At 36.5% G+C, this 72,089-nt stretch overlaps 2 protein-coding genes across 2 annotated transcripts; one reads left to right on the top strand and one right to left on the bottom strand.

Annotated features, from left to right (window-relative positions):
• Positions 1-11,854: 11,854 nt before the first annotated feature.
• Positions 11,855-49,512, bottom strand: LOC116162347 (neurexin-3-like). The gene is made up of 2 exons (XM_031475967.1): positions 47,974-49,512; positions 11,855-11,941 (listed from the first exon to the last, which is right to left on the bottom strand). The coding sequence occupies exons 1-2, from the start codon at positions 48,562-48,564 to the stop codon at positions 11,855-11,857; spliced, it is 678 nt and encodes a 225-aa protein (XP_031331827.1). The 5' UTR covers positions 48,565-49,512.
• LOC116167384 lies at positions 28,636-29,523 on the top strand. The gene is made up of 4 exons (XM_031482740.1): positions 28,636-28,703; positions 28,758-28,922; positions 28,972-29,121; positions 29,169-29,523. Exons 1-4 carry the CDS (start codon positions 28,689-28,691, stop codon positions 29,334-29,336), a joined length of 498 nt encoding a protein of 165 aa, XP_031338600.1. The 5' UTR covers positions 28,636-28,688; the 3' UTR covers positions 29,337-29,523.
• Positions 49,513-72,089: the final 22,577 nt, after the last annotated feature.

Genomic DNA, 72,089 nt, shown 5'->3' with positions numbered 1-72,089 from the left:
CTATCGACAGACCTTAGTCCTGCACTTTTACATGAGTCAGTTAAAACACCGCTTCGTATTAATTTCAGAAGAAGCATTCCTATTCACGTCGAATGGACTACAACATCAAAAACGTCTGAATAAATACCGTCCTCTGAAATGTTTGTTACCGTATAATTATCAAAATGTAAACAGCAATGTTTTTTGCAGTTACTTTGAATTTGGATGTGTTTAGGCGTAGACACATTTTGTAAAAGGATTTTAATTTCACATCATAAACTGTGGCACAGTATTTGCAATTAATGGATCTCTTTTAGCTCCAGACATATCTTTCTGTGAAAATACAGGGTGTTTCTAAATGAGTATCGGAGTTTTAACGCTTTATGATTTTTATTACATACTACATACAACAAGTGTTTGTTGAGCAATTGTTGCAATATCTGCCTCAAGCCTGTTTCTTAGGTCAGTTGGTAATGGAGGCACATGCACACGATCCCTTATAAATCCCTAAAGGTAAAAATTACATGACGCCATATCGAGTGAACGTCATTGTATCCAACCGGTGGATGAAGGTACCGCAAAGCAACGTTTCGCATGGCCTTCACGTTCCATGTGTGATTTTTACCTTTAGTGTATATAAAGGTTTGTGTGTATGTACCTCCACTACCAGCTGACCTACCCGACCTAAGAAAAAAGGTTCGAGGTAGCTGTTGCAACAATTGAAATGGAAATTCGTTTACGTATATGCATTGTAGCACAGGCGATAAGTACACAAAAAAAGTCAATCTGAACATTTTGGGAGGGAAAGCTGGATTTTGTTGAAATGTCTCAGGTTAGTTGTCCTGAATAACGTACTAAAAGTCCAGACCCCCAACTGCGCCGCTCGTCGAGCTGTGGCACGTTTTTGCTCCCCGAAATCAGTTTTTCGTTAATATCTCGAAATGTAGCAGGCTTAGAGAAAAACTTTTGAAACAAAAAATGTTCCTCGTAAAATTTCCTACACGATAGCTTATTTGCAAGTTAGCCTAGGCCTAACCGTTAGCCTACAACGCGGAGTCAAATATTGTGTTGTGATATTACGGATTTAGGTACCAAGTACCAAGTCGAGAAGGGTATTATTATATGTTGTTTCCGAATGTAAAAATTCAAAACCGTGTGCTGTATACTGTACACCAGTTACTCGTTGTTCGTGGATTTATCGAAGCGTAACGTTTGTTGGTTGAGTTGTTTGTTCCTTTTACTCGTTTAAAGAACGTATAATGGCTTCGCCAGACGAAACAATCTGTTTTATTTGTGAGAAGAATTTAGTAGGTGATGAAGAAACAGTGAAAGTGATTCGAGGGATGGAAAAATTGAGGGAGACAAGTGCAAAATATTGTGATGGGAAGTTGAAATTCATGGAAGGAAAAGACAGTATAACTGTCCACAAGAAATGTCGAAATCGGTACACCAAAAGCTGGTACGTGGATGCAGAGGTCCGACGGAGAACACAGTTAGACGATGCACAGGTTGGTTTCAAGGTATACTTAAAATTACCTTGTTCGCACACGAGTAGATGACATTTTTTAATAAATAAATAAATTTTTAAATAATTAACAACAGGTTTCGCCCGTAAAAAAGCGACTACGTTCGTCAGAAGAGCCGAGTACTTCAGGCTCGGGAACGTCAACTTCATATGTTTCATTGAAAAATCTTTGTGTATTTTGCGGGGTCGTATTCGATGATGCTTATATGGTGCTACAAAAAAAACTGAGACAAGACAAGAGACAGAAAATATGTACAGTAAGTGGCCCCAATATGTGCAACCTATAAAATGCTTAGATTTTTTTCGCTCTTTTTTCACACGTACGTTACTGTTCAGGCAACAGAAATACACTTCCATACGAAAATACTTTCTGTGGCTGACAGACGAAATGATGCCTGGGGGAAGGAGGTAAAGAAGAGGTTATCAAACGTCACTGACGCCGTTGCTTCGAATGTGATGTATCACAAGAAGTGCGAAACGACTTTTAGTCGTCCACCAAAAGAGAAGAGTGACCGGTCCGAAGAAATAGACGCGAGGATGAACGAAATATATGATTTTTTGGAGAATTCGGATGATTGCCAGTTTACAATAAATGAACTCTTGGATCAAGTTACAGGGTGAGTCCACATAGTGGAGATACGGTAATAAGAATAATTGAGGGGGAGGTGAAGAATTTTGTTCTTCATTGTGCTGTACTCTATTATAGGAGAACCCCCGATCCAAGAACCGTACAAAGCCATTTGCTCAAGAAGTATGGAGACGACATACTCATAAACGTGAGAGAAAAACAGAAAACAATCGTTTGTTTTCGTAATACCGGCTATAATGTAATCTCGGACGCGTGGTACAACGGTAGAAAAAAAAATCCAGAAGAAGAAAAGCGACGGATTGTTCAGCTAGCTGCCGACATTGTTCGAGAAGATTTGAGATCCCAGATTCACGAGAGCATGGATGCTTACCAACCTGCCGACGAATCCTTTTTGCAGGACTGCGAAAATGTAATTCCAGACTCCCTGAAATGTTTTCTGGAAGGTATGTATTTTTCCTGCCTCCTCTCTGGACACTATTTTGACCAGAATTAATTTTTATTGGCTTCTCAGGTGTCATCATAAAAGGAAAACGCACCACTGTTTCCCAAGAAACGGCAAAAAAAAAATGTACGATGATAGCGCACTCCATAATGACTGCTAGTCGACCGAGAACTTTCTCTTCATCGCTTCAATTAAGTATTGCTGTTTATTTACATCGTAAATACGAGTCCCGTAATCTTGTATCCATCCTGTCAAATCTTGGTGTCTGCTCCTCTTACGACGAAGTACTCACTTTTGAAAAATCGGCCTCATTGAGCCCCAGGCAGAAGGTTCATTCGAATGCTTTCTCTCAGTTCGTTTTTGACAACGCTGATTTTAACTCCTGTACCATAGACGGACTCGGAACTATTCATATCATGGGTGGCGTGCAAACTGTTACCCCTGGCTCCGCAACATCACCCGCGCAGCCGATCGTTCGCGTACCAAGGCCAACGAAGAAGCAGATGAAAGGAGTGCAAAAAATTGACATTCAACCCTGTCCTCCGTATTCGAATGGGTTGTCGAAAATTGAAGTTGCCAACATTGAACAGCTGCTGCCATGTACTCAAGAAAATGAATGCCTGTCCATGCCCGACACTTTGTGGTTGGGTAGCAAAATTTTTCTGAATGATGATAATATGAAAGGATGGAATGGTTTCATGATGCATGTCACTCACAATCTACCATACAACGTTTCATCCGTCACGTACTTACCGTTCATCCGTAAAGCTCCCGGACATTACGACACCATCTACACGGCGCTGCGGTACGCTGTGCAACACAATCCAGAAGAACAAGGGCCAGTGTTTGTAACATTTGATCAGCCGCTCTATATTAAAGCTCGTGATAAATCAACCCTATGCTGTATCACTCTCGTTATTCTATACGATCAATCGTTATCGCAGATTAACGATCAAAGGTTATGATGACCACAACGACTATCGATAAACGCGATATGCTGTATCAATATTTTAACGGTATCGTAACGTTGTCCGGTATCTCGCAGTGGCTATTTCGGAAAAAAGTGTCACATTCTAGAAGACAAGGAACGATGCGCAACGGCAGTGCGTGTAAGAGTGAAATACCACAGCGATAAAATATAAGAGGGCGTTGTGGTGCGCGCTTTATCTTTAAACAAATGCCCGCCAGATTTGGAAATGCAGACGTTTCTTTAAAATTATTTGTATTATTAATTGTACGTGTACCTATACCTAGTTGTTTTTTCACGACATGGCGAATGTCGATGAGAATAATAAGAGGCGGAGAAAAACCACTAGGAAACAATTTGAGGACTTGTTATATTTTATTGAAAGTAATAACATAATCCTCCACGGAAAGACAAAACCGTTGGAGGCAAACAAAATCAAACATTTGTGGCAGGAGTTTGCCAGCGGAAATGGACCACCAAATACTGCCTTACAAATTCTCGACAATTTTTTTAAAAATCAATTTCACCCAGCTGAAACGGATCGCTGTTGCCTCGTAAAATTCTTCGTTGGATGTTTTCCTCATGTCTCAATAAAAACATAATCTACGAGTATTAAAAGGCACAGAACTCACCTCCTTATTACATTTTCCAATTGCCCAAACAAAGCTACTTGCAAAAATCCTTGAAAATTATTCATTTTCTTTCTCTTTAACACCCGCTTAAACTCCAAACGAATCGCTGAGAGGATCGTTACGCCCCAAACGGGTAGCATGAACCCTGTCGTTAAGTTTTTCTGGTTATGGTTGCAAAATAACGATAGAGAATTACGATAATCGTTATCCCACACTTGCTACGAGTGATACAGCATACCGATTTTTTAAAAATTATGGTAACGCCGCATAACGATATCGTTATTCTTAACGATAGTGATACAGCATAGGGCCGATTGTTGCTCAGCATGCAGATCTGAATCACGTCGTTATCAGATTAGGTGGTTTTCATATGCTGTTGAGTTTTTTAAACAGTATTGGCCACATCATGGTAGGCACTGGTCTCAAAGAGGCTTTATCGTTGATCTATGCCCCCCATTCAGTCGAGACCATGTTACACGGGCATGCTTATTCTCGTGCCATGAGAGGACATCTTCTGATACAATATGTACTGTACAAATTATTATTGAAGGATTTTGACCTCGAGATCGATCAACAGTCAGCGTTGCAAGAGGTATCAACCGGATTTGCTGACAAGCCACCCACCATTTCAGAAATCGACGCAAATGACGATTTGGCATCACTGCAGCGATCAATGAACCAGTTCTTAGATGAGAAGACGAAAGACAGCAGGACAGGTCGTCTGTGGGTGCAGTATATTAAAATGATTAATATAGTGAAACATTTCGTTCAAGCGGAGAGGAGTGGAGATTGGGCAGCACACCTATCGTGCGTCAGAAATATGCTGCCTTATTTTCACTCTACCGGTAGAAACTTGTATGCGAAGTCCACGCATTTATATCTGCAGGATATGTTGGCACTAGATGACGCTACTCGTAAGATCATTTCTGAAAACTTTACGATTCGTCGTTCCGATAAATTTTGGAGCGGCGTGTGGTCTGATCTGACAATAGAACAGACGCTTATGCGCTCTATGAAATCGGTCGGCGGCCTTGTCCATGGAAGAAGTATGACTGATGACACAACCAATCAGTGGATATTGTGCATGCCATCCTCCAGCAAGGTATGTGAAGCCATCGAGAATTATGCGGGTGTAACAACATCTACCAGATCGGAGCAGCATAAAGATTGGAGTACAGCTCGGGATGCACGAGATTCCATGATGTAAATGTACTGCACGAGTGGTTCGAAAAACGAAACCCTTTCTCATCGACCGGAGGATTAGTTTCATTAGCATCCGGCATTGTAGCGAGCGCCGATGTCAATTGTGAGAAAGCGTACGAAATTGGGACGGAAATTTTGGCTCAATTTCATGGAATGAAATTTTCAGCCGTTAAAATGAGAAGAAGCGACTGCGTGATCACCATGAAAGCTCTCAACACAATGAAAGTGCGCGATGAAAACCGTCTGGTGGATCCGTTAATACTGTTTAAAAGGATTTCAATTTTGAAGAAAAGTGACGCTCAACTGAAGAAATACCTGGAGTATGAATTGGCACCATACCCCTTGGCGCTGTTTGACGAGAAAGGGATGCGAAAATGTGTCAAATCTACACTCTATAAAATCTTTCCAGAGAGTGATTTGACTCAATATGATAAAACTAAGTCAACTTACGTTATTGATGGTGGCTTCCTGCTTCGTAAAATTCTGTGGGAGCGAGGTGAGACATACAAGGTAACATGTCAGAAGTACGTCTCATACGTTGAGCGTCACTATGGCCAAAATTGCTTCCTTGTCTTTGATGGTTATGACATTAGACTAAGTACGAAAAGCGTTGAGCAAAATCGCCGGTACAGAACATACGCCTCTGTTGAAGTAATTTTTGACGAAACAACAGTGGTCACTATTACACAAACCGAATTCATGAGGCGAAACGCGAATAAGCAGAGACTCGTGCAGATGTTAATGGACATCTTCAATGGAAAAGGACACACAGCTATCCAAGCCGTTGATGACGCCGACGTACTAATATGTAGTACTGCGATCAAAATTGCCGAAAAGAAGGAAAAAACAGCAGTAGTTGTCGGTGAAGATATAGACTTGCTGTGTATATTGGTTGGTACTACACCTGCATCATGCGCCGCTTCAATTCTATTCATGAAGTCCGGAAAAGGGACAAAACCCGCGTCTCTGTACTCCGTGGAAGATGTTATGAGGGAGAGACCCCAACTCCAAAATATTATTTTATTCGGACACGCAGTAACCGGATGCGACACTACGTCAGCATTTTATCGTAAAGGCAAAGTGACAGGCTTGAAGGTACTGGAGGGACCAAGGATGCAGAATGTCGTGTCGGTGTTCAACAACCCAGCAAGTACAAAAGAAGAACTCACGATCGCCATGTGCTCGTATGCATTACAATTATATGGCGCTAAAGCAACTCAAAAGTCTATCACGGACTACCGATACGTCAGTTTCCTTGCAAGTGCGCTGAAAAATTCAGTCTATCTAGCATCTTTGCCGCCTACTGCCGCTGCACTCACTCTCCACGCCTACCGATGCTTTCATCAGGTGCAAAAATGGAGAGGAAACAATTTCTCGCCGATCGGATGGGGTTGGCACATACATAGTGGAGAACTTCTGCCTACACCGATGACCGCTGCGCCTGCTCCTGACGAGTTGCTGAATTTAATTTCATGCGCTTGTCAAAAAGGATGCTTATCTGCATGTTCGTGCAGAAAAGCAGGTGCGTCCTGATAGAAGACTAAGCACGGATTTCTGTTCAGTTCTCATGGGGGTTCTGAAATTCAGAGATACGTACTCATTTCTCTTTCTTCTCTGTGTTACAGGACTGAAATGTTCCAATTTATGCTCCGGGTGTATGGGCCTTTCATGCCTCAATACTGAGGTGCAAGCTGAGGAAGAATCGCACTTCGACGACAGTATGGACCCCGATGTCTAAACTACTCTGCATTCGGATGATGACACTGCTCTTGAGGCGAACGATGAAATGTAGATAGAATTAAGTGATTAAAATGTTGAATTGTAAATAAGAAAATACGTATGCTTCCAGAATTTCTTAAACTAACGTTCAAATCGGCTATCCTATGGTACAATAAGTGAGAAGTATGTCTTTCATCAATTTAGGCTTCCATAACAACCATAAGTACAAAAACTTATCAAATAACTTAATATTAGACTACTCAAAAAAACGCTGTAGGCTAACGGTTAGGCCTGGGCTAACTTGCAAATAAGCTATCGTGTAGGAAATTTTACGAGGAACATTTTTTGTTTCAAAAGTTTTTCTCTAACCCTGCTACATTTCGAGATATTAACGAAAAACTGATTTCGGGGGGCAAAAACGTGCCACAGCTCGACGAGCGGCGCAGTTGGGGGTCTGGACTTTTAGTACGTTATTCAGGACAACTAACCTGAGACATTTCAACAAAGTCCAGCTTTCCCCCCCAAAATGTTTAGACCGATGCACTTACCGCCTGTACTATTGAAAGCCACTCATAACTTTAAGGAAGTAACGCGAACATGCGTTTTGTGCTGCTCTGCTTCACGGGGTTCACCCACAAAGCCCAATTTAGTCACTTCTTCCCTAAGCCATGGTCTAAATAGGAACCAAAATTGACGCCAAATGTTTTTGAGGTCGTGCCCGGGGATTTACCCGAGAAATGAACACCTTAGGAGATAGCGTTAGGACGGCCAAAGAGTACTCGGAATCTTTTTTACCCTAATGTCAATTCAACATATACTGCCCGCCATAAGTACCTTAACATCAAATCTACTTTGATTAATTGAGATGAAATTTTCAAGACAGTTGTATTTATTCGCTAATAATAATAAATAATGCTTCCATAGCCTTTCCGTTCGCCGGATCGATCACCAATTGAACACGTGTAGGATACGATGGGTCGAAGGGTAAATGCTTTACAACCACCTGCAAACAGTTTAGATGATCTTCGAATGCGTCTTTTTTAGCGCATTTCCACAAAAATAAAAAAAAATGCGCTATTGTGGCCACTTAGTCCGTCCGTCCGTCCGTCCGCTCTTTTTGCGACGCTACAAGTTCTTTATCTTAAGAGCTATTGTTCTACTTTTTTCGCTGTTTGGTTCGTTATAGTGTCGAGTCTTGTACCAAGGAAGGAATTTTTTCTGTACCGCTTACAAAAAAAGTTATTGTAAAAAAAACAAAAAACCGTTTTTTACATGTTCCATAATTTTACACTTTTGCCGTTTATTAACGATCCTAGAGATCGTTTATAATTTTGCATTGCTATCTGTCGCCTGCCGGTTGGTCTGTCCGTCTGTTTCTTTGTCTGTCTGTCCATCTATCTGTCCGTGTGAACGATAACTTTGTTTAGAAATGTTCGATCGCTTTTACATCTCCGTTAGTTATGAACTGAATTGCATGAAATTCAATATGGGCATAGCTTTAGCCATATAATACGCAATGCCAAAAGTTGAATCGAATCGATTCAAAATTCACAGTGCCCTTTTCGCATCTCGACCATTTATAAACCGAATTGCAAACTTTTTTACTTATAAAAGTATTTGAATGAAATTTGATACATAGGCACTTGGAATAAAGGAAAATCAAACGCCATTTCAAAATTTGGTTTTGCGCATGCGCAGTGCCAACTTTTTTATTTATGGAAGAATTTAAACGAAATTTGATACATAGGCCCTTGGAATAAAGGAAAATCAAACGCCAATTTCAAAATTTGGTTTTGCGCATGCGCAGTGCCAACTTTTTTATTTATGGAAGAATTTAAACGAAATTTGATACATAGGCACTTCGAATAAAGGAAAATCAAACGCCAGTTTCAAAATTTGGCTTTGCGCATGCGCAGTGCCAACTTTTTTATTTATGGAAGAATTTAAATGAAATGTGATATATGTATGCACTTGGAATAAAGGAAAATCTAGCGGTAGTTTCAAAATTTTATTTTGCGCATGCGCAGTGCCAACTTTTTTATCTATGGAACCATTTAAGTGAAATTTGATACTTAGGCGCTTGGAACAAAGGAAAATCTAACATTAGTTTTAAAATTTAGGTTTGCGCATGCGCAGTTCCCACTTTCTTATTTAGAAAAGCATTGAAATGAAATTCTTCTCATAAACTGAAATTGAAGTAGCACGTCAACAATGGATTGCCCATGTGCAACGCTATCTTTCATATTTGTGGCCGGATTTTTACGATTTTAACAGAAGTTGCATCTTACAAATGGGAAATGAATGCAAGTGGAAATGCGCTTTATGTAAATCGTTTACGATTACTTTTTAACTTGTTAAAATCTTGGGACAGTATGTCACACGCTAGCATCGATTCGCGAATTTCAATTGTGCCCAGGGGAGTAGCTGAAAGCGAAGAAAGAGTGGATGATGTACACATTATTAGTGTTGTTTGAATATATTGTAAGTAATTGTATCATGTTGAAGTTTTCATCGTTTCATATTTCGGAATAAATACAACTGCCCTAAAAATTTCATCAAAATTGATCAAAGTACACTAGGTGTTCAGGTATTTATGGCGGGCAGTATATCTTAAATTGTATCAAAATCGGATGAATACTGTAGGAGATAGCATTAGTTTGCTAAAACGGTAACGCTACTCTTAAAAAAATGACAAATTATGCATTTCAAAATTTACAAGAAAGAAAAGCAAAGCGTTGAAACGAGCACGCATGCAAAACAATAATGGTTCTGTACGTACCTACATATATAATTAAAGAACCTACAACAACCAATAATTGTGGTGGTAGTTGATGTACAAGGTTTTAAAACTTCAACAAACTGGTTTTCGCCAAAAGAGCTTGAAATTTATAATGGAAAACCGTTGGCCCACTTCCTCCATTTCCTTGGACTAGCTTAGATAGTGAGTTTCAACATCAAGCTAATTGGCTAACCCGTAACCATCATGGAATTAAATAGGAGAATGACCATACACCATCTCAACTTTCCCGTCATACCTTCCCATTTAATATCAACATTAGGTCAAGTCAAAGGAGATAAGGGAGATTTAATCCGAAAAGCTCTATCGCGGACAGTTATGAGGTAGAAGAAGAACCAGTTAGGTATTTCCAAGGTCATTCTAATTTTGCAAGGATAACTTAAATTGACTCGCTTTGCTTTTGCTTTGTTCGCACGCATCTATAGATTGCAATAATAGTGCATCATAAAAACAAGGTCACTCCTTAGTTGCTAAACCGAAAAATCCCATTAACCAATGTCATCGAATGCGTTAAAAAAATTTACAAGGTTATAGGTATTCCCAGGATCATTCGATCCTGCAAGGTTAACTTGTTTTCCGAATGCGTTTCCACAGTTAGTATATTTGGTTGCCTTCCTTCTCTCGTATCATCTTCCAAAGTTTACGTAATATTATGATATTACGGTGCATCTCTGTCACGTGTGTGTGTGAGTATATTCAAACACGAACTAGAAAAACGTTACATCTAAGTACAGAACCCTTCTAATTTTGCGTGCTCGCTCGCTTTAGCGCTTTGCTTTTCTTCTTCATTGTAAAATTTGAAATGCGTAATTTGTCATTTATTAAGAAAAGCGGTGACCTTTTAGGAACCTGGCTCTTCTAAGGTATTCATCCGATTTAATATATTTTGAATTGAAATTAAGCAAAATATTAAATAAATAATAAATATTATAGTATGTACATGTATAACCTGAACTAAACATATTTTTTAGCTTAATCGATGAATGACAAAGTAGTCTTGAGGTTAAAACACCGAAATGGCACCCCATGTTCCCTCAGATGTGGATAAAGTGTGTCCTGCATTATAGATATGTTTTTCACTGGCCTATCGTATTTAAATAGTCACATTTCAGAATGCTTACTGAAACATTTACTATTTGAAGGATGATCTATTGACTAAGAAGAAATCCATTAATCATTTCAAATAAACTCTAGAAAATATAGTATTATCATTGAATAAAGAAACTGAAATGGTATTATCGATGGTTTACTAAATATCTCATCTTCCGGGTTCATCTTCTTTGGTATTGGAATTCGAAGGATTCAAGATAGATGCCTTCCCCATTTTCTGCCTTCAGTAAATAACACTTTTAGATGGTCTAAGAACTTTGCCGTGTAGGAGAAGAAATTGTATCTCATAAGCAACTGGTTTAACACACAACAATAGAAAACGACCAGCACAAGTTGCTCTTATCTCACGGCAAAAAGATCTTCTACTTTGAAATGCAGTACGTATGTACGAAAGAAAGGAACAAACACACACCTTTGAAAGAAACATGCAGGTTGTCGTTGTCGATTCCTCACACAACGTATCATCCTCGGTGTCATCCGAGAGACTCAAAGACAAGTGTCTCTCCTTTGATTGAATTTTTTATAATAATTAAACCCTAGTCATGAATTTATTGTAGTAATTTGATTAACCATCAAACCAAAATAAAGGACAAAACCTATTAACATAAATATTAGGTAAGATTATATTAATAGTAGTTTAGTTTAATAAAACATCAGATTCTGTACTAGAAGGACTACCTCTAAAGTTAACATTCAATCACATAGCAGCACTTACAATGTAAAAGACTTCAAAGGTAAGGCAGAAAAAGCGCTAGATATTCTCTAATTCAATAGTATTCAGGCATTTATTCCTAAATAGCATCCAATCGAAAATCCACTCATTATAGCCATTCACAGAGTCGCTTAAAGAGGTTCTACGCAAACATAGTAAGAAGCAAACGATAGCAGCCACTACTCGTTCTTTTCTTTATTTGAAAAACTCACCCTGGACTGAGGAAGACAGAGCTCCTCGGCACCCGCAATAGCCCCTCCGTCACACTGTAACAACAGGACTCAATCAGCCCTTTTCACAATACAAAGACACCCACAATTGAGTTCCTTTCAGCCGCTAATAATCCTAAAATAAAATACTACACGCATTTACAAGGGCTTACTTTTCCCCTTTTATTTCGTTTTCATGTGAAATTGATTGTGAACTTAGCAAAGTACGTGCGGGTGGAAAAAAGTTTACTTTGCAGTTATAGTAGCGAATCGAAAATGAGTAACGGAGAAAATAATCTCCCCTGCAAATATTTAAATATTTTACGATGAAGTAAGTTTATTCATATATTCTTATAATAGGTTTGCACTTCAGCACCGTATGTCTCTAGTTTTAGGCCTTTAGGGTTAGAAGAAGAACACTTCAAATGCAACTATGAAATTAGGAAAATTAAAACTTTTTTATTGGTCCATTTCTGATGTGCGTTAGACATTATGTTAAATTGCAATTTGTTAGAGATAGGTAGGTAGTTTAAATTTAGCGAAGTTTCGTATTTTGATGCTTAACAAAATGCAGTTTTGACACTAAAAAAATTCCGACTACTTTCGGAGATATTCGGAAAAAAACGAAATTTTGCAAAATTGATTTTATTTTTTACTGAAGCTATTTAAAAAGGTATTTCGAAATAAATGACACATTATTATGGCCACTTTTTTCCCTCTACAAGATGTTACTTTTAAATTTGAGATTTCGTCTCCAGTCAACCATCATCAACTTTGTTTTAGCATTGGAAATGCTTATGTTTTGTGTATGGGTGTGAAGTTACCAGTTTCGTCAAGCAGAAAGAAGACAGTGGTGTCGCGTCAAGTGTTGATTGTACCGTACTCGGCCGCAATCAGTAGATTAAAGAAAAGAGCATCTTAGGATGAGGTTGTTATTCAGAAAATGTACGTTTGCGACAGGTGCGAGCTTGCGAACGAGTGGAGCAAGTGATCCCGGGCGAATAAGGCTTATTTGTGTTTTCAAATGGCGTTATACGGTTAGCATTTCCAATGTTACCGATGGTTGCATGGATTATGCGAAATCTGTAAATTTTTTCTTTTGGAATTAATTTTTACTTATTGTGTCATTTAATAGAGCATTTTTTTCTGATTTAAAAATTGTAAATCACTATCTTTTAATCAGAAGCACTATTGATTCGTAAAAACGCAAATAACTACGTATGTACACTACCCAACGCTAAGTTTTCTAAGCAAAAAAGAAGATATTAAAAAAATTGTGATGTTTGCATTTTTGAAATCAGAAAAAATTCTCTATTAAATGGCACATAAAGTAAAAATTACTTACATAAGAAAAAACAAAGTTGATGATGGTTAACCGGAGACGAGACGTCGGATTTAAAATTTAAAACTAGCATCTTATAGAAGGAAAAAAGTGACCATAATAATGTGTTATTTATTTTGAAAAAATTTTTTAAATAACCGGATATCTCCGAAGGTAGTCGGAATTTTTTCAGTTTCAAAACTCCATTTTGAGATGGCAAGACGTCTATCGTGCAGTTTTTCCTAAACGCATTTTTGACTCTTGGTTTAAGTACAGTAGACTCTTAGTAATCTGGAATATATTGGAACGAGGTACTGCCGCATTAGTGAAAATACTGGATTACTGGAAGGTCATCAATAAAATCACTTATAGGCACCAAAGAAATGTTTTATTGTCCTAGAACAACTAATAAAAAGGATTTTAGAATAAAAAATGACATAATCAAAAACGTAGTACTCTACGCGAGGAACGTCCCAGATCAATACTCGGTACCGCACATAGAAGATTTCTCTCAAAGCTTACATGTGAATGGAATATTGCCCATTCCTCCTGGAACACCCTGTATATATTTTCAAAACGTACAAAACGAAAGAACAAGAAGGAAAAGTTGCCTTTGCAATCTTCTACTTTCTTTCTTACCCAATTTCCGCAGTGAAATCTACAAACCTGGTACAGCACAATGTACTTTCTCAGTAGAATATTACATAATCACCCTGCTGTTTACGTACACTGACGCATGTTAATCGAAGGTACAAAGTGATTCACATCATATTTAAATGGATTTAGTGAATACACGCAATTATTTTAATTTTATGTAGTTATACCATCCTTGATGTGTATAAACACATCAATCAGCATCGTGGGATTGGTTACGAACCGTTCAGTCCGTAAAACGACCCAAAAATCGATTGCTTTCAAACTTTGAATAATTTATAAATTGTATTTGCACAAAATGAAGAGATTTGCAATGAGACACTAAAAATCGAGTACACACGAAATGTGCGAGCTTAGAAGGAAGATCGTATTCTTATTTGAGAGCAAGTTGAAGCAAAAGATGGTGATGGCCAACTCGCTTGTAAAGTTTGGTCTATTACACATTAAAACTTCTCGGAAACGGTTTGGAAATACTTTCTTTTTTGATTAAAATTCATGGCTAAAGCCTCAGGCTCCTCCACCAGCATTACTCATACGTCCGTTTTATCAAAGCTGCGATATTGACAGTTCTCCGTTTCGTAAACTTGCGTAAAATAAAATGGATGCGGTTCCTTAACGTGGATTCCTGTTCGTATTCAGTTTCCATTGGATAATTTTGACCCAGGAAATACCATTTAACCGTTTAACTCAAAATCCACAGAACTATACCTAAGCGCGAATATCTTGCTTAAAACCCAACGTGATCTCTATGGCATCTTTTGCAGTTTCTCGCAATCCAATCGAATTTTGTAGGACTTGAATTTACTTATTTACAAAGTTCCGTTTACCGCTTTCGTTTCACATAATACGGAATCAATACTAGTAACAGCACCGAGACTTGCTTAAAACGAGATATCATAATTGCCGTTTGCTTGTACTCGTAGATAATTGCTTGCCAGTCGAGTTGAACATCGATCCATCAATTTACCATTATGACTGGTTTTCGAATAAACGGTTTTACAACTCCCATAATATTGGAATTATATGTACAAAGTTCGCTATACGTACGCCGTTTGTTACGTAATACGATTTCAAATTTCAATTAAGTCGAGTTATTGTGCACAGAATGGAGTCAATTGCTGATATTTTTACAACCAAACAAATTAAATGTTCAATACATTGTAAGTAATTAGGAAAAATAACCAAGCAAGAACGTCCACGAAAGTTTATTACTCGGTGTATTGATTTTTAATAAAATCCCTGGCAACATAGTTATTTACAAACGGGTAAATTTATTGTATTTTTCGTGCTCAAGATAAACACATTATGCTCAATCTAATTTTCTAATAAAAAAGATTATACAGTTTCTCAGCAGGTATGTAATATATTATCTACCTTAGAAATACGTACCATTTCTTAGATTTATGTGGAAATGTATTTTCTATTGTATTAAAGTTACATTGAACGATTAAATACCCACATTATTTTATTTACTCTTTATTAGACATATGGTAGCCGCCTTTTGTATTTGGGGTAATTGAATCCACAGCACATTTACGAAGGCGAGTGCGTATTTGAACAATTTGATTAAGTTTATGAAGCTATCCACGACAGTGGTACTACTTTATTACTTCTAACATATAACAATGATATAACCGTTATATGATAATCTGTCAAAATCATCTGGAATTTAACCACTGTCTGTTCTTGGGAGAATAAGATCACAATGAGTAATAATGAGCCACAATGCGGTTAGAATCAGTTTACTTTTATTTGTATTTTAATCAATAAACACGTTAATCATTCGTTAGTGTCGATATTATTTCGACATCCCTTTTATACAAAAAGCATAGCAAGCAATTATCAAATACAGTCCACATAAATATCGAGGTTTCGCTTTACACGTAACAATGTGGTTTCCTCAAAGTCCCCGCTTCTGGAAGGTGAGCTTAAGGAGAGGGGGGGGGGCAGAGGTTGCTAATTACATTTTATATAAAATTGTTTCCAAAACACATTTGTGGAATTTTCAACAGTTTTCGAGCTATACCTTATTGAACATCGATAATTTTCAAGAAATTAATTTATACCCAACTCCTTTTGTAAAACATTTGCTTCTAATTCCTCCAACGATCGTTTTTCTGAAAAATTCTTAGACACGAACTTATAGAGCATTAAATTTCTTTTAATATGCTGTAATTTGTGCTACTTTATCTTCAATTAATCAAAAGCTATAGAATAGAACTCAATTTCGATGTTCCTCTAGAAATGACTATGTTGACACTGTCACATACAGATTTATAATATGTGCTTTTATTTTCAAAATGTAAAAGCTAATTTCTTGAATTGCCAATGGTGTTCGAGGTAGATATAGGTACGTCAATGAATACCGATAATTTTTGAAAGCGTAAGATTTTTTCGCGTGCGGATAAATCTGCGCATTTTTACAAATTTATTTTGTAAAAAAAGTAGCTTTTAGTCTCACTGTGGCCGAGTGGTTAATTGGCTGGCAGCAAATGCGGACCCGTAGAAAACCGATTGTAGAAAGACGAGGAGTGTACGTGTACCTACAGGGGCCGTGTCATTAACAACTTTAAGGATGGGACTACATGATGTGGGGTCGGTGACACCTGGGCGTTACCTTCGAACGTGTTATACTAACTATATTATATGTATACTATATTTTCCTTTTTTCTACAGCTGGGTTTGATTTTTTCAAATTGGTGTCGTCGGAAAGATCTTGTAAACGCGCTCAACTCCTGCGTGGCGGAATTTTACTTTTTTTCCTAGGGGCGAAATTAACCACCTTTTGCAAGGTGCGCGTCTTAGAGGAGTATCGACTTCAGGCGGTATCTTCCGAATTTTGTCACTCGGTTTAAAGTTTCTTAAATAATTGAAATATATGGCTCTTAATTTTCAAGTTGTTCACTCGAATTTCGTGAAAGAGAATGATTTATTTTGGAAATTTCTGAAGAACCATTATATTCGGAGAGGTTGTACACTGGTTTTTAATGGGTGTACCGACACACCGTCGGTCCGCAAGAAAAGTGACATATAAAGTCAAAAATAGTAAATTTTCGGGAGAAGCAATTTAAGTTTTGTTAAAATAAAACCTTGACGCAACGGGCGAAGTAATTCAAATATGCCTTAACTGTGGTACGCATAATTTTGCAAAGCCCTTAAACATGTCATTTGAAGAGAAGATTTGGTAAACTTTATTTTTCTTAAATAGAGATAGTAACGCCTTCTTTTTATATAATAATAATAATCATAATAACTGCTGAGAAATAATGCCACTTTGCAAAATAATACATAGAAGTAGACATAAACGTTATCTTACCTGAACAGGAAAACCGTCATTACTTGAATAATGTCACTTTTCTTGAATTAAAATGTTTGAACTAGTGTCACTTCTCGAAATGTGTCGCTTTTCTTGCAAGGAAGTGTGTTTTCTACTACAAAGCAAACGCGCAACTGAAAATGAGACACTTTTGCTGATCCATGTCATTATTGAGTGTATTAATGGAAATGCGACACTTATGTCATCTAGCGACTATAAGACGTCGTATAGTTAATACATTCATATGCATCTTTTTCAGTTGTTTTGTGCAAATAACGCAAAACGGCTGTTTTTTGAGTTATGTCACTTTTCTTCCGGACCGACGAGTCATCAGGGAGCACAACAGCAATTGAAGAGAGTAGACGATATCGGCTCAAGAGGTGTGTGGACATAAATGTTAACTTTGGAAAGTGAAATCAAACAACAGGATTTCCTTTCCGACTTCCAAAATCCGCTGACGATGCAGCTGCAGAAAAATGGGACAAATGCCTTCCACGCTTCAGGTAATGATGACGACGGCTCTCAACAGATTAAAATTTATCGACAGCTGTTGTTGGAGAGAACGTTGACTTAGCTGTTCTCTTGGTAGCCAAAACCCCAGCTTATGACATTCCGTTGGTAGAGGTGGAGTCTATTGTTAATTCCTCACAACAGCTGCACCAGGGTTTAAAAATGAAGGGCAATGACCATTTGTTATTCTGCATTCACGGACTCTGAGACAACATCCGCTCGGAGCTTGGAGCTGCTCCTCATACCTTGCGTCGTCCAGAAATAGTTCTCTGTATGGAGTTAGTTGGGGACCAATCTGCGAGCTCTAAATATACTATTATCGTCCACAAATGTTGAATGTTCGATTCGTTTTCGCTTTCGAAATGCCTAGAGCAAGTAATTATAAAACCCTCGTCACCGTTGAATTAAAACAGTTTAGATAGTAATCAGAACCAGACATTCAAACTTTGCATAAGTTTGTGTAGTTCCATAATTTGTTTCCAATCGAACATAAATTCCAAGCTTAATCACGAAAGGGATTAGAAAATATGTCAATACAACATTTTACTAGATGTGTCTATTACGAGCTATAGGATAACATATGTGGTGTACAAAAGATTTTATATTAATTCTGTCGCCATGTAAACTTCAATGTCGAAAGTGAAACTATAACCCACACAACTCTGTGCGTGCTTTATCTCATAAAAGTGGGCAGATGCCATAACTTCGTATTCCCGGACAGTGCATTCTTCAGAAACTATTAAGGCACCAACACGAAGCCCGAATTACTACTCACCGCCGGAATGTGGACGCTGACGGTCTTTAGAACTTGCTTTAATGATACTTCTGCTAAAGTAATTAGAGTGAAAATCTCCATCAATATAAACCGCGGGCCATTCTTGTATAAAACGCACGTTTACCACCCGGTAAACTGTAGAGCATTTTTTGCACAAACCATATACCAACGCCGTCAAATTCGGACCAACACGCAAAAACTACGATTTATAGCAGTCTGGAGAGCAGTGATAATTTCCCATTATTGTTAACACTTGAACCATGTCACCATTTTCTCCGGTCTGTTACGATATTGAAGGGGAAGGCGGCCCGATATAAATAATAATAATAGTTTATTGATCAACAGAAGAAAAACTTTCAATAACAGATCAAATCCTTGAGAATTAAAATAAGAACATTAGGAAAAAAGTGTAAAATTTCAAATAGCTATGTTAAACTAGAACAGCCTAAACAAAAACAAAAATGCCAATTAAAAAATGTCCAATTTATATGAGAGTTATGTAAGTAAATTAAAGTATACACTACACTTGACTTAGCTAGAACTATGGTTTATTTCACAAATGATTCTTACTCCTTTACTATCAAGGTAAAGACTTTAGGGTGCTTACTTTAAAATGTTTACTTTAAGGGGTTGATTATTATCCATTCCTTAGTTACGATTGTAATAGCATTAATGTCTAAAGGTTGTCGTACACTTGTCCGTTCCGTCACGTCAGATCGCCGACTGTCGAGAATGGGATTACAGGTGACCGTTCCTCTCCGTTAAAAATGGGAGCGTAACGGGCGAATGTGAGCGCATTCGTTAGTCGACGTTTGTTACATGTTCAAAGGAAGAGAATATGGATGACAAAAAATGAATTAATCTAGTTCAAAAATGTCCAGAACAAACTGTCCTAGCACATGATTTCATTCAACTTAACCACAGCTGTATTTGGTGGTACGTTCGGAATGGGTGCTGCTTAACAGCTCTTTCAGTTGGAGGGAGCCATACCATGAGAGAGTATTCCTGATCCCAGCTATCTCGATGGAATCCGAAGTAGAGCAACTGCTGGTAAAGATCTCAGCTGCACGTTGTATCATTTTGGACTTCCGATATATTTTGGCAAAATCGCTGTGCTCCAATCTACCATCCACTCTCAAAATTTGATACTTGACATCGTAGGAAAGGTTACACAACAATAGTTTGCTTAATTTCGCGATGGTAACGGTTTCACTTAATTTAAAATTCAAAATTTTTGGTGCTTTAATTCAAATTTAAAACCTAAAGATAAAGCAAAGTCAAGGTAACAAGATGATGATGGTCATCACTGATAGTATAAAGGTGACCAGCCATTTGCCATTCAATTCTTGATTGTTCAAGATCTTAAGCTAAAAGCATCTTAAAATTAATTATTAAGTAACAGAATAACAAAACAATATAATTCAATAGACAATATTTGTACTTATACGTGAGTGTAATAACGCATTCATATTTGTAATTTTAACATTTTCAGATCTGTATGATAAGCGCCTCATGGCTACCTAAAATTACATTTAACAATCCTATTTTATATATTTGGAATCCAGTTACTCATTCTGATAATACCTAAAGATAAAATCTGTAGCTGCTCGGAGCTAGTTTTTCATATTTCAAGGTTCTTTTATTTTACTATAGTATTTCTGTTGAAATTCTTCGAGTTGCCCTTTACCCACCAAAATCGGCACTCATAAACAAACCAACGCCTAAAATAAATAGCAGTATTCAAATTCATACCGTCGTCTGTCAATTCCAGCAGCTACAGTCCTCAAGGTGTTCAACCGCCAAAGAAGTAAAAAATGATATCCGACAACTGACGTCCTTGATAAGCAACACATTCTTCAACAACGCTCGGCAAAATTGCGTTCTGTGCAATTTTGGAGGGGAGGGGGTCAAGAAGTGCGGAACGCTCAAGTTTTCTTCTCCCATCATCTGGTTCCTTGGCATGGGAAGTTTCCGTGATGGTTTGGTCAATTCAACATCGTGCATCAACGCGTCGGGCAACTTTGCTGAGCGTCTCGAGGAATGTGTTGCTTATCAAGGACGCTATTTGTCGGATATCATCTTCCATACTTGAAAACCTTATTTATGGAAAATAACTTCCACATTTTTTCTACGAAATGCTTTTTATTTTAATCTCTCGACTCTAATGTTAAGGGAATTTCAAATGTGGTAATTTTCACCTGGACACCCTGTACATACACAAACTTTCCTCCAACACCATTAAATATTATATTACTTGCCAATAAGGTATTCGAATCTCCGCGACAGTTCACACCTCCATCTCACACGATCAGTTTGACAATAGAAATCAAATATGCAACTAACTTCATCAATAAGCTTACCTTTTCATATTGTTAATATTTTAATGGTCAAATTACCAGAAAGGGCTAGTAAACATCACGACCCTGAGATCAACTTCTGCGCCGAGCGCAAAAAGCAATCGGTTCGAATGTATTTTTACCCGGTAGTAGGCTTTTTGAACTAACCCTAATTAATATACTGAATCTATTAATAATATACCTACGGCACAATTTTTTACACACAGTTCACCTAAAATACAATCATAAATCGCTAAATGGTTACATAATAATCTAAGTGTCAGTTTTTCTTGCCTCAGTCAAACTTATATGCTAGTTAATTTCCATTGAAACAGATGTATTGTGATTTATTTTCACGGAAATCAGAGACTCTTTTTAAAAGAAAATAATAGCAGTCAGATAAGAAACTGCAATAAGCAGAGTAGGGAAAACCTCAGATATCGGCGTCTCCGTTAGGTGGACACATCTGCTGTTTTATAAACGTGAAAGAAATTAATGTACACAATACGCATAAATGTGTCGATACGTGCCCCTACAAAAGAAAGTAAAGTAAGCTCACGGGAAATTGTACGAGGGTGGGAAATTGCTATGAGTCAATTTTGACAGTGATCTCTTTGGATGTCACCTTAAAAAATAATAAACCTCCTTTACTTTTAAAATTCCCTTTTATCATCTTAGGAAAATAAAACGTCAAAAATATAATAAAAGCTTACTAAATAACAGCCATATACCGCAAGAAATCACAGTCGTAGACTTTTATGTAACATACACAACAAGAAAGAAACTTCGCAGAACGTAAAAGCGTTCATGTAGTTACGACGCTTCGTTGTATGGGTTATAAAAAAGAAAAAAGATGAGATAGATACATTGAAGAGAGCTATATATTGACAAACATAAAGTAGGGGCATAAAAGCGAGTAGGTATATTGTAAATATTTATAACTCAAGGTATCATAACATACGAGCACAATATAAATTTATAGCGAAAATCAGTAGTGTTCTCCTGCATACACTACTCAGTTTTGTTTTGTGCGAAATTGGATTTAATTTGTATTAACATACTAGATAGTTCCGATTTCGACTCAAAAAAACAGCATTCCGATAAGGAGCGGTATAGCAACATTATGCCAGTAAAAAATATGTTTCTTTGGGAGAACGAAACTCGATTTACATTAAGGGCGTTACTATTATCGCGTGCTTCGAGTGAATAAAGGTACCAACGTGGCATAACGGTTAGCCCTGACCTACCCTGGATACTTTGAAATTACCAAAATGTGCTTAATGCTTCACACTTCAAGACGGTGTTTAAAAAAGTACACGACCGCACACTGCATGCCTTTGAAAGAGAGATCGACGACTTCTGCGGCCAATGCGAGTGGATCTATCAATAACAGGATAATACGTCAAAATGTATGCAATATGGTTTTCCACTAAATCAGATATCCGCCTGTTTCAAGTTTGGGTCTAAGCTCCAAGGCGTAGTGAATAACAAGGTGCATAATGACAATTTTCCATCTCTTATAAATTGAACCAAAATAGTTAAAAGACAGCCATTGCACATATAAAATAGAGCTTTTAACAGTGGTGTATAAAAATTAAAGGTTTGCTTTGTATAATAGCTAAAGCTACTGTAATACTATAGTGGAACTTTTCTTGACGTAACATATGATATGTTATACAATAATTATTATTATCCCTCTCTTGTTCTGAGCCATCAACGGACTTGCGCCCAATTACAGTGACCCACATAATACTTTCTAGAGGTGCCTGTACACTATACTGCTCCGGTATTTACCTTACGAATTAGGAAAACTGCAGGAAAACGTAATTCGGAGTAGCCGGTAGAATGCTCGGAACTGGTCTAAGGTAATTTCCATCCCTGCCACAGATGAAAAATTCACCTCAACCCAGGTTCGCACACCCGACCGACGGATTTATAGCCCACCGCTCTACCATTGAACCACAAAGTCGGTTAGACAAAAAATTTAACAAACTACATTTCGATCAATATCATCAATGTAGAATTCCATGCTAAATTGTTTTTGTTTCATTCCATCATTATTGGTTGGGACGCAATCGATTAAAGTGCTAGTAAAATGTACAATGCTGTAATGCTGCTAATAAATCAAAATTTATATTGCGACAAGGCGTAATTATTGAAAATAAGAGGTAAATATCAAACAGGAATTCAAATTTAGCAAATTGTGCAAATTTTAACTAAAGTAGCGAGCTGTTTTTCCAGTTGCTCGCACATTTCGCATTCATGTTTGAAATAGTATTACTTACATTTTATAAGCACATTCCACTAATTTATTTATGAGTTGTAGTATGACGTAGTTTCATTTTCATTGTATTTTATATATCTAATTGTAAGCCGCAGTGGTAGTTGACATATTACATTATTTGTTGACTTATTTTACTGTGCTTATTTTGAACTGCCCTTTTAGATTTGAGTTGCTTATTTCATTTTTAAGTGCTCCATCATAATATGTAAGTATACAGCCAAAATTGTGTTTGGCCGGAATATTTTCAACGCCGATAATCTTTCTTTGCACATAAGATTAGATATACATTACTTCTGGTTACAGACCAATCATCATATAAGAAAAATGAAAGTGAGGATGAGCTTTAAACTGTTGGTCCTTTTCTCTTGTGGATTTCGTTACCATGCGCTCTACTTCTACTATGCGATCAAAAACCTTTGGAATCTTTCTTTACATCGGAAATCGCACTTTACCAAAGGCGACTCGACCGCCACTTATTTTTTATTGCTCGTTATTACCTTACTACGCAACTATATAAATCAACACGATCAAGTAGCTACAATCGTCCAACAAAAATTAGCCCTAAAACATAATGTAATAACATGACACATAACACATCATACTACAAATTTAATACATTCCACAGATAATAATTGAAAACGACACATAAATTATATTGGAATAGAACACTACGCACAGATAAAGCTACTACAATAATAGACAATACATTAAACTTATTATAGACAAAATACAAAAATCAATTTAAATAATAAACACCACAAATACTCTGACATAGCTATAGAACCTAAGGTACCTTACACCATAGTTTGAACATTTTAGATTTAGATAACAACACATATAAACATTTACAAAAAAGCAATCTTTAACACATGCCATATAGTTGGAAAATTCATTCCTAAACGTAACACAGGATGCCACATACACACATAATCCCTAACATCGTGTCCCGTCAAAACAGTCCTGTCAAAATAGCCTCGCTCAAAATGGCCCGCATACAAAACGGACCCTGCCAAAATAGCTTTGTCAATATACCACGTACGGTCATTTAAAAAAGTAATGATCCCCTAATAGGTACTCTGCTGCATAAGCAACCAACATGCCTATCACATCGCGCTCCGTCGGTTGCTTCAAGGAAGAGATACCTTAACTTGTTGGTTCACATTTCCAAGTGCACAATATTTTTAAATGTTGATTCGGCGATCATTACTTTTGTCAATGATTGTACCTATGCACTGTGTCCAAGATAAGGACATCTATCATGAGGATCTCGGAAAGCATAGAGCATAGCTGGTACAATGATGGCCAAACTAGGGAGTTGTGCAATTAAATTTAAATTAAATAAACACTTTCTCATTGCCACTATTTGAGCTTTACAATATAACGTTGAGAAATGTTCACTGCGACGTTTTTTTCAGAGAAATCATCAACTTTATATAGACGGTAAAAAAAACATACTGTATTCAGTAGCATTTTTATTACGATAAAAAAATGGAACATCAGGTTTGAACAGGATGGTGCACCCGCGCACGATGCCCCTAGTCGTGCGAGAAGGCCTATATTTTGGCGGGGCTGTTATCATATCCACCGAGTGCGCGTTGGCCATAGCCGGGATGCACACGATTAGACACCTAGTCAAGGAAAGGCAGGACGCCTACAAAAGAACGCTGTTCGACTGGGCGGGCGGCGAGATACGCTGCAACAATGGCAGAAAGAATGGGAGGAATAGGGCCCAAAGTAGACAAAAACCTTCATCTCAAACGTGGAGGGATGGGTAGAGAGGAAATGGGGAGTACTGACTTACGAGGTCACGCCGGCTCTGTCAGGGCACGGCAACTTTGGTAGTTATCTAGCTAAGCACAAAAGGAGGGAGAACAACGTTTGCGTGTACTGCGGCGAAGAAGATACAATCAGACACACCATTTTTGAATGCGAAAAGTGGAACCCAGGCTTTAAGGCCGAAACAGAGTATGGCAAGTTAAATTCATTTAAGTTCAGTTAAGGTCAGTTTAGATCAGTTAAGTTCAGTTAAGTTAAATTAAGGTTTCGTTTTCGTTGTTTAAATTTATTTGCACATATTTTGCTTGAGATGAAAGCTAGCGTATTATTAACTGGTTTTGCCGCACCTTATATGTGGGCGATTAGTCCCGATCTATTCATTCAGTTCCCTTTATTGAAGGGTCGCATAATTGTCTAAGAGAAGAGAATTTTTAACACCAATAGTTAATGAAGTGTCATCCGCATCCAAACTTCATGAACCGTTTTTCTTTATAATATACGTGTTCAAGTCATAAGAAACAAAAAGGATCCCGGAGCGGTACCCTATTACTTTTTCTGCTTGAATGTTTGATGTGTTTTGTACATGATACGTTCTTGCTACTAAAGGGACGAAAACTATACCTATGGTGCAAAGTCAAGGAACCATATATTTGTTGCTAGATGAACTTCCTCACTATTTGGGTCGTTGTGATCCAAAGGTGGTGCAAAAAAATTTAAAAGGTAAAAAACAGTAAATCTGAGTAATTGAAGGTTTTTGAAGTTAATGCTTACTTATATTTTTTCAATTTATTACATTTTGATGGAGATTCATTTGAAGGCTATGTATATTAATTAATTAAAAGGTTCACATTGACAACCCATTAGCAAATTAAGAAAAAAGCAATAAAATCTATTAAATCGCCATAGTTCCTGTGGGGATAATTGCCTTTGTAGTGGAAATTTACTGAAGTCGTGGGGTCCACAATCGCACTATGATAATTCGCGATATTGTAAAACTTTGCGGCGTTTTAACCGAATAACAAAAATGAAACAAATGAAAGGTTTATGACATTTAATTGATAACACATACTTAACGAGACATCGAATATACAAAAGGTGTTGACTTTTCAGTTGTTAAAAACCGAATCTGCGTATTTTTCGGGTAGGTAAGAAAAACACCCGTCCCGGGTTTTAGGTATGCCGTTAACTTTAGGTACCTATCCTAAGAAATTCTTAACAGTTCCCTTTTTTTTGATGAAAGTAGTCCAAATGGTGCTACTGATAGACCATGGTCCAGAATATTAAACTGGTATATTTGGAAGTCAATAAACTTGCGAGTATGCGCAAGAACACAATGACGTTTGTGAGCCAATCGATAGGAATCACGCTAGATTAGATCATATGCACATTCATCAAATAAACAGAAAAGTTTATAAAAACGGCAAACATGTGAGCTAGGAACAAGGGTACAAGGTGTGTTAACTGCTGAATTAAAACCAAAAAAATAAGTACACCAGGTGCAATACACGGTATAGTAGCAGCTCAAAAGAATGCACGAGAAAAATATATCGGAACCAAAAAAATGAATATCCAAAAATATGTAGGTATGACTTTTGTAAATCACGTCAAAGGGTAATTTTCTTTATTATCCCTAATGTGTACCCACGATTCTATTTGTTATGATTCAGTTAATCCAATATTGACTTGCAACGTTTTATTATACCCTGAATTGTAACTATTATTTAAGCATTAGTAGATTATACCGAATGATAATCAGTGGACCGCTGCTTAAATATATTGAATGTTGAGCCACTATAGTAGTCATTTTATTTGGTATTAGGTACTACGAAAAAAGAATATGATGCTACGGGGGTTCCTTCTGGATTTGAAGATTACCATCGGTTCCGCCCGGCAAGGCAAACCGTCTTCTTCTTAGGCTGCTCAATCGATAAAAATAAATGCTCCGGCTAACTCAAATCGGTGGGCTTTTAACTCTTTTGAAACTGCGTAACAAACCTTAACCTGCCGCCTACCAGTCTCCTGCCTCAACTCCTACTCCTCCCTTTCCTTCCCCTCGTTCTTCGTTAAAGACAGGCACATTGAAACCAAATAGATAATATATTGAAATGAGATTAGCGATACAAACAATTTACAGGGATCTAGCAGTTCTTCTCTTCTCCTTGTAAAAACACTAGCTTAACAATGACAACTAAACTAAATAAAAAATCCTAACAGGTGAGACTAATTTACTCAAGGGGTGGCCATCCTCTACAGTTTGAAAATTGCAACAACAGGTAATCGGTTTTTAATCCAGCGTGGGCTGGGACTTATTTAAATAAACACAAAAATTTATCCTACTCTTTGGTAATCGTTCATTGGACTTTAATAAACAATCAAATCAAAAAATTTTTTACTATAGCTTAATTACCAAAAAGTGGAATTTTACAGAATATTACAAATTTAATTTAGACTAACCTTTACAACATTTGTACAGCCGATCTTGTGAACTGCTCTTTCCTCTGGTACAGGGTGGATGTGATGAAACCTGACACTTAGGTCTCTGTGACTTCCTAGGGGGTGGCTTGAATTTAACACACGGAAACAAAAATCCACGGTGCCTATCCTTCCTCGGAACGAAGCAAAGTTTAGTGTTTGAACGGAAACTTAGTCCAGGAAACCCTTCGCGTGGCGAGTGGGAGACGGCTAGTTGCCAAAGTTTCTACGCAGCACGGGTACTTAATTTTATTTTATTAGTTTATTAGCTTTGATCGCCTGCGGGAGACGGATTTTTTGAGTTAGCGGTACGGCAGAACACAAACTTTTATGATCACTATCCGACGGTAAACCGCGATGGTTCAAAGTATTATTTCACCAGCTCTTCTTGGGGCAAATATCTCTCCGAAACGCAGCGCTCCTTCGACAAATGACCGTACGGCACTAATAGGAAATTCCACCTGGGCGGATCCCGAAATTCTGCGCCTTGAGGACTAGGGCAGCACTTTGATTTATATATCCTCGAGAAATCACAACGTATCCTAACGCGATTCACTGCATCCAAAGTAAACTGGGGTGAAGCTCAAGGGTTCGCCAAAATATCACCTGATTGGAACCTGGGTCTTCTTCGCCAAAAAATCAACGCGAAAAGAAAATAACACTTCGGAACGGGTGCAAAAAGCACGCAACTGGGAGCAACCGAAATAAGCCGGTGGCTCAAACCGCCAAGTGTACCAAAACGATCGCTCAAGGTACGTGTTGACCGCTTGACGTACTAACCGCGAGTCTTTCCAAAAACGATCCCCTTCTTCAGAATTGAAATGAAAAAACCACACCCAAATTACCATAAAACAAAAATGGATCCCGCTAGAAATTCTCCCATTGGTTTAGATAAAGAAGACTTAACCCACTCTAACTTCGTCGTCAACCTCAAGGAACTGCTGACTAAAACTGATCTCACGGTTTTCTGCTGATGACGTGAAAACTCCTTATCTCTTGACGGCTCGGTGCTACATCCGCTCCTATTCTCGGTCTAGACGGCGCCAAAGTTGATAAACGAACGACAAAAAACTCGCATTACTCATGATGACGTCAATCAGCTTTGCACTCTTCCCACGACGAAATTAAATCTGAGCGAAATTAAATCTATCGGACCATAGTCTTGAGCGAACCGAAATGCCCAAACACAAAATTTCTAACCGGAACAAATAATGAAATATACAGGGTGACCTTCACTATCATGACAAGAAATTTCGAAATTTTTAATGAAATTTGGCGCGAAATCAAACCACTCGTTACAATGACAGCATTAAAAATAACTGCTGTGACAATTATTTTTGTGTTCATTAATTATTTTTGTATGTCTGAGTCAGTGGTATTATAAAAATCATTATTAAATGTAGAAAAATAATAGCTTTGGCGTTTTTAGCAAAATGGTTACTCGTTTGTGCACGAGCGTTGCGATGTTAGCGATGTTAACGACAATTTGGTGAAAAATTTCACTTATAAGTGTGTGAAAGTAAATCCCAATAGATTATACTTAAATTTTAGCTTTATAAGCAACGGTCGTATCATTAACGATAGGGACGGACAGGTATTTAATCAGTGTGAAGTGACAGTACGCGTTGATTCAATTCTTCTAGATATCCGTCAGCAGTGGATTTTTCAGAGGCAATCAGTATCGGAAGGGGCCCGTTGAGTTTAAAATGCCATATTGCGAGGGTATGAACCGAAAAGAATTCGATATTCCTAATCTGCTGAAAGATTCTAATGTACAATGTCCCATATTAAAGGTACGTCTACGGTCAATTGTTTGTCGCCTACAATTACTTCATTACAGGGAGTATTTTATTACGGGTGTAATATAGAACCAAATGCTACAAATTTTCCTCCCTTCATTCCGGAAGGACGATGGAAACTAATAATAAAATTTATTGTTGGTTCGGAAACGGCATTTTCCGTTAATTGGTACGCCAAAGTTGTTTATCCTTTACCAGTTACTCTGTAATTGCTTAAGTACTGCATTTTTACATTTTCTTCTTAATTATACCTTCATTTTATAAATAAATCAATAATAGACGAGCAGTAATAATAATTCGAATCATAGGAATACCGCCACACAGAAGCATTTCTTGTTTTAACAACCGTGGAACTAATTACACTTCTTCTGCTTCTTTTTATCAATGGAATCCCAGGCGGCGATAAACGGTCTATATTCCTCTGGCAAACTGAGTAGAATTTTGATAACAACTTCGGATTCAGAACGGGGTTGTTCTAAATCCTCCAAGCGCTGTGCCATTTCTTCAACGTTGGCGATATGTTACGAAACTGTCATCTTTGAGCCCATAAATTGAAACTAAACGATCTCACATCCGTTTTTAAATTCATTACGTGCCGTACTTGGTTTTTCTCTATAGCGCAAACCCTATGGTCATCCTTGCCTTTTTGTCAAATGTATTCCACTCACTTAATTTTTGTGCCTCGTCTTCATTTGGCTTCGGCGATGATCCATTTACGACATGTACACATCCAAATACGATTGCATTTGGAATTTCCATACATTGAAATCAGTACCGTCGAACTTACCTTTTCCATTTTCAAAAAAGAGGAACCTGAACGCGGTTCTTACGAAGAACACGAACTTCACAAATCACGAAAAAATTACTTATCCCGCAACGAAGCACGCTGCCCCCATAACCTGATGGTATATTTATAAATTCACATATCTCTATAGTACCTATTGTAAATTCGTCTAAAGGCGTATAGCATCTTTAGACGCCTACGTAGTATCAAAGGACACACTGTAATATTACAGTATAAGTTTACCTCCTGTGTGGTGTGTGTTATAACATAAACAAATAGGGGATGATACGTGATAAACAACTAACACGTCAAACCTGCAGAATAACCTGAAGGAGTATAAGTAGCATGCATTTGATGTTGACATTTAGGTTTATTCTTGTTTTATACGGTTTTCTAGCTTTAAATTCATTCATCTACCCTTCCAATATCGCGATGGGGCTATACAAAACAAATTAATTCCAAACGAATTAAATATCACTAACGTTTTAAATGGGGATGCAAATTGACTACTTTGTTCGAATAGTGGTGTTAGATTCGCAAATCCAAATTGTGATATTCATTCCTTCTCGCCAAAGAGAGAGGTGGTGCATTTAATTAAGTCATCGCTTTAAGATATTTACCAGCGCCTTTGTCTAAAAAGGATTAACTACATAAACAGATCAAAGTGAGGGTGTAGTAGTTTAAATCCCACAACTTAACTAGAAATGGGATCATAATACAACTTTGCCAGGTGTATTTAATTACGAACGGGTAGCTAATTTGTAAAAGAATTAAGTTTGTCTGTGTAATCTAGTAATTGGCTGTCTCGGTTCTTTACATCGTTGTACATCTTGATTCTGCATTTTCCTATTAATATTCAAGAAGATTAATGCAATAAAGGAGTCAAAGATGAGTGTAATTAATTGCATGGCAATTTCTAATAATACGAAATTTATAAAAAATATCTTATGCCTTGTTCTGTTAGTCATGAAAATATGAATAATTACCATCCTGGAAAACCCAATTTACAGTGCAAACATTACAAAACCCAACCGAGATATATAGGTAAAGGCCAAGCAATTAATTTGGAACAAAATTAATTGTTTGTATTGAGCATAATTAGTCCCATTCGCGGCGTGTAAATATATTTCAATATTCGTGTCCGTCATGAACTTATCAAAGCCCTAAACGCCAAATTCCAATTAAACCGTCAATTACTTCGTTGAGACGGAAAATTGTAAATACAAGTACGGTTTCTATTTGCACGCAAAATGTCCATAGTTTAGGTCGTTCTTTAATAGAGCAGCAGAGAAGGACCTTTGTCTTGGACGAAGAGGATAGCTCTATAAATTACTAAATACATGTAAAGCGCAAAGGTCTTGGTTAATGAACACATTCAGAAGTGGCAGGAGTGTTTTAAAAAGGTCGGCATTTTATGACGTAGGTAAGCGGCTTGGAGTAGTGATGCCCGTGAAATGAATTTCTCCTGCACTTATTGACACGTTGGGATTCAAAGTTGAAGCAATTTTTGTAAAATATGATCTTCATATTGCACCCAAAATAAGCACTTTTTAGGGGAATTTTTCGAAAGAAATTCCCCTTATATGTGATGGATTTCCGTCCGCTTGTTCCTCGTCGAACTCGAGAACGCCTTTTTTTATATTGTTTAAAATCAGAAACCTTCTAAAGGGGAGAAATAATTATTTATATTGTTTAAACAATTATTTATTTAAAAAAATCAGATTTGCGTGATTTTTTCCACAAAAATTCTTCGTATATCAATTATAATATAAAAAATAGTTGTTAAAATAAAGTTTTGAGTAATACTTTATGAATATTGTTTTTATACATACACATAATGATACCCATATGAAAATGAAATTTTATATTAAAATAAGATTTCGGGTAAAATTTAATACAAAAATGGTCAGTTTTGCATTAAATGACACTACTTAACTCTGAAATTGAAGTACTCGGCCTCATTATGAACTGCAATTTGCTGTGGTAGTGTTGTCTGATTTAGCATCTCTGAAAAGAATTAAGCCTTCATATGGCTTAAGCCTTTCGTGTGATTTGAGCATTTTTTACAATTCACATTTACAACTCCTTCTGCAAAAGGATTTAATTACAAGCCCTTTTATAGCAGTACCAAAAAAAAGGCTTAATTCCATTGGATTTAATTCCCAAAATAGAATTAAATCACGAATTAATTCCATTTTGAATTAGTTCATGCCCAGCTCTGGTAGAGACAAAGGTAATATTGCACGCGAAAAGATGGTAACACTATCAGTGACTCAGTATTCGTTTGATTTTCGAAGTGAATACACGTTTCGTCCAGTTTCTACAACTTCCGATTTTGATAAGGGGAAGGGAGAAGGGCGGTAGTTTGTAGAAAAGTTCATTTTATTGAGACCTTTAATTGGTCGAATTCTATAAAAGATAAAATTAATTTCTACTTCCTCCCTCCTCCCCCCCCCCGGCCACCTGCTGATCTCGGAAGGAAATCGTGCAGGAAAGTTATACTCTGTACATACCAATTCATTTCGGTGAGACCTTTCATTAGAATACCATGAAGGGTAAAACGTGTGGTACCCCCCCCCCCCCTTAATCATTTATTAAATTTAGTTTGATTGTAGTTAGATATATCAGTATTTTCTAATTGGATTTCATTATTACTTCCCAGTTTTATACAGAACAAGTAAAACTTTTAAAAAGCTGCGTGGCGCTCAATTCTATGTAAGGAAGTTATGACGATTATGAAGAATCTTAAGCCCTTTTCATTTAATAACCCAATGCACAACCCTGTGTGTAAACTATTTTCAAATAGGAACAGGTCACAATAATTGCCGAAATCTGGTAACCACACGGGGAATTATATGGGTAATTACATTTATGTATTATTCGTCAAATTTAAATCCCATTCAGATAGCAGTGTGTATAGAATTTTTGGCGCGCTTGAGTCTAGGACGCTTTCGAACACATCAATAATATTGACACCACCTAAACTATGATTGAAACTGTTGGATGTTTGAACACATAACCTTCGTTCACATCTCTGAACAGTAATGATTTTCCTTTCACGACACCAAAGCATTGAAAATTCCTGCTTCATGTTAACCTTGCTTCAGGTAGCAAGAAATATTTAATTAGGTTAAGTATAAAATTGACAGTTTGTGGGGGTGGAAGTGTCTCGAACAACGGCCGTGTGATATACGTGAAGCTCTGCTCGATATATTATGCGAACTGGAGTAATTAAAATGGACGTTGAGGGAGTAATACACTTTTAATTTTTTAATGAGCTACGCTCTTACTGCCGATTCAATCGAGTTAAAAACAAAATTACATTACAAGCTGTTACCTCTGTACGCAATTCCTTTCATTCCTTAATTAGCTGGCTCTTAAATTTACAATTATGTCACAATAACCCCCCGTTAAATGTATCAAGCAAGAATAAACGAAAAAAACAAATTAAATTTCGCGTAGTTACACAAAATAGCCAGCTTTTAGTGCCCCGGGCTTCAGGGATCTGCTGTTACGCAAAAATCATATAATATATCCCGCAAAATAACATTATGTTTTACTTTTAAGCAAATCTCGCATGTACAAATTTAAATTGCAAATTACAATTTACAACTAAACGATAACTGTGTATTTTTGGGCTATACTTTCGCCGAAAATGAAGAGATCGGAATTTAACACATGCAATTAAATGAGACGGAAACAAAGCTAATCCCATGTGAAAATGAACAAATTCAGGAAAAAAATATGTAAATACCTTTCTCCCGTGGGAAACTAAAACCTATCAAAATTTTCTACTTCAAGTTCGATCCAATTTATTTTACATTCATTCTTAGTTACCACCTTTCAAAATACGACATCCTTCATTCTTAAAGTTTCAACCAAATCGCAAGATCTCTCTAAACTGTGATCACGCTTTCTATACATTTTATACTATAGCAAATATAAAAAAACTGCATTTTTGGATAGAAGCAAGTCACTTTGCACAGTGATCTGGATGAAAATAAACAAATTTACACATAACAGCACAAGTATCATCCCCAGGAACAGGGAGGTGAAGGTTACTTACATGTTTATAGCTTTTGGCGACAAGTGTTTGTGGCATGCGAGCCTGATAAGGAGGTGGATTGCCCACAATCTATTGTCGTTGAATTTTAGGATGAAGAATATCGAATCTTTTTGTCTGATGACAAAGTTAAATGTTTTAAATGTAAGAAGATTGGCCATATAGCATAGCTTCTAAATGCACAAGCCTGAATCAAAAAGTACCGACAACATACAAGTAGTCACTGCTATCATCGAATCTAATAAACGTCGCGTCGCCATTCAACTACACGTCATCGGAGAGAGCGTCAGCTTACATTTATGATGAAATTCAAGTAGTTACGAAAGATTCCGCGGAGTACACAATAAATCACCAAAACTTATCTACAACCGAAGAAAAAGATGAGATAAACTTTTAAAATATTAATCTCGAAATGTTCCTTGTCTTATAACAAGTCATTTCTTTACAATTAAATAAACAAAATGATTACAATGCAGCTATAAACAAAAATTAACCATCTTCTAAACTACACAAATTAACAGCAATAGGTACCTATTTTGAAATGCAGTACTGTGACAATTTTCATTTTGTTCTCTGTATTTTCCTCTATGCACATTTCCGCAACTGATGGTGATGACCAACCACATAAGGTAAAACCGGGTGAGATGCCGTACGTTTCTTCTCAGCCCGAAAAATGGACACAAGTTGAACTTAAAAAAAAAAGATCTAACCTCCAGCTTACTCGTTGGTCGTTACTTCACCATATATCTCACATTGATAATGTTGTCTGAAAGAGTTTTTTATATATAATCGGAAAACTAAAGAAACTGCATTTGGCCATCTCACCCACCTGGGTGGGTAAGATGCCGCACTAGGGCAGGGAGAGATGGCTTATGGATATTAACATACAAAACGGTCAACGTGTAGATTTTTACTGCAATAAAAGGCACTTACAATTTATTTGGCATTTTTAATAGTTTGTTTTTTCAATTCTGCACGGCCACACATGTTACATCTTGTTTCATACAATGTGCAGGTTTCATGCATCCATCTAGAACAGTTGATGCACTCAATCCAATCGACGTTGGATGTTGTTGTGTTGTAATTTTCGTAGCACTCCACGCACATATTACTGTCGTGTACCGACTCGTCTTCACTTGAACTTAGAACAGGCTCATCCTCAGACTCAGATGAAGAACTATCGTCTTTTCGAGCACATCTTTTATTCTTTCCATGACCTGTTATATTTGCATTCTTCCTTTTTTTATTCTCTTCAGCTGTTTCCCCTTTAGTGAGTTTCTTTTCTTCAGTTTTTTTCTTTCTCTCAACAAGAGCCAGTCGTTTCTTAGTTTTGTCAGCCATTACTTCTGGCGAGGTTAACACCTGAGCTGACTGCTTTCTTGAAGATGGTTTTTTTGAAACGGGCGTGGGAATTGGGGAAACCTCGAGAAGGAGTTTTGTTGGAGTTGGCTTCCCCCGACACGGCAACCTATCTTCTATGGGGCTATCTTTTATAGGTGTCACGATGATTGTAGTGATTTCTTTAGAGGTCGATGGTGCAGTCGAAGGGTCAGAACTGGTTGACGGGAGTGGACCTTCATCATCATAATTTGATTCCTGGTCAGATGGTGGGGAATCATAGTCTGTCGTTGCAAGAAATGCGTCGTCGGGAATAGCGGAAGGTTTAAAAGGGTAGACTCCACACGCCCTGAATCCGGAAACACCTGCACAGTTGCAGATTTTGACCAAGCTTGTCCAAGCAGTTCCCCGAAATGACGCCTCTCCAGTTTCTTTCCAGGATTAGCGTTTCCCCACTCGCCTGCTGCGTGCCTGTAGTGGGCCTTTAAAGGCTTAAAAAATGATCGGTCAAGTGGTTGTAAATATTGCGTGGTGTGGCTTGGTAGGCATAATAGTACAACATCATTACTGGAAGCACATTCCAAAATATCGGGTGAGTTCGTGTGCGAGCCATGACCGTCTAGAAGTAATAAACACTTTCCCGCTGGTTTTCGTGGTAAGAAGTGATCTCGAAACCAGTTCATGAAGATGTTTTCGTCAATGTAGGCTGAACTAGATACATAATTACCTTGCAGCCATCTATTTTTTACATTTATGTAGTTGTAGATCGTTATGCGTAAGTCAAGAAAATGATTAGATACTTACAATAAAGTAAAATGATATTTTCCAATACACTGAACACAGTAACTAAATGTACTCCCTTGCACAACATACAATGTCAACGGTGACTAAGTACTGTAGGTGTATTTCGTTGATGGCGCTTTTAGTTTTGTCTAGAGGGGGGGGGGGGTGGCGGCATCTCACCCGCCGCGGCATCTCACCCGGTTTTACCTTATACATATTCACGATGAATGAACTAGAATTATAATAATATATGTTTATTTCTCAATATAATAACATGTAGTACAATAAAAAAAGAAAATTAAACTTGTAAATAAATCATATTGGGAAATAGTAGGGGTCCCATAGACAAACGTCCGTGGTGAGACCTCCCTCATGTATTGCATATTATATACCCGCGAAAAGAGAAAATTAGGGAACTAGATAAAGGGAGATGGAAAAATGCTGAGAATTGGCATTGTGATATGAAATAAAAAATAAATAAGTGTCTCACAATATTCACCTGTTAAAAGTAATTAATAAATAAGCTAGCTATAACTGATTCCAGTTTGATGCAAAGAATTGAAATTTGCGCACTTCAATTTCGCTGATATTGTCTACGCATAGAGAAACAATATTCAATTTCGTTAAGTGAGAAAGTTAGAGTATTGCGTGATTAATACATGTATGTAATAGTACATTGAAATACAAGTGCAGAAACGGTATTATTGAAAAACGAGTATAAATGTAGGAACACGAGCGCCAGCGAGTGTTCCTATTATACGAGTTTTTCAATGACCGTTTCGGCATGCGTGTTTCATACTATTTTTTCTACGAAAGTGAAAAATTCTTCTCTAGAAATTAGAAATTTCAACTAGCCAAATAACGACAAAAAATCGTATGTCTGATCGTAGTTGGATGTTTCAATTGTAAATGATCCAGTAAGCCGGTTGCCATGACAAAACATAATTGTTTGAAAAATCGTAAATTTAAGTCAAACAATTTGTGGCGTAGTGAAAAAGTGTTAAGATAGATTTTGACGAAACTGAAGATGAAGAAGGTATGTGCACCCCGCCGGACGTTGCGGAAATGGCTAATGCGGTTTCGCATGAATTGCTACCCCAAAAGTCTAAGCAGCGTTTCGGAAAGGAGCGTTTTCATAAGAGAACAAATCGCTAAGTTTTTGAGAGAAGCGCCTGATGAAACATTTGTAATGATGAAGGTTTGTGAATTTCTTATTGTATTTTTAAATCATAAATAAGCATAATTTAATTACAGGTTGCTCTCGTCCTTGGAGTGGCTGGAGCTTGCCGTCGGAGCGAACGTTGTAAAATGACTGTAACGTATTTCACAGAACAAGATACAATTTTATTGATACCTAACGATTCCTGACTCCAAGAATCATGTCCCAAGAACGTTTTCTGTAGCAGAAGGCAAAGAAAATTCTACCATTGCCTGTCTTATATAACGAAACTGTGAATAAAGCAATACAATTACAAAGAGTTACTTCGCATATGTTTATTAGCGTGTAGAAAATGCGCGCAGAAAATATTTTTGCCGCACTAGTGTTTCAAAGACCTGTTTTCACAATCAATTTACCTACAAAAACAATCGTGTTTCTACACTTTCGTAGAAAAAATCTATTCCACCTATAATATGTATTATAGGTATTCCACATATTTACCATTGATCGACATTGACTTGTACGAATGTCACATAAACAGTAAAAGGAACAGGGTTTACTCTAAACCCAGTTCCTCGTTTGTGCAATGAAACCGACGAATAATAAATGCATCACGTAAATAATTCAAAGCAATAATCTCTATTCAATAACGTCCTTTGACAGGACGTGCATGAATCTCATGAATAGGGAATGTCCGGATTCGAATTGTTCTGACTATCGCATTACTGGGAAAGTCATACTTATGCGCGATTTCCAGCTAATGCTACAATAATAATACGCTTTAAATTTTGTGGAATAGAAGGGTAAACCAGCATCACTCCAATCACTCCCCAATTACTGTCATTTGTTTCCAAACGTTAACGCAGTCTACCCAGTCGAGGGGAATTTAACAGTTGAAATACTAAAAGATAAAGCACGAGGTTAATTTCAAATTACAAATCTAAGCATTGATTCCTAAAAAAAAGTGGTGATTGTAATTTAAAAAAATTCAATCTTAATTCTTATAGTATACGTATAAACAGATAGGTACTTAATTGGAAAAGCGGTTTTCGCATTAGGTCCTGCTATTGAATTAAAACAATGTATGGCCTTACTTAATTGATTAATGTCGTAAAGTCGACGTTTCCGCATATCTCCATTGCATCTTTATGTTCATCGCTTTATTCGTCACCGATAAAAAATAAACGGGCGTGCAACGCTAAATTCGTGTAACTTTGAAATTGGGGGCATATCTGTTGTGGAATTAATGTCGTATATGTGTACAACGATAAATTCTGGATTACGTAACAGAATTACGAAAACAACCAATTGCCACAATGGCTATCCCGCAAGTTTGTTGAATACATATTGTCGTTTAGGGTACCTATATCCATCTTCTCGTTCGCTTTTTATGTTTTATATGTTTTATCAATAATACTTTAAATGGACCTATTCGCAACGACCTTATCTTAAATTCTTTTTGGTAATACATAATAGCAAGTTCTAGAGACAGTATGCTCAGAATTAGAAGGAGATAATCAATTTACCATACAAATTAAAAAAAAAACCGAACACCGAACCGAAACTGTTATTCCCTCAGAAATGGAAACTTATAGAGAACCGGCACACCCAATATTTTTTTCGGCTCTTTTCGATTTTTTTACAGTTCTTAACAGGTTATTATTGGAATAATAAAGGACGCATCGGCAAGACGTAGGTTCTGAAAATTGATAAAATATTACTCTATGATTACCGTCGGTGGATTATAAATTTTTAATACGGTGGCGAAATTGAAGACAGTATACGGATGGCGGTGGCTGTAATATAGCCACTACTGTAAATGTAAATAATAAAAGGAGGGGCCGAGGGAGGGGCGAGGTTTTAGAAAATAAAAATAAAAGTTAGTTACACTGAGTATACGTCACGTTTGGGTATTCATGACTTTTTACTTCTTTTTCACACCTTAATTCATTAACAAGTTAGGTTGTTCTATCGAACTTTTTTAATGCCACACTAAAAGACTAGAACCGAAAAGAACCGTTATGGACCGAAAAAAATTCGCAGAACCGAACCGTTACTTTTTTAGAACCGAAACCGGACCGGAACCATTATAAATATTTTCGCTTAAATATAAACAGAACGGGAACCGATATTTCATTTGAGTTCGGGTCCCTGCGGTATATTATAGTATGGATAATAAAATTATTGATTGTTATTTGTTGAATCCTTATTGAATTGGGAAAGGGAAGATTTATAGTTCATATGACAAGTGTAACATTTCAGTATAGGGTATTCTATATCTATGAAAATGTTAACATTAATGTATACCGACCATATGAAGTAAATCTCAATTGTCGCCACAATATCTCTTTTATTTGGCGAGATAAATATAATTTTATATGTAATCGACGCATTTTTTGTTTTTCAAATGCAATGCCTATGTTTTTTAAGATCTTTGAAAAGGGCAATCAATTTGCTGTACGACAACATCAAATATGCATGTGGTTGGTATAAGTACAAAAAAAGTAGAAATTCTTTATTCAATATTTAGAAAACTTATTAAATCTAGCATGCCAATTCTTTAAAATTGCGTAAGGGGTGCAAAAATAATCTTTTCGGTACATGCACATTCGATTTTCTATAATTCTAAAGCATTGTAGTATCTATTTTTACCCGACGCTAAACCCGATGTAGTAATCAACGCTTTACCCATTAAATAAGACTTTAAATATGCAAATTTAGCGGTATTGTCCAACGAGTTATTTTGGTGACTCGTGACGTTAAACTGTAATTTCTATTCTCGGTAGTCTTACCGTTCTCTGGTAGTTGCTTTTTTTATTATTACCCACATTACTGGATCGCTTAGGCTGGGTTGAATCCTAAGTTGAATCACTCCCGTTCAACTCCTGGTGCAATTCTTCACGCAAATGCAGGTCTGACTTTATTCGACGTTGCAGCTGTGCAATAGCCTTGGTTGCAGCATCCTCATACTCAACGATTTTCTTACACTCATCCTCAAATTGTTCCTCTTTGAAGGAATGATGTGGTGTTCTGTGCACTGACCTCTAGTTAAAATTAGATCAGTGCATGTAATCAAATGAACCCTACGTTTTGACGAAACAGCATTCAAGATTTTGGTAATCGGTTAGGGCTGCCTCGAATGTCAAGAAGGACATTTTGAACATTTGTTGTGATTATTTTCATGTTATTTAATATTTAACAATTTCTTCGTTAACTTTAATGTACATAACCAAAAAATCATTAAAGGCTGGCTCAACATAGGGAAACACGTACCATTGCATGCAATGTTCCAATGTGAGATAAACGCACTGTATGTATAAAAATCGCCCTGAAATATGTACCGTCCTCCGCCCCTTTTAGGCCCGCCAGTGAATCTATTCCGTTTCCCCATAGAATCTTTCAAATTAAATTTCTGTCGAAAAAATATCTGCGTTAATGTAGAAATTCTGCTGATTAACATATATCAAAAAATGCATCTCCGAAAATCACCGATAATATTGGTAATTTATTAAAAAAGATGCGTATGCGAATATGCGCTCTGCTAGCCCCACATGGTCGTATATGCGCAAATCTAGTTTATCTCTAATACGATAATTTTTTAGTATATCGAGCGTCTAGGAGTTCATTAACTAAAAGGATGAAGTAATTCTGGTAGGATGTCTACTGCACGTGGGTATAATTTGAAATTCGCGGATTTTTCTACACTCGATGCAAGTATAAATCTGTCGAAATTTTACTTCAAATGATACACATCATCCACAACATTTTGTAGAGATTAAAATCTTGTCGTAGTTCCGTTTAGAGGTGCGCCATCTTGTGGCTAGACTTTACAAAATTGAAAAGACCTTTTGATGCAATGCCTTTAAAAAAATGAATTTGAAGAAGACACCGGCGGGGGGGGGGCGTAGCACAAACACGAAGGATTTCTGACCCTCGATTTATATGAAAAAAATAATATTTGTTTTGGTCCCCTCTATCGCACACTTTTTAGGCGTACTTATTTGCTACACCGTGTATGGCTTGCAAAAATAATTGAGACCCAGCAGTTGCAGTTCCAATGTTGGTAATTAGGAAAAGATTCATTTGGTCAACATATCGTTATTGCAAAGTAACGATTAATGAACTGTGAAATTCAAACTCGTTCTCTGAAAAAATATTGTTCGAGAAGCTTACGCCTAAAAGAGAATATTTATTAACTTCTCTAACCCCTGCCTCCACTATTACTTCTTTATTGGAACTAGTCGTCACATCCATCTTTATTTCAGCCAAGGATTCCCGATGACGCTAAAATTGTGATATTTATTCCATTGTTCGAATTAATCAAATTCAATTTAATATATTTCGTGTGCGTCAATGTTATTTAAGAACGGAGTGGATCAATATGTTCTAATTTGGATAACGAAGGATTTGTTGCAGATGTAACGCTGCCGTGATTTTAAAAGTGAAGTGACGTTGACTGACATCCTATTTAATTAAGAATGATCTAAGTATTACGTATACAATGGTATGACTGATTATATTAAAACCGTACAATAACATTTCATCAATTAACTAAATGTAACGAAAAATCTGTTTACTGTGTGTACGTTGTACTTACTTTTTATTTATACTAGATTACTAGTGTAACTTAAACTACTTTTGAAATAACCCAAAGCCACCAGAACGCATTAGCAGCCCATCAGAATGGCGAATTTATTTTAAGGAACAAAACAACAGTACCATAAATGGTGATTGGCAAGTTTAAATTATTCATATTTTAAATGCCCAATGAAGGGTGATCAATTCTAACCGTAACCTACGTGCGTCTTATACGAGCACTCCAGAGATGAAAATGTCAAACGTTTAAGCAATTTACGTTAAACTATAAGTTGAAAACTGCCGCACCAAAATGAAATTGTTATAGAACATTACATAACATAACATTTTAGTATTATGCTTAAGGGGCAACTCCCAAGTGGAACTTCTGATACCTAATAAGGAGCAGATATTGTTGTCGATCTTTCGTAGATAAGATACCTTTTATTTTCGTTAGGCATACATTCATTTCGACTTTCCGACAAAGTTTCAAGATAACCTTAAAATCTGAGATGGCATCTTCAGCTATTATTTAAAAGTGGAATGTAAAAGGATCTCCATTTTTTCCAATTGGGATGTTCTATTCATTCAACGAATGTAATAATTCCCTTCATTTTATAAAGCAAACCCGCAAAGCCGATTGAACTAATGAAGTATTTTCTAGATCGATATATGTCTGGAGCAGGAACATCCTACTGAATTCGGTTCGACTAAGCAGTGCTCAGCTTAATCGACAAAAACTAAACAATGGTACGCGTACACAATGGAATAGGTATCGGTAGCAATTACCCGAACACGCATTTATACGTCTTCCATTGTAGTTGAATTCCGCTATATAACAAAACACGTTACCTAATCCATCTACGTTAACTAAAGAATAGACAATGTGCGATGCTAAATTGTACATTACTAACTTGGAAGCTTTTCTATTATGTGAGACGAGTACGTCCCAATATACAGATTATGAGTATTGGATGAATCCTAACAATCATCACAGATGCATATGTTTGACCGGGATTTGATTATGATTCCTGAAATTGTAACGTGACATGGGGTTGATTTTTTTGGAATATTCGTTAGGGGTACGTAGTATAAGGTATGGGAGTATTAGGGAGCATACGGGGTATTCAAATAAGTATGTGACATTGGGTTTCTGTATGTATCGTGCCCGTTAATGGGTTGTTGGCGTGTAGGGCATTGAGAGTAAATAAGGCTCATGTCTCTGGACAACGTAGAATTGCAAAATTCAATGGTCGCAAGAGTTTGATTACCCTGGCGCGCGTAATTCGTGGATTTAACCGAATCAAATGAGCTAATGATTAGAGATGGCCGACTTCATTAATAAAGCACCATTTTGTGACATACACAAAATAAACTCTGTGAAGAAATAAGTTCTATTTAAGACCTTGCGAATTTTTTAACAAAATTGCACAATTCGAACTAAAATCGAATGTGCTAATGTATACCAGCTCCAATTACTCGGTAAAGAGAGACTATTTTGTTCTAGATTTAAAAATCCGCTTAGAATCGCTCGTGTGCAATTAATATGAAACAAACAGGAAACCCGGTCATCGCCATCTTCATCGACTCAAGTACTATATTGTACTAATATGGGTGTCAAGTAATTTGGTGGACATTTGATTTGTGATCTCAAACTAAAAATTATTTGGTCAAATCTTTGAACTAATTTGGAGCAAATATCGAATCTAAATACCAAATATTACACATTTTTATACACACGGTTTGATACAATCGTCTTAAAGTGACAATGAATCAAGAAAGATAGGTGACAGATCCTGCACATTGAAATCTTGCCAAGAGATGTAAAATTTCTCGTGACGTAGTCCTTTCTGTGGTCTCCTTGTATTTTAAAAGTTACGACACACCCCGTTTTTATTAATATAACTGAGGGTTGCTGATTTTAACAAAAAATTGAAACATTTTGATTCTTCTCACTTATAACAACGGCTTCCCCAAACACGAATCTATTCCAAATTTTGCTAGGAAACTACTCGCTCTACTGCGATTAATACGCAAGATTAAAACTCTCGATTTTTCTCTGAAATTCTGTGCGAAAATTTTGCTTGTTTTTTTTGAATAAATTGATAATGTTTGAATTTTTGTGAATTTTTAAATTTCTTTTTGCAATTCTTGTGCATTTCGTAAGAGAATAAGGTCACATTTTTACTATTCAGGTAGACAGACGCCAAAGACAAGAGGATTATATCATTAGATTGTCTACTTTATCCTCAGGCACATTCTAATATTCTGCCTGGTACGAGTGGTTAAATTATTTGTGCTTTTGGTGCGCATGCGCGGATTGAGCGCGAGCATGGCTGATATATATTGTACGAGACTTTGTTAGTAGCTGCTTTGGGTAGCATGTTAATAAATGGCTAATTATTTATACAGTCCATTATATCGTCGTACCAACGAGATTCCACAGCATTTACTTAAAAGGTAAATACAGTTTCTTGATTTTGGGGAAACATCGCTTAAAAAGCGTTTCACGGTGCACCTTTTTCTTCAAAAAGCACCATAATTTATACACACTAACAGACCTACTCACAGTAATGCGACAGTGGCGTATGGCTTTCCAGCGCAATTGAAAACTCTGTCGATTGTTCTAAATCTTTACAGAATTCAAGAGAAAGTTTGAACTCTATAGCCATAACAATGCTTTTAAGGCCTTTCCCAGATTATCCCAATTATATATAATTATTACCTATCGACAGCTAGAAGGCTGTAAATAAAGCTCTAAGAACTTCAAAACGTGGCACTCGGCGACTACTGCTTTCTTTCTCACACTCCTTCATCTCCTTCTTTTTGTCACGACGTATTATAGAAGACAAAAACGCGCGCACCTGGGTTCGAACCCGCGACATCAACAATTCGGAGATGGCGGCTTTGCCACCCGAGCTAACCAGACTCTCAAGCTTTAGATGACCTTCAGACGAGTCACACAACGCATCAAGTGGCTATACTCAACAAATAAATTACTAATTTTGCGCTACTCGTGATGCTACTTTATTTGTCTTTTGTGTTTTCTCGTCCATGACGTCCACTCAGCCTAAGTTTATCTCTAGGGTCATAATAAGCGGCTATAGAGCGTAGTGCGTGCCACGCAACCTCTCTGGAATTCGTTGCAGCTACGGTCATGAGATAATGACTAAATCAAGTGGCCTGAGCACATTTAAACCACGTACCTATAGCTTTACGATGCTCACAATAGCGGTACGAATATTATTATAATTAAGGGATCGAAATTCTACCAAATTTCATCTATTATTTGCGTTTTTGTGGAGTCCATTGAATTTTTCTGAATTCTTTGTATTTTTCTAAATTTTCCAAATATGCCTCAGTTTGAATGAAATTTCGTGAATGTCTATCGTATTTTTTTAGGATTTTTCAAAATTTTTGATTTTTAATTTTTGTGTACCCCTATTTTTGTTGATGTTTCCGCCTCAGAATATGCTGTGTATTTTTGCATTTATGATGGTTAGATAAGTATAGTTTCTCACCATTTGAAACTACATACTTTCAAACTATTTTGGAACAATGGAACCATTTTCCTAAAAAAGTATGCTGCAAATACAAACGTGACCAAAACAAACCAGCGTTTTATGAAACTTACACAAACTAACACAGCTTAATTACAAATGTATACGGGGAACCCAAGGGAGAAACGAAGTATAATTTTTTGAAAACTACACCGTTTAATCGAAAATTACGTTCGAACACGAACAATTCTGATTTTGGAATAACATTAACATGAATGTAGAACTAGGATCATTTTTTCAAAACTAAATTTATTAAAAACTGACGGATACGTTAACCATGGACGTGTGGCGCAGTGACATGGAAGCGCGACTGGAGTACTAAGGGTTCCTGGTTCGAATACGGGTTTGGGCGTGGATATTTGTAAAAGTACAGAGCATGAACTGGCTGAAACCCCGCCCACTTAAAAATAAAGTAAAAAAAAACGAATGTTATCAAAATATGAGATAATATAATATCATTCCTAGATTTTCCGCCGCTCCGTTTTGGAAACCTATTATTTTTACTAATCCTATCCCTTAAACAATGTCATATGTGATTGTGAAATACTATATTAAACAGCGTACGGAATGCCATTGCAAGGTTGCCGTACACTATCTTTTTCTATACAGTTGCATCTGACAATTTTTCATTGAACGTCACTAAACCGGGTAGTCATTTCGTCATATGTCAAAGAGTATACCTAATAGCAGTGAAAAGAAAAACCTAAGTCAATCTTAAAATGTGTTGGTATTGGTAATGCCATCTCTATCCTCTGGTTTTTTTAAAAACTACACCCAGAAGACATAGTAACAATAATAACAAAGAAATACAATCACTTGAAACACTTTGCATATGCATGGAATGGCGATTACGATTTATATTAATTTTTATATTCATATTAAGAGCAAAAGACACGGGCCGTGTACAAACCTTGAGGAACTTCACATGTTTTTTCAGATTTTACGAGCATCTGCCATCAAATCTTTTTTTTGTTTTTTAGTATCCATTTATTTAATACGGCAGGTAAATTTCTTCTTTTTTGCGATGTTAATAGTAGGAGACCTAGTGGCACATTTTTAAACATTTTTATTAATGTTAATATTTGGATATAATATACTAATAACTATCCGAACATCTGGAAGCAATGTCACGGATGGCGTTGCGGTGGTGGGTGGTCGAATATTTTGAAAATTCAAACATAGTTTTATTATTAATTAACCTTGTATTATTTTATTTATATGAATGTACTGAAATGATAAATAATTATACAAGACGATTTTTGCGGTATACAGATTTTGAAAGACGCCATTAATTACCCGTAATATGGAATTGTCGCATTTATACTACCTATATCATAAACGAAGACCATCACTGCCGTCCGATTGGCGCACACGACTAGAACGCCGACTTTGAACGCGCCGTCGCGGGTTTGAACCTCGGATCAACGAAAGTCGAAAGTAATCTAAAAACTAATGCATAAAAAAAGGTTCATTAACAATAAAACTCTTTGACTTTTCAAATTTTTAACCCTCTTCGACCATCCACCACCGCCGCGCAATCCGCGAAATTTCTGCCAGACGCTCGGATATGTGAATGTGCCACTAGCTCTTAGATTATAAAAGAATAGTTACTGAATATATCAATATTTAGCTAGCAAATAACAAATGATCTGTAAACAGCAATAGAAACAAATTTTAAGAAGAATACCTATCATTCGCTAGTAGTATCAAAGAGTATATAACGTATACTCTTTGGTAGTATTGAGCATTGCAAACCGTTATTTATTAGACATAAAATTATGACAGTTTTTTCGGCATTCATACACAAGTGTATATTGCACACTTACACAAATTTACATACGTCTAAGAAAAATTCGTATTTCAATAAAGGTATGTCAATAAGGTACGTTGAAAAACTCAGCACACCATGTCATCGCACTGCTCATTTTGAAAAAACCCTGTATACATATGCACCCAAATATTTAATCACATGCCGGATAGCTTGAAGAAAAACGAAGATATGAGCATATACAAAAAAAGAATAAAAACATACATTCACGCATTGCCTTTATAATCATTTAACAAGTTATTCAACCTTAAGCTTTCCGTTTAAGCTATCTAATTAAAAATTAAAAAAAAAATGTATAATTATAGTTAAGCTAGAACGTAGATCACCATTGACATGTTCTATAATGGGAAACCATTCAAAAGAATAAAGACGGATTATGATTATTATTTAAACTAAGTACCTTAAAATTATTTTTTCATTGTTGGAACCAATAAGACCAAGGTTGGTTTAGTTTACCTGATAAGATAGCTTTAAGATTTGTGGTCGCTATTCTTTTTATATTCACTGAAAACTTATGCTAATATAAAATCGATACCTACGTTACCAGATTTTGAATGGTTTGCATTGACTCCATTTAAAAATGTTTGTACTAATAATAGCAATTTGCTTGGCGGTTGCATAGGTATTACAAATAATGCATGCTTAAATAGAGGATAGAATCGAACTACCGGCAGTTTTCGCAAAGATAAAAGGTTTGCGCGTTCATAGGAAACATTAAAAGGAAATTTGCATAGGATAAATATTAAATTTCCTTACCCTGTGGTCCTTTGGTCTCGTCTCCTGCCTTCTCGGCGATCCACCTTCCGTATCCGGATAAATAAGATTCCGTACGGCTCCGACAAAACGCGGTTCAAAGATTACACTTGGGAGTGCGAGAAGGGTTAATTTATTGTTATACCAAGTGGGCATCCCTCCAACAAATACATCAGAATTAGTCGAAAATCGTCCGAATTTGAACTCCTTTCCTCGAGACGTTCTCATTTGAGAAACGCCATCAACAGTTAGCACAGTTCGCTCGTCATGTCTTTGCACGTGTACTTTATGCCAATGTCCGTCGTTAAGATCTCTTCCTACGGTTATAATTTGAGCACCACCGCCTAGATTAAATCGCAACCTCAATGCGCCTTCGACTAATTTAATTTCGAAAAAGTCGTACGTTCCTCCATCATCCGTGTATAAAAGAAGTCCATTAGGCTGATCGGTTTTAAATTCAAATTCGAGACTTCCGTTCGTACCGCCACCCCATTTGCGAAATTGAGAATATGAATTGGTAGATCCGTCTAAAAGAAAACCGGAACAAAGCCCCAAAAGAGCAAAAGCAGAGTAGATAAGAAGCCGCATTTTCATTCGTTATTTATTAAATTATGTCACCGAGAAAATAAGCCTTCATTTCCAATTCGATCCTCAAATACATTACACTGATAATAGTACACCTTTAATTTGAGTATTAATTTAAAATCTCCACACTGATTAATTATTTAGTTTTCCATTTACTAGCATTACCTTTCCATCAATTTTAATAACGCGGCTTTGAAGATTTAATTATACGTTTTTCTTAATTATCTTTGGTCTCTTGGAGCGTATTTTTCAAAATATCTATTGCAGAGTGAATCCCTCCCTCCGTTCCGTCTGTCAATTAACCAATTTGAAATAAGCTACGAACGATGCCTGTCTTTATATTTTTGTTGTGGATCTCCCACAATCACTTCTTTTTACATCGATTTGCAGGACGTCTACCTAATTTACGTTCGATATTTTTCCACTTTTACACTAATGGGTATTGAAAAACGTTTATTGTCACTTTATACACATTATCACCCCAGGCAAATGCCGAAACAGTTGCGCTTCTCCTCTTGATTCATTTATAATTCAAATGACTCCCTTCAAATGATAAATTTTGACATTGCGTTATACAAATGTGTTAAAATCGCGAAAAGAAAACTGGAAAAGCGAAATTTTCATTTACCTCCGACGGTAATGCCAACTATTGGCCTAATGCACAGGATGTGGCAAAACGCGCTAATAAAGTTAGTGTATATTGTCCACCGAGCAAAAATGAATTTAATATTAGAAGCAATTGAATGGCGGCGGCGGTCAGGATACAGTATGCCCGATGTCGCGATGCTGCACTGACGCTGCGCCTTGGAAATAGGACGCCGCGCATGGACGCCTGCGCCCGCTTTAGGGGTAGTCGTCGTACGAGACATGACGATGGTGGCGGCAACGACCAGAAAGAATTTCATACTGATGCAATTGCTTAGATTGAAGGGCGTCTGCTCGTATTTTGGGGCGAAAACCTTCTTGCTAGGCTGCTAATTAGCGCTGAGTGGTTTATTAAACTTTTTACTTTCGTACTCCTTTGTGAATATTTCGTATATAACGGAGATTTGACAAAGATTTTTCAAGAAAATTCCCAGAAGGTTATGCAAATACGGTACACCCACGAACTACCCTTCCCTTTTGAACATGCAAACTTGCTGAAACTAACTACGAAAGTGTTACTTATAATGAAGAAATGTTTAGTTGTTACCGAAACTTCAATGGCTCGTTATACACAAGGGGTGTCAAAGCGAATCTGGCCAGTGGGATAGCATTTATCGCTTGAATATTGTACAATCAAGAATTAACAATAACTGGAAGCAATCTCTCCAATAACGTTTGAGCTTTTGTTAAAAATGCACAACACACCACCGCCATCCCACGCAAAATAAGGTCCTCATTTAGTCATTACTTACTGTGTACCACACCAAACAAGGCAGATTAATATAGATCTAGTCTTACACTTAGATTGTTTCCACATCTCCTTCTCTCCTAAAAGTTTTATTTTGGTAAAACAAAACCAACATAAAATTAAAAAACGCTCTCCAACATTACGTCAAGTGTCATGTCAAAAATTAAAAAGTTCATAAACAAAATTTAATTTCCTACTCAACCTCCCCCAGTTTATCAATACAGATAATAAAATTTCAAATTTATAAACAATTCAAAATTGTATCACACTTAAATTTCCTCTAAAATAAACAAATTTATCGTTGTTTAAAGGTTAGCGAATAGATCAACTAATAATTGCTCATTGTAAAATATACAATAATTGAGTTTTCCCATCGGCATAATATACAGTGTGTAAAGAGATGGGGTATACAAGAGGGAATTTTTTTTAAAATATTGATTTATGAAAAAAATTTATTCTTCATGATATTTTTTGCTTGCTTTGAAAGTACCAATAACGTTTCGATAATCTAAAATTTATTTATAGAAATCTGGAAAAATAATAAAATTAATTTTTTTTATTAAAAGTTATATCATTCTACATTATAATCAAGATCGAGGCATTTTCAAACAAGTATAAATTGTGCACAACTCTTGTGCAGATAAAGCGCATTTTTTTAACCGAAATAGCTTTTGTTTTGACATCACCAATGGATATATTTCTTGCAGACGTCTCAATCGCCCTTTGTGAGTACTCTCTTCCGACAATCCGTTCTTGAGGTATAAGGGAATATTATATCCGATCACGATAAGAGGTCGAGGAGGAGGGCTATGGTTGGTAGAAATTAATTCCCTTCGTTCAGAGTACCATTTAGGATAAAACTAGTTTCACTCCTCCCTCCCCCCTCCCGCTTTCCCCCATCCCCGTACTTTGATAAGAGGACAAAAAGAAGGGCAGTAGTTGGTAGAAAACGGTTCCTTTCCTTGAGACCTTTAATTAGAATACAATGCACCACTAAAGGCATGCGTATGCAAAATCTGAGACCAATTGGTTGTCGTATGTAAAAGTTATGCACGTTTTACTTTCAAAAACAGCATCTCAGGTAATAATTCGGGGGGGGGGGGGGGGGGGGGCTTTTAGACATGGAAATTTGATGGCCGTCTGGCACACTTTCAAGGTATAGGCTACCTACTGCAAAAAATTCCAGGACTCTAGGACAATTCCCCTACAAGTAGTTCGAAACGGCAGAAGTGGGTCCCGGCGGACGGACGGATAGACGGACTAAACGCACTTTTTTTTTTAATTCTTAAAAAATGGGCTAAAAATTGTTAGGTTTTATACTATTTTAAGTTTCGTTTCCTGAACTATATTAGCAGGTTTTGTTTTCTATTGTAAATTTAAAGCGCGCATTGCAACTGAAAGGTCATGCAAGTTTCTCCGTTATCAGCGAGTTAGTCCTGCGAATTCCATTTAACAATTGGTGTTAATTGGAATATTCTGGAAATTTGGGGTTTCATTCCGACTAATTTGTATATAATTAGTATAATTAAGAATTGCCATTTAAATGAGTTACAGAAAAACCGTTCGATTGCGCTGGGCCTTCTCTCAAAAGAAGCGCTCTTGAAGTCTGACATCGGTCTCATATTTTTCCGACGTCGACGAAAGAAGTAGTTAATTAAAAACAATTTTAATTTTTTTGAACATATCGAAGGTATCAGCGTACAAGATGGGAATTCCAATTTCTCCCTACTAGAAATGGACGTTTAGATAAATAGAAAACGCACTATGAATGTGGATCTTTTACTTTTGCATCATCGCAAGCTACATTATGCGAGTACTCAAATTTGTTAACTTTGCCGTTTGTGTTTTGTTACTTTGGGGAGTTTGCCTTAATTTTGTTTTAGTTTTTCCGAAGTGACCGCCACCATCCTCTGAACGCGTCCGATTCCTGGGATCGCCGTTCTCCGTTGGAGTTACCTGGAGCACCCGCCACCGTGATTCCAAATCCGGATCAGAAGAATGTTTCTGAAAACTTGGTGGCGCCCGAAGCACTCCCGTTCAGCCGTTTGTTGCCGCCGTTCCGCCGTCTCCTGCTGATTATCACCGCGGTCACCGTCTACATACCAATATTTTGTATAAATTACCGCTGAATGTTTTTTTTCTGTCATTAAATTTCATTTTGTAATTATACCGTTTAATTTGTGATTTTGTGAAGAAAAACTGAAGCCACTCTTGCTGCGCGAGCTTCCGGAGAAAATTCGTCGCACCACCATCAGTAACGTCTTGTCGGTGGCAACCTCATTCTCTTTGTCGGTACTCATTTTCGACATCCCGCGTTCATGCACAATTCCCGTTTGGAGTTTTGACTGCACCATTGAGTTTGATTTTATTAATATATATCTTCGTGAATATCACGTTGGAGTTGTTAGTTGGAATTACCTTCATACCATTGCGATTTACACCCCTTAGAGTTAATCTGGGCGCAAGTTAAACGTTATTCTGTAACTGCCTACAAAATTTGTGATGTGAAAACACTTTTAGCAGAAGATATCGACAATATAATCAATGAACAATGGCAAAATTGCGGGAAACACACTAAAGAGGTAGAAAAGAAGATGTGGGATCTGGATGGAATAGGTAGCAGATAATATGATGGAAATCATAATCAATTTGGATTTAGATAATTAAATAATAAAGGTATTTCCCCTATTGCGTACCCGCGGACATAGGTACTGTGTAATATTAGCAACCACCGAAAAGTAAACTTTTATTATTAGAACTAATAAAAAATGGAAATCTTCATCGAACGTAAAAGATACATCTTAAATAGCAAATGAGAGCAGTGAATCGCCTTACGATAATTAAAATATAGTAAAGCATCTATCAAAAGAACACACTAGATTACACTGTATATAATAAAATACATTTACTATCCTCCTTGTCGTTCCAAAAAATGTCCTCATCACACAAACATTCTTCGTTAACACAAGGAATGTAATATCCTTATAAATTAATACTGAATATTTAGTGAAAAGCTTGCTTTATTTGAAAAACAAACTGCGAGCTCCAGATCGAGACACTGAAATTTAAACGTTCAAAAGTACTTTGTTAAAAGACCCTCTGTCCTTATTATATGCCTAAGGGTGCATATGAAAGCGGAAACAATTATTTATTTTCAGAAAACGTAATTTAGGATAAATAACACAGAAGCGGATACCATTATCCTCCCCAAAGAATAATATTTGCGAACTTCTTAATAACTGCAGCTCCCCTATTTTTATCTAATTAGGTTGCCGAGGAGAACTTTTCTCAAGAATGTACAAACATTCCTTTACTTCAGTTCGTCGTATAATTTTACACGTTAAGGTTTCTCATAGTCGTAATAACGTTCAATTACATTAACAAATCTCGATTTACGTGCTTATTCACATCTCAAGATCGGAGATACGTGCTTAAAAGCAAAATTTGAAGTTTATGATAATCTCGATAAAACACTCCTGTAGAAAACGTGACCAATTAAGCCTTACGCATGTCATTAAAATGGAATCTGTAGGATACATCATAATTTTGTATAGGGCGTTTATTTTAAAACCTTTCAATATGCTTCTTTTGATGATGTCAAATTTATAATAAGATAAGAAAGATACAATCACTCTTTCGATAATGGGGTACAAAGTAATGTGGAGTCCAGGTTATCGCTAGTCATCGCAAAGTCGAAATTTGAAATTGTGATGTCCCCATAGTCCATTGAAATAGTCCTTTTAACATTAGAGTGTAAGGGGAAACACTGGAACTACTTGTGGCTGTACACACAAATAAACCACAATAATAAATTAAAATCTATTGTTGTTCTTGCTGCACTGTCGAAAATTAAACGAAGTTTCGGTTTTTTCGGATTCAGCGTTCCAAAGTAAGGTAAGTAAAATTCCTTATTCCTTTCTATCATCATTTCATCAAAGATATTTTTTTAAAATAATATATTCTTCAATTTTTCTTTCTTCTTCTTTCTTCGTTTTTAACCATCCCCCTTTTAGAAAACATTATCCTTTCCCTAGCAATTCTTCTCATTCTGGTAGCTTCTTATTTTCATATTTCCACAACAAAGCGATCTTCGACCTGTCTATTGCTTTTTGCTGTATTTTCTACCATTTTTAGCGCCTTTTTGTCCTCCGAAGTACGCAAGTACCCAAAACCTTCGGTGCCAAAGATTTGTTTTACTATTTCAAGTAACGATCTTTTGTTTTTTGTTTTTCTGTTTACATCAATTCATTAGTTTCCATTCACCCGCTATTTTCTCCATTTTTATAAAACAATTCCAATTCTACAACCTGGTATAATATTTCACCACGCTTCCTTCCTCTACATGTCTAATCATCTCAGCAGATTCTTCTGCATCTCTTTTCAACTTGTATGATGTCCCTCTTTACATCCGTCTTTTTCATATCTGTCTTAATAATAATAATAGTATTTTATTCCATTTGTCAACAAATATCTTAAAATTTTTAAATTACATTGAATATTATATAGGTAAAAAACAAATTACACATTAAATAGCGACAAACAAGTTACATTAACCAGTAAAATATTCACTTATATCATAGTGACATTTGTCAACTAGAAACAAATATAATTTTTCTTTAAAGATTGATAATTGCCTACAGTTACGTATTATGTGAGGTAAATGGTTATAGATCTTAATTCCCAGATTGGAAGGTGAATTGATTCCAATTTTTGTCTTAGTGAAATGTGGTCGAAGATTATCATTACCTCGGATATTGTATTGATGTATATCCTTACTTTTAACCATCTTGTTAGAGTTGACATAAATATATTGACAGATTTCAAATATATACAATCCCTTTAGAGTGAGAATTTTATGTTTTCTGAAGAATCCTCGACAAGAATCAAATTTGCGAATATTTGCAAGTGTTCGGATAATTTTATCTTTTGAGAGAGAAAGACGCAACGAGAATAAGGGGATGGTCTCCATAAACAAATTTAGTAAGGAATGATAGAAGCTACTGATACGTGGTAGATCGGAATTAACCCTAGTTTACTGCCCACTAAAACTTTCAAGTTTACGGGCGTAGAGTGGAACGAACCCCAGATAAAAAAGACTAAACTTGGAAGGTACTCGAGCTCCCAGGCCAAAATATTGAAAGAAAAAAAACTTATGGATATTGAAAATGGCTGTGGGGTGCGATCCACCCCAGACCTGTAAACTTGAAAGTTTTTCTAAAAGTAGTGATAAAATAAAAACTCAAATCCTAAGAACGCCAAAAACGATAGAAAAGACTAAACTTGGAAGGTACTCGAGCTCCCAGGCCAAAATATTGAAAGAAAAAAAACTTATGGACATTGAAAGTGGCTGTGGGGTGCGATCCATCCCAGACCTGTAAATTAGGGTCGTGGTAGTGTAAATATAGTAGGTACGTAAGTTTCTAAATAAATAATTGGTTCTATTTAACTTATTGACTATATTAGTACAATGTACTTGCCAATTCAAATGTGTATCTTGCCACGTATTTTTTTTATTGTTGCTTCAGGGACGTAGGATCTGTATTTCAAGGAGGGCATTAAATAAATAGATTTCTATATATATTTCAATGAGCCACAGAAGCAACTTGCCAGCTAGCTCTAAAATATTTTCTTTATTTCAACAAACGAAAATACTTTGAAAGGAAACTTAATACCAAATCAGACAAAAAAATTATCGTAACCAAATGGCTAATGTGAACGTAAATTCCAAGATATGATCATATCAGGGTTACACCAAATTCCTTTCCTTGTTTTTTTAACGTAAAACGACTTTTCTACATAACAATTAAGTAGGTAACAGGTGGAAATCAAATTAGATCTTGGTAAACATTGGGACGGCACAAACAGATATCTTATCTGGGTGGTAGAGGTTCTGCAACGGCTATCGGCATTTAACTGTCGTTTGATGAGAACGGCGCTCCAATTACGCCCCAAACTAATGACGTGACGTCTGCGTCTTAGTTAAATTTAGTGAGTCCAGAAAAAGAACCCTAAAAGGTATCAAAAAAAATGTTAGTAACCTATTACAGTAGAAGGTGGTAATTACCTCGGTGATCTTGAGGGTTATTCCACTCAAAGATTATTCGGAACCTATTTATATGTGATGAATTGGTTCGCCGCAACAGTTTTGCATGATTGTGTTACTAAAATGCAAAATTCTAAATTAATTTACATTTTTAGTGATATAAAACACTTACGTGACGTGATTCCAAATAATCCCAAAAAGGAATATTAAAGTAACAATCAAACACGGTAATTACTTTAATTCGTACAGATGATCCCAAAATTTTCGGCAATGATTTATTAATCAGTTTGACTTCAAGGAATTCACGTACGCAACATTTATCAAAATTGTTCTCTCTATCAGCGCACATGCAAAATCGTTGTAAGCGAACATAGGCGGGCCATAAAATGGGCATTGTTATTTAGTTACTAACAATTTTCGACCGTTACAATCTATATGTAAACCTAGAAATTTTGTGCTGGTCGCTTCCTGTAATTTATATTGATTAAAAGTTAAAGTTATGTTTTGTACATTAGATTGGAGGTGACAGAACCTGATAAAATTACTCTTCTTCTCACTTAGAGTAAGCAAATTAGATGAAAACCAATCATATAGCTGAGATAAATTTTTGTTACATATGTCTTTCCTGCAGCTCCCTACACGACCAGCATTCAAACATAGATAGCAAAGGCATTTTTGTGTACAATGTCTCGTTTTTCTTCCACAGATTTCGTCTTGAATTTCTCGTATACATAAATCTTGTGTTCTTCGGCACATTCTGGCCATTTCTGCAAATATTTCGCTTCTGTGGGTTTCCCAATAAACTATGTAGACTTAAACAAGTTTTCTATTCTTTCCGTCTACGTTATTGTAACATTATTAAAATTAGTAACATTGTTTATTGACGCTTCTAGTTCTGTGACTGTTCGGTTGGGTTTTTTCGTTCACACTTTACCGGCTAACCGGGTTCCCTGAATTCCGACCGCTACCTCCTTCCTCCTTGAGCACCTGATGTCTTCAATCCTTGAACCGGTACGTTTTCGGCGAGTTTCCAGCGCTATCACTTACTGGGCGTCTTGTCATGTTTGACATATCGTGGGAAAATATTGTTGTGTAAACTGCAGGAGGTCTCGTTTCTCTAGGTTGAAATAATGCCATCGATGAGAGCGAGCCACCCTTGAAGATTTGCGTGCTGTGAACGTAATTTGGGTTTCGCATTTGGCATTTCAGACGGGACATCCTGCACAATGTTGTAATTTATTTAATTTAGAACCCGAAGGGCACTTTGTTGCGTGAATACAGAATTTCGGGAATGGTCATTGTAATGTTTATTTTTTTCTTAAGGGGGGCACAAAAATAAGGAAACATTATTCTAAAACGACGTAAGAGAGAAGTCTTATCTGGACAAATGTCTTGAGAAAGTAAAGGAACTGTTTATTTGTCGGCTATATATAGTAGGGATTTTTGGTTACGTAGGAGTCTTGCCGTAGTACGATTCTTGATTTATTGCATTCGGGAATTTTCGGAGTTGCGCGATTTGAGACCTTCTTTTGGTAGAGAAGATGGCGATTAATTAATTTTTCGTGGGCATTTGAAGGTGTTGCTAAGTAAATCGGCCAGATGTCGGGACATTCATCACAATTCCCTGCTACTCGGTATATTTGTGTGGAGATCGTAGAAGGGGTAAGTAAGTGGGATAGTTTTGTCCCCTTTTTGGTGTTTATTTAATTTTAGTTGTGAGGGTGTATTTATTTGATTGAGGCTCTTTAGAAACTGAAAGTTTCGCCGGAACTTTTCAACAACTTCGGTCCGGCTTCCGGTATATTCAGCAGCAGATTAGGAAGCGACCTGGTGGCGGCCACATTTTTTTTGTCTTAGTCAACCTGAAGGTTGTAGTAGGTTCCAGCCAACGTGGGATCCATCCGGTCTCCACTGAGGGGTGCGTTGTTGATAGATATCAAGAGGCCGCATGGAGATGCATAAGGTAGGGTGGTAACGCCAAAGATAAGTTTTTAATTTTGTAGTTTTAATTCTGCTTAGGGCCATTAACGTCCAAGGTGGCGTTGCAACTGACTTTCACCTTTAATCGTCTTCGAGCAAAGTGGGTAGTATGAATCAGAGTAAATTATGGTTACTCTTTGGTAATGAATCTTTGTTCGAGGAAAAGAATGTTGTCTACCAAGAAAAAGAAACGTCAAAAACAATAGACACATTAAACTACAAGGTCAGTAAATGACCCGTTTTGCCGTGTAATTGTTCGCGCCTCGATGGATTTGCTTCAAAATTTGGATTTAGGTTCCTCTTACCCTCTACTTCAAAGGTGAACTTGAGCCCAGGGTTGCTTTTACTTGGGGGGTGAATGCCACCCCTTCTCGGGGGGGAAAAAAGATACGTTCAAAATAAGTCCGGAAATTGATAAATTGAGTCATTCTAAGCAACTTTTGTTCTATAGAGTTTTTTCACTAAGTCAATAGTATTCGAGTTAATTGCGAGTGAAAATGTTCATTTTTCAACAAAAAAACTACGTTTTCAGACGGTTTTTCGCAAATAACTCTAAAAGTAAGTATTGTATCGAAAAAAGTATTCTTAGCAAAAATATAGCTTATAAACAGACAAATAAAATGGTCTATATATGAAGTCTGTAGACCCAGTAGAAGCAAAGTTGTAGCTCATGAAAAGTAGGTTCTCATTCGTCAAATTCCAAATCGAGTACTTCAACGTGAAATAACCAAAAAATGAAGCACTTTTCGGGGAAAAGTTATGAATACTTTTTTAAACTGTTTGAAAAAACCTTTCTTTTTGTTTTTAAGAAAAGTTCCTAGGATCAAAACTAAGTGAGTTACGCTCAAAATAAAGTTGGTCCTTTTTTTTTGGAAAAAAAAATTGAGGAAATCACCCCCTAATTAGCACCCCAATTGTAATTAAGCGTTACCGCTTTACAGTTTACTTTATTTATGTATTGTTTGTATGATCTGTAAGTTTGACCGGTGCAAAGTGCTTATTTTTGAAAAAATGTAGTTTTGAAGTAAAAAAAAAATTTGAAATTTTGAAAAATTGCCTACTGTAGTAAACTAAACTAATACACTAATAGTTATTTTGGAAAAAAAAGACAATTTTTCAAAATTTCAAAATTTTTTTTACTTCAAAACTACATTTTTTTTCAAAAATAAGCACTTTGCACCGGTCAAACTTACAGATCATATAAACAATACATAAATAAAGTAAACTGTAAAGCGGTAACGCTTAATTACAATTGGGGTGCTAATTAGGGGGTGATTTCCTCAATTATTTTTACCAAAAAAAAGGACCAACTTTATTTTGAGCGTAACTCACTTAGTTTTGATGCTAGGAACTTTTCTTAAAAAGAAAAAGAAAGGTTTTTCAAACACTTTAAAAAAGTATTCATAACGTTTCCCCGAAAAGTGCTTCATTTTTTGGTTATTTCACGTTGAAGTACTCGATTTGGAATTTGACGAATGAGAACCTACTTTTCATGAGCTACAACTTTGCTTCTACTGGGTCTACAGACTTCATGTACTATAGACCATTTTGTTTGTCTGTTTATATGCTATATTTTTGCTAAGAATACTTTTTTCGATACAATACTTTTAGAGTTATTTGCGAAAAACCGTCTGAAAACGTGGTTTTTCTGTTGAAAAATGAACATTTTCACTCGCAATTAACTCGAATACTATTGACTTAGTGACTCTATAGAACAAAAGTTGCTTAGAATTACTCAATTTATCAATTTCCGGACTTATTTTGAACGTATCTTTTTCCCCCCCGAGAAGGGGTGACATTCACCCCCCAAGTAAAAGCAACCCTGGGCTCAAGTTCACCTTTGAAGTAGAGGATAAGAGGAACCTAAATCCAAATTTTCATGCGATTCGGTGGAGAAGCGGAAAATTACACAGTATCGCTGTATTCCACGTTCATTTACTGGCCTAAAACGAGTAGACAATTTTAAATTCTCAAATATACATGAAATTAGGCTCCGTTAACTTAGCACCACCATTTCAAATTTCTAACTAAAGATAGATTGCGCTAGAATCTCTATAGCTAGCGCTAGCTAGCGCCACAATGAGTTCAGCTAGCGCCATTATAGATTTTGACTCTGGGAGATATGTCAGCAAAACACAAAATAGCAAAAGTGTACACGAAAAAAACAAACCGGTGGTAATATAAAAAAAAGGACCCCCCACAATGTTGGAGATTGGGCGCCAGCTCTGCAATTTGTGGCGCTACGTTTAAAGAACACAGCGCAGCGCTTGCTTTTGGTATTCATTGAACACAATGGTGGTGTTAACGTTAATATACCACCCCCAAAAGTTAAAGGCTTTTTGTAAAATCTATAATTGCGCTAGGTTAACTTGAGCGCTAGGTCTACAGAACAGAAAACATCAAATTTTTACCCGAAAAGACAAAATGGTGGTGCCCCCCCCCCCACAATATTGGAGGGTGATGGCAGCCCTAAAATTTGTGGCGCTAGCTAGCGCTAGGTCAGCAGAGAACAGAACGTCAAAATTTTACATGAAAAAACAAAATGGTGGTGCTAGGAAAAATTGCCCCCCGCACTATTGGGGGGTGGCGCTAGCAGCTGGCGCTAGGTTCGATGAACACAGCGCTTGCTTTTGGAAATGATCGGACGCAATGGTGGTGCTAGCGTTAACATAGCACCCCCCGAAAGTCAAGGGCTTTTTTGCAAAATCTATAATGGCGCTAGCTGAACTCAAAGTGGCGCTAGGTCAGCAGAACACAAAACGTCAAAATTTTACATGAAAAGACAAAATGGTGGTGCTAGGAAAAATTGCTCCCCTCACTATTGGGGGGTGGCGCTAGCTCTAAAATTTGTGGCGCTAGCTGGCGCTAGGTCTGACAAACACAGCGCTTGCTTTCGGAAGTGATCGGACGCAATGGTGGTGCTAGCGTTAACATAGCACCCCCCGAAAGTCAACAGCTTTTCTGCAAAATCTATAATGGCGCTAGCTGAACTCAAAGTGGCGCTAGCTGGCGCTAGCCATAGAGATTCTAGCGCAATCTATCTTTAGTCAGAAATTTGAAATGGTGGTGCTAAGTTAACGGACCCATGAAATTATGGGAAACTTAGAGAGATATCAGAAGGCGTTTCGCACTTCTCCATGCAACAATCTTAGTTATCTCACACTCTTAGTGTACCCTTATATATTATACAAGTCTTGCATGTTGTACACATTGTATTAATATTTCGTCCCTTTGAATATAAATTTTATATTCACAGACCGTATGCTACCACGCTTGACTGCAGTTGCATTCGAACAAGTACGGTCTGGGTTTCAAATTGGACACGTAGAATGCAGTTAATTAAGGCGTTATTTGTACATCCACTGTGACTTTTTTTTTAAATTGCGAATGTCTTTTAATTAACAATTCACTTGCAATGAAGAGACTAGGTACTACTGCAGATTTAATTTTATGCAACATAGAAAAGCTTACAAACGTATAATTAGGAACTCGCGTCAAACAAAGTTTCGTAATATAGGATAGTATTGAATATGAAAGGGTAAAGAGCTAATGGCAAGCAAAAGTTGAATAGGGGCGGAATAAATATGAATGCGGCATACTTGATACTGTATAATAATACACATCGAAGTAATTTTCTCATGCTTCCTACAACTTCTAACCACTTTTCAGGCGCGATTACATGTTAGTGGCTTAATAATTTCCGAACTTAAATAAAGAAACGTCAAAGGATATTATGTTCTGGGCTGGAATATTAACTATCTGAGCTGAGCGCTTACAATGTTATTAAGCAAATATGAGGACAAATGCATAACTTATTCAATCTGTAGATGCGTAAGTAGGTACCTAAGTAGTGCCGGTTTCAGAACTACGTTTGCTTTTTTTAATGAAAGCTATTACCGTACATCGTGAACTACGTTGTCTGTACTTTTAAATCTTGGGTGGAAGATTTCGCTTGAAATCGTGATTCATTTTGTGCTTTGGTTTTATTTGATCAAAAATGTTATAAACCAGAGCCGTAGAGCTTAACGAGAGCTTTAATTTGATCCTCTGCCACATTACACAGTTTTTAATGTTTAAATCAATAAGGCAGATTTTATAAACGAACGTAAGTTGAAATTGGAAAATACATAATAATGTCGAAGACGGAATGAGTTGGGAATGGGTTGGAAGCCTGCACTGAGGAAGCATTTCGCAAATTAAGAGGTATTTGAAACTGAAAAGTGACACGTCTAACGCATAAGACAGAGGGCCCTCTTATGTTAGATGTAAACAACGCTATAACTTGAAGTACGTTATGGAAGGAACGCAAAAGAAAACACTAAAATCACCAAACGTTTTGTTTAATAATTATTATGAAGATTGTGAAAGCTCGGAGTACAATTAGTACCAAAGAGTTAAAATATTTTCACCCATGGAATATCTAATTCGCCCATCGTCCGGTGCATCAAAACTTACAGTTGAGATTCGAGATCAGTCCCGGCATTAGGTGTCGCAATTAATGTGGTTACAGTTATTTAGCACCATCGTCACAGTCCCATTCACGGCGTTAATTTATAAACAAGCCCATACAGACCGCAAACAATATTACACTAAAAATGAAAAACGATTTCAAACAATAAAAATGAACGATATTTTCTATACACATTTTATATTTAAAGCAAGTTATGTCCAAAATATTCCGGTCCATATTATACAGGTTAGAAATTTAATTTCGAAGAGGAGACCTTTGCTCCCTGAATATCTAATAGATCTTTAGAACTGGATTGGTTTCTTTTGGAACATATTTTTCTTAGTCCTACCTCGAACCCAAAATTGAGAAGCATTTGTAAATTTACTTGAAATTACTCGAAATTTTTCTATTTAGCTTCGATACGCTATTCTGTATACCTATATTTCGGCTTGTTGTAAGTGGCAAAATGTTCTTTATTTACCATTTCTCTTTACAACTGACTCCAGTACTGAATAGAATTTCATTTTTGAAGTGTTAACGTAGTTTTTGATAGATAAAAATGCCAGTCGGGCACATAAAATAGTTCAATTTATTGTACGTCTTTTCTGATTGTGTAAAACGTTTCTAAAATTCCTACCGTAAGACGGCACACACCTAAAGGGGTGTTCGGGAAAGCTTTCGATCTCAATGAAATGTGGTATCCCACAAACTGCCTAATAGAAAGGCCACGTTAAAACACTTCCTCTTCTGTTGAAGAACTCTTGCACTGTGTTTTTCATGTCCGTTTCCACTTCTTTATTATTTTGTTAAAATAACCATTCTTATTTAAAACACAACACCTGGGACCATCTGATTAAAAATTAATTAACTTTTAGCGATAAGCGCAGCACTTATCGCAGCGACCGGCAATCTTCAAATTAAATAAACTTTTACAAACACCTAATAGTTAATACAAATCTAGCAAATGGCTCTTATCATTCTCTAACGTAATTTTACAAGAAAATAAACAAATTACAATGGCTATTTAAACAAACATTATCCATCGTCTAAACTAAGCAGGTTGGAGTTATTATTTATTGAGTAGGAATTTGTAACCAAACCAAAATTTACAGTTTCAGGTAGAGATGGAAAGCCGTTTCTTCATTCGTTTTTTGCAATAATTAAACTAGTTTCATTTCATGCTAGCCGGGATCTACCTATTTACTTTATCATAAAAAAATCCGGTATTATTGAATAAGAAAGAGAGGTAAGTAAAGAATACAAAACAATAGGAGTCTCACCCCTATGAAATAGGAGATAGTCCAGGCAAAATAGGATTTGAACTTGCAAAAGGTCAAGGAGTTTTGAAACTTTGTAGATTACGATATTTTGGGGCCCTGAATATTGGATAATACCCTGAGTTTGCGACCTTGAGCGATCGCCGTTCGCCCCGCCATACTGGAAAAAAGGTACGAAACCACTTTTTCGATAATTTCTCCGTTCCAGGGCCACCTACGTTAAAAGTAGTTATTACAAAAGTTATAGAGCACAAAATTTCCTATAACTTTTGTATTAAAGTTTTTTAATCGGCTGAATATTTCACGAGCCACAACCGAGTAAAAGTCAGGACAAGTGAATCAGAAATCCGAAAGGAAGGCGTCTTCGGTTTTGGTACGATTTTTACTAGGACGAAAAGAGGAAGATCAGCGAACAAGTTAGGCGTTTATCGCTCTTGGGACGCTCAACAATCAGCTGGAACGATGCACATTGATATTTTTGGAAGAAAAATCACGTTTCTACAATCTTGAAATACTTGGCCTGATTTTTATTGTTACACAATTTGAAATATTTTGTGGATTTTCTTTTGCTTTTGTTGTACTTGTTAGGTTTTTGTCCCGTAGAAGGTTTCCCTGACATCGCCTGGTTGTGTGCGTCTGATATTTTATAATGTTCTCGTCCTTTCTTACGCGCAAAATTATAGTTTTTATTCAATTTGCTTTCCCATTTGTGTATAAAAAGAACCGCTAGTTTTAAAACCGACTGCTCCTTAGATTCGAAAGTGCCGCGAAACGTCCCTCGTTTTGACATGAAAGTAAGGGTGCTTTTCTCGTAAGTATGGGGTAAGTCAACATTGCAGTCGCTTTTGGTCTCTATGCTCGCGGCGTAGACAGTCTGTGACAAATAACTATCGAAACATTTTTTTAAATAATTCATAAAATGAGGTCTTTGATGTAAGGGATATCCTACCCAGAATGCAGCACTGTCTGCATGGCTGCCTCCATACGTATTCTCTCCCATTGATTGCAGGATGCTATGTAAACATACTTTGTCATGACGTCATAATACACAGATGACGTGCTCACAAACTAAGGAAAATCCTACTCTATAGGTATTATAATGTATACACTTCATAGGCAAAAGAGCAGCAATAAGGAGCGCAAAGAGAAATTTACTACTTAAGCTTCTAAGTAGAATCTTGTGGGACACCGACGATGGTCAAACGGTTCGCAATGGAACATTTTTTTACATTTTCTCTCCCATGCTTTAATCCACATCCTACGTGGAATTTCATAAATGTGTATCATTATCGGGTTGCTCATTCGACGTTTCTTAGCCCATATGAGCAGTTGTTAGAATAAAGAGACTTCTTGATTAAAGAATAGAGTAAAAAATAGCATCGTATTGTCAATTGTGTATGTTGGGTTGGGAGCAATGACAAAGTGATTATTGAAAGCCTGTGCAATGTCTATGCGTGATTAATGATCACCTGCTTACCTACATCGAATCCTTCGTTTTAACTTTATTTCTTCCGATATTAATGGTAGCTCACATTCGTTTCGGTTCAATACTTATACCTTACTTATCCATTGCCCAATTTATTTTATGTGTACCTAATAAATTACAAATGCCGTCGGTCTGGACTTATTATCAACGGGATTCTCATATTTACTCAAAATAATGTCCTCCATTACAGAACTGTTTAACGTTAGAGTAATTTATCTCCCAATGATGCCCAATTTATTAGTGTAGGTATAAAGGTTAAAGGCATTTAAAATACAGCGACAAGCTCTTAAAAGTATGAATAGGTATATTTCATGGATACTCACCTTAATGCTTTTAGCTGCCTTTGTTCTAGGGGCATCTCGGCAAATATTTATTATAACTTTCTGGTCCTTTTTGGCTCTGTATAATTATTGAAGAAAACCTTTCTGTGTCCTACATCCTTTATCGCAACTGGATTTCGTTGTAAATGGAAAAACAATCTAAATTTAAAGAGCCTGTTGGAATTTAGAGGAAATGAAAACGTTTATGGGAAACAAACGAATTGCCATTACGACTTGAAGTGAGTGAACATTAAATATCTAATAGTAATAAAAAGGGACAGTTTCCATTTGCACTACGTCCATTTTATAAATTGGATTTTTCACAAGTTACAGTAAAAAATTATCTAATTCCGCATATAAGTTTGAAAATAAACATTGTATTGTACTTTAATGGCCGCATTCAACAACACAATGGAAAACGCACTTTTTTGTCGTAACTCAATTTGTCTTTTAAGTCTGTGTAGAATGGAAATCATAACAGTTCCTTTAGCAGCTTATTCAGACTCCGTACCTGTACTTCCGCAACTAACTAAGTAGAAAATCGTCTTACATTTTCGCTATAGATACTATTAAGTATATTTAACAAGTACAGTGAATTTCCACATTTAGGTAAGTACCTAATGCTTTTGTTTACTTGCATTATGTTGCATGAACTTTGGAAAGTTTGCAGAGTGGTTCTGCCAGTAACACGGAATTATAGATTATGGATCTGATGTTAAAAAGAACATTAACACGATGTTTGTCACGCCATTATAGCGAGCTTCGGTAACTAGCTCAATCGGTTCGCTCCTTTAATTTACCTTTAATTCATCCAATTTAATAACAATCGACAGAAATAATTAACCTTCGGTATAATAGTAAAAGAAAAACAGACACGGAAAATATTGGGACACTTAAGTACCTATGTATCTCCTTAGTCACAGCCCAGCAGTTTATTTGGCTTTAGGTTGACGCAATAATTAGTGGAAACTCTCCAAGTGTGGGATCGCTTTATCCCACTAACTAAGAAAGTCTAATAAGACTGGTTGCAAACTCAGATATATCTTTTGATGAGAATACAATAAGATATACAAAATAGTATATTGAAAGACAAGTGTTACAATGCGACCTATTGTAATACGACTATCTTGTGGCACGAGTGTCCGCAAGATAGGAGTATTACAATAAAGCATTGTAACACGCGTTTTTCATACTATTTTTTCTATTTCGGTGGTTTAATTTAAAAAAAAAATCATTATCAGAAACTATAGGGAACATTAGAACTAACATGTTTTATGTTGGGAACACTTTTTATGCCGTTAAGTTTTAGGTTGGCAGCGTAATAAGACTGACATTTTGAAGTTCAAACATGGAAGTACAACGAAGTACCTTGTACTTGTACTAACTAGTAACTGCCAACTTAAGAGATGAGTTACCAAAAAAAAAACGACTATAATCACTGTCTTTGTACAACTGTTTTAGGCCGAAAACAGTTGTACAAAATCATCATTGTGACACCGAAATAGAAAAACAATTTTACATAAGTTTTTGACGACTTTACAATCTCTTGTTCTGAATTTAATTAATCTAGTAATATTTCAAAATTTGTTTTTTAAATGGATAATACAGATGATAGATTGACATTTACAACAACAATACAATTTGTGTAATGAACCTTGTCGTGGTTGTCTTTCTTCTCATGGAAAGATCTAAAGTCAAAAGTTCATTTTTCACATTCATTAATTATGATATTTATGCCCAGTTGCACCAACAAAATTACCTAAGCCTTGCTTAAAGTTAAGTCGAACCATTATGGTATTTAAGTTATGCTTAACTTTAAGGGATACTTAATTTTGACGGTGCAATTGGCCATTAGTGGCACAAAATAAACATAACTTTTAATTTAAGTGGGGTACTAATTTTCTCTATTGCGATTGCACTTTACGCTGGAAATTGACGAGAGTTTTTCTATACTTCGTGGTACTACGGTCTACGGAGCCCCCGAAATATTTTTGGAATTCGCTGACTAGCACGATGGTATTTAATAAGAACAATGTCTTCATTTATATCGGAGCACGATACGATTACGAGGTGTTTGAACTCGACACAGAAAGGTTTCGCGGAATTTTCTTTCGCTTAATCCTTATGAAAAAGACACTTTGGTGGTAATCCAACGCGCGCAAATTTCACGCACGCACTTTCACCAAGGGTAGTGAAAATAATTAAAACGAACGATTGTTATAATAATCCAAAATTAGAACTGGGATTCCGTTAAACGCAAAACTTTTCCACTCGGGCAAAATACTAACTTCCAAAAACCACTATAGTGGATTAGACTGCCGCTTGGAACTACATAATTTTCTTCTCTTCGAAGCTCGGTGGATCCCGAACGATGGATTTAATTATTGAGACTGAAACGCTAAGTTCTCGTAGTGACTCTTCGGATGCCAAAACGAGACTCTAATTTTCCTGGTTGATTATCAAATCCAGAATGCTCATCCCCTCTTTCTACACCAAACTGACTTAAAACGCCTATTTCATGACGGAAAACAATGGCAGAGATACGTTGTTAATTTTCATTGGATTTCGAAATCGAAGGTGGTCTACAAAAAATGACGAGGCAGCAGAAATTTCCTTATCCCCTTGTCAGAGGAACCTAACTCGCAGCGTCAGATATGAAACCTTATATTATGTACTTCTTTTTATCACGTAAAACGATATTATCGGTTGTATCTATTCTACACTGAATTAAATTAGAGGTCACACATTGGAGCAACTAGGAACTGTCGATAAGCAATTATTGGAGTATTGGAGACAGTTGTCTGAAATCGGGGAGGATGCAACTTAGGTTAAACCTTCTTTATTGGGAGGAACAGACTCTAAATGCGAAGGAAAGAGGGTAGGCACAATGGGCTTTTGATGTGCCTCTAGCCGCCGGGCTCCCCTTGTGAATAGAAAAGAATAGTATGGATGAATTCCTATTTGTTTAAATCCATTTACAGACTTTTCAATGTGTTCGACCTCGAACTTATAAATTAAGACGGACTGCTGATCAAACCGTTGAATAGAGGTAGAAATGGCCCTAGCATGGACGCGGCCATGATGTGCACGTTTGAGTTATTTTCTAGGGGAATTTTCCTAGTGCTCAAGTTTTGAGACTATTGCAGCCTTGGAAAATGACATATGTCACTGTAATTTATTTATAAAACGTGAGGTTAATGCTTATTTATTAGTTGATTTGAATTTCGCGCCAAGTGAGTGCACATCGTAGCTGCCCCCATGTAGGTGTCATTTGTCAATTCAGCATTAGCAATCCATCTTTATTTATAAGTTCGTCGCTGCGACGAACTTCGACAGCTTGCGCACAGACTGTGGTCCTTAAAAATATATTTACAGCGAAATTAGTAGAGATAAAATTTAATTAGCACCAAAAGAAAAAATACAAATATAATGTCATAAAGGAAAATAAATAATAGATGCTGACAACTTAAGCAAAAACAGAAAAAATAAAAACAAAATCGCCAAATTTCAGTTTTTCTGGCATATCTTCGGAAGTAGCTGGAATTTTTTGGTTTTCTTTACAGCATGATAATAACTGCTTATTTGTGTAACTTTTCCCTAATTTGGCCATCGTCTTATCATCTATATAGTCTCCGAGATCCCCATGGTAGGCATCCTTATCTTTGCCACAGTGTTCCTATAATAATATAGACTAAGAGCATATGGTTTCAATTAAATCCAATTAAATAATTGGGAACGCTGTTACTAAAAAAGTTAAAACGAATATTACTAGGAAAAGCATGCATATTAAGCTGTTACGTTTCTGGATTGACTAGAAATTTTGTTTTCTAAAATGCAATGCATTTTTTGTGTCTGGGCTTTAGTATTTGAAGGAAACTAATTTCTCAAACAGGTGCATATGAAAAAATTTTACTGAAATGGTGCACATTTAGTAATAAATAAATAAACAGTAACAACATAGTGCGCTTAATCTTCCCCCAGTTGTGTAGGTATTAAATTTCGTTAGCTTATGCAAATTATCCAACCTGCATTAATTTAATTTACGGTTGTTTGGGTTAATTTTACTTTATTCACTTGATGCTTGTGCAGATTATAAACCACGACGCGTAAGTGAGGTAACAGGCGCTTCATTTTCAGACTGCATTTTTGTATCAGTCCAAACATTCAATCCCTAACGAAAAATAGGTATACGTACCTCAAATTAAATTGTACCAATTTTACTCATTATTGCCAGTATTACATTTTACTGCCGACTTTTTTTAAACAAATATGATATTTGCATTGTGGAAATTGGTATATGCATTATTTTAATATTCATTAAAACTGCCACGAATATATAATATGCAAATGTAAACACAGCGCATAAATTAAAAAGCGCTTCGACTTTTTCGTCTCTGTAGTTTTATTATTTATTAATAATTCAGCATAATATTGTACAAAGGGATAATCCAGAGATTGTAGTTTCTATAAAACACTTTCGTGATGCTTTGGGTTTAATCCTTGTGCTGTGTTGCAATTAATTTAAGTAATACTTTGAATGGGCGAAATGAAACAAACTTAATCCTTTGCAGCAGTAATGAAATCCAAAATAATTTATATTTTTATCCCGTAAAGGTCGAGAATGGTGTAATTTCAAAGCACCCTCGTGAGTGCGCATGTAGCATAGACACATTTGAGATATGCAAATATATGATTTTCAGTAGCAAAGTAGAGAACATCATTTATTCGCAGATTTCGCACATTCGCGTTGATCAATATTATTTAAACATTAACAAACAATGGAAAATACTTCCAAACCATCGAGATAATACAATACAATACCTACTGGGTGCGACATTACTATGCACTTTGTTTTCGTGTTCGCAGAGGCACAGGCTATCAGGTTTGTGAATGATGATCCATCCTTTTCAAACGGAAAGACTCTAGCACATAGCACATCGTTAAGGATTTTAAAATTAATGGAAAACGACATGAATTTATAGCGCAGATGGTATAGATGTAAATAATTGTCGGAAAATCGAATTTTTAATTAAATAATAATGCGTAGATTCCATCTGGTCCTTTGGTCGATACGAGTTCTGCCGAAAGGTTTGAGATCTCAGCACTAAGACTTCACAGAAGTAAATAAGTAATAAATGAGTCATTTATTATCCAGTAAGGTGAACGAAGTCCGCCTCAATGTCCACTCAGGTGCATTCTGGGTAAAAAGGAATCTAAATTACTTACATATTTTTCCTGAAATTATCTCGATGCAGGACTGTGAAGCTTTTTTCACGTTAACTGTATGTTCCCTAACTTATCTACTTAATATTAATTGAATTTAAAACTATAAGACTGGGTATCTATGCAATGAAGGACTTAACCATAAAAATTAAATTTATTTAATCGAAATGTAAATAGGGTGTTAGGATGCAGTTTTAATTGGCCAGTATTACACAGTAATAATGCTGCTTTAATCGAAGGTGCTTGAAGTATGAACAAAATCTACTAATATTCGTGGTACTCAAGGTTACATTAACTGATTATCATTCTATACAGGTCTCCACCACGCGTGCCATGCGATGGAGGGGATCAAATACCTATAAGAACGACGCTTTTTTTATTGAAACTTATTCATAAAAGCAATACGATTGGAAATTTATACGAGACGTTGAATATCAGAGTTGTCGAAAAAATTAATTAAAATGTTCAAAGCGAAATGTCCCTTCTTGAAGGGAGAAGCTTTTGTAGTAATACTTTAAAAGTTGTTTTCAAATCGGTTTGAATTGATTTCCAATCAAACTTATATTTGAAAAGAGAGCGAATGTAAATTTATATATAAAAGTTTTGTTTAGAATTCAGAAACTTTAGTCCGACGCTCTATTGTCTGTTTTCCAGTCAAATTCCTTTGTACAAAGTTCGACGTGCCTTCTCATTTCTAAAGCAAACACGATTCACGATACAAAAGCTCATTTCCCATCGCATTACTAACGCTTCCCGAAGGCACGTCTTATTTTGTGGTTTTAAGATAGTGTCATACTTTTCAAGATACGTTACAATGTTTTATGTGCGTATATATGGGGGTATGCCATTTTTAACAGATCGAAATGTAGATTGCTGAGGTCTCCAAATGACTGGTTTATTTTGGTTCCCTACGTTTTGACTGGAGGTGCAGATTTTTGTCCTAAATTCAACTCGGACAGCAAATAATGCAACTGCAGCAATTGGTAAGTATAGGCAGTTTTTTATTTTGAAATAGATACTCGTACTTCCAAGGTAGGTACCCAAATGCATAGATAAAATGTTAAAATTTCTAGGTTACCTGTAGGAAGTAGATTAGGTATTAAATCAACGTGGAAACCAATGGGAGCGATTTTGGTGTACAAGTTCGTGTTTTTCAAGAGATCTCGGGGATCTGAAGATACCTATAACGTTTTCAAAGGATCTTCGGAAACCTCAAGAGTTCAAAAGACTTCGAGGAGCAATTTCAAAGAATCCCCGAAGGTTGTATCTCTATATATAGTCCAATTATTACTATGTTCACTTTAAAAAAACACACCAACTTAATTGGCACGTGTTGCGATAGAACATATCTCAACTACTTTT

Source organism: Photinus pyralis, unplaced genomic scaffold, assembly GCF_008802855.1.
Source record: "Photinus pyralis isolate 1611_PpyrPB1 unplaced genomic scaffold, Ppyr1.3 Ppyr1.4_LG1, whole genome shotgun sequence".
Taxonomy (NCBI): Eukaryota; Metazoa; Arthropoda; class Insecta; order Coleoptera; family Lampyridae; genus Photinus; species Photinus pyralis.
The sequence above is the reverse complement of the archived record's forward strand: the minus strand, read 5'-3'. Positions and strand labels throughout refer to the sequence as shown.

What these genes read in the sequence shown, in the direction of transcription:
- LOC116167384 (XM_031482740.1), top strand. An exon ending in TTAACGATAGGGACGGACAG is followed by an intron (nt 28,923 to 28,971) that starts GTATTTAATCAG and finishes CAATTCTTCTAG; the next exon opens with ATATCCGTCAGCAGTGGATT. An exon ending in TACAATGTCCCATATTAAAG is followed by an intron (nt 29,122 to 29,168) that starts GTACGTCTACGG and finishes ACTTCATTACAG; the next exon opens with GGAGTATTTTATTACGGGTG.
- LOC116162347 (XM_031475967.1), bottom strand. Translation starts at nt 48,564, where the DNA reads ATGAAAATGCGGCTTCTTATCTACTCTGCTTTTGCTCTTTTGGGGCTT. An exon ending in CGAGACCAAAGGACCACAGG is followed by an intron (nt 11,942 to 47,973) that starts GTAAGGAAATTT and finishes CTGTTGTTACAG; the next exon opens with TGTGACGGAGGGGCTATTGC.